General features: G+C 35.7%; 5 protein-coding genes across 8 annotated transcripts; 2 read left to right on the forward strand and 3 right to left on the reverse strand.

Moving 5' to 3' along the window:
• Nucleotides 1-21,641: 21,641 nt before the first annotated feature.
• On the reverse strand, nt 21,642-26,781 carry LOC128019850 (uncharacterized). Its single transcript, XM_052606139.1, has 9 exons — nt 26,341-26,781; nt 24,316-24,354; nt 23,941-24,177; nt 23,603-23,686; nt 22,894-23,211; nt 22,652-22,744; nt 22,392-22,478; nt 22,283-22,311; nt 21,642-22,162 (listed from the first exon to the last, which is right to left on the reverse strand). The coding sequence occupies exons 3-9, from the start codon at nt 24,068-24,070 to the stop codon at nt 22,094-22,096; spliced, it is 810 nt and encodes a 269-aa protein (XP_052462099.1). The 5' UTR covers nt 24,071-24,177; nt 24,316-24,354; nt 26,341-26,781; the 3' UTR covers nt 21,642-22,093.
• Nucleotides 26,782-30,349: 3,568 nt separating this feature from the next.
• Nucleotides 30,350-39,787, reverse strand: LOC128019359 (uncharacterized). The gene is made up of 9 exons (XM_052605333.1): nt 39,775-39,787; nt 39,454-39,618; nt 33,418-33,663; nt 33,116-33,211; nt 31,700-31,978; nt 31,458-31,550; nt 31,282-31,347; nt 31,079-31,150; nt 30,350-31,010 (listed from the first exon to the last, which is right to left on the reverse strand). The coding sequence occupies exons 1-9, from the start codon at nt 39,785-39,787 to the stop codon at nt 30,937-30,939; spliced, it is 1,104 nt and encodes a 367-aa protein (XP_052461293.1). The 3' UTR covers nt 30,350-30,936.
• Nucleotides 39,788-41,291: 1,504 nt separating this feature from the next.
• On the reverse strand, nt 41,292-44,537 carry LOC128019849 (uncharacterized). Of its 2 annotated transcripts, none has more exons than XM_052606138.1 (8): nt 44,228-44,537; nt 43,597-43,828; nt 42,979-43,305; nt 42,341-42,664; nt 42,067-42,183; nt 41,657-41,740; nt 41,532-41,572; nt 41,292-41,409 (listed from the first exon to the last, which is right to left on the reverse strand). In XM_052606138.1, exons 2-8 carry the CDS (start codon nt 43,724-43,726, stop codon nt 41,365-41,367), a joined length of 1,068 nt encoding a protein of 355 aa, XP_052462098.1. In that variant the 5' UTR covers nt 43,727-43,828; nt 44,228-44,537; the 3' UTR covers nt 41,292-41,364. The 2 variants fall into 2 exon arrangements, with proteins under 2 accessions (XP_052462098.1, XP_052462097.1); XM_052606137.1 differs by having other exon boundaries at nt 43,597-43,833; nt 44,228-44,536.
• A 384-nt stretch (nt 44,538-44,921) lies between these two features.
• On the forward strand, nt 44,922-47,795 carry zgc:162396 (uncharacterized protein LOC555292 homolog). Of its 2 annotated transcripts, XM_052606143.1 has the most exons (7): nt 44,922-45,128; nt 45,305-45,461; nt 45,984-46,144; nt 46,343-46,556; nt 46,806-46,906; nt 47,164-47,301; nt 47,471-47,795. In XM_052606143.1, exons 2-7 carry the CDS (start codon nt 45,351-45,353, stop codon nt 47,559-47,561), a joined length of 816 nt encoding a protein of 271 aa, XP_052462103.1. In that variant the 5' UTR covers nt 44,922-45,128; nt 45,305-45,350; the 3' UTR covers nt 47,562-47,795. The 2 variants fall into 2 exon arrangements, with proteins under 2 accessions (XP_052462103.1, XP_052462102.1); XM_052606142.1 differs by having other exon boundaries at nt 44,922-45,461.
• A 122-nt stretch (nt 47,796-47,917) lies between these two features.
• On the forward strand, nt 47,918-52,582 carry LOC128019851 (putative methyltransferase DDB_G0268948). Of its 2 annotated transcripts, none has more exons than XM_052606140.1 (6): nt 47,918-49,047; nt 49,145-49,305; nt 50,045-50,258; nt 51,280-51,383; nt 51,766-51,903; nt 52,107-52,582. In XM_052606140.1, exons 1-6 carry the CDS (start codon nt 48,916-48,918, stop codon nt 52,201-52,203), a joined length of 846 nt encoding a protein of 281 aa, XP_052462100.1. In that variant the 5' UTR covers nt 47,918-48,915; the 3' UTR covers nt 52,204-52,582. The 2 variants fall into 2 exon arrangements, with proteins under 2 accessions (XP_052462100.1, XP_052462101.1); XM_052606141.1 differs by having other exon boundaries at nt 47,918-49,023.
• Nucleotides 52,583-71,473: the final 18,891 nt, after the last annotated feature.

Raw genomic sequence — 71,473 nt, forward strand, 5'->3', positions numbered from 1 at the left:
AAGAGCATATTAATTTTAATAATTTCTGAAAATCCAGTATAAAACCATTTCATGGACTTAAATTATATAAGCAGTGTCATATTTTCATAACTAACGATTTTCTCTGTTATGGAGAGTTGTTTTTTATTAGCGCTTTTCTGGGTGGGTAAAAGCTTCAAGGGGGAGCCATTTTAGGTTGGTAACATGATTTTGCGTGACCCCTGGGGGCATGAGGAAATGGTTTCCGTTTGGGAGCAAGCACGTGGCAAACTACTCATGGGCAGCCTCAGGCCCTAAGTCTTTATGTAGCATTCATCAAACCCGTGAGCCTGGTGACACCATGCATCATAACAAATAAAGCAACCACAATACACCACAATAGATATATGAGGGAAGCGAGAAACTGAGTGTAGAAAAGAGTGATAAAAAAGGAACTCATAGAGAAATAGAGATTTAGAGATGAGTGATGGCAGTGATGAAGAGAAAGTGCGAGGATAGGCATTGTGTTTTCAAGCATTCATTTCTATAAACAGTTTAATTTTGCAAAAATCAGACAAAGCAAGAGAGAGATTGTGAGAGAAACTGAGTGAGAACAATGGATTGGAGGCCTGTAGTCATATGTTTTCTCACACAGTTCCTTCCTCTCAACGCTGTATGTAAAGCGCAGCGTGTGTGATTCAACTTACTAAACTCTGCCCTTCAGCTCCTCTGAATATTGATGATTTTCAAGTTTTTTCCACCATCAGTGAAGCTGATTCATTGCTTCCAGCATCTTAACCAAACAGAAATCATCTTTGATCTGCATATTTTGAACAACATGTCCCAACATGGCTTATACTCGCTGTTGGAAAACTGAAAGCGATCTTGTTTTGCAAATGCAGGGTTTTTTTTTTCTTTTCCTTTTTTGAAACAGTTCACCCAAACAACATAAAATTCTGTTTCACTGTTTTGTTTATTCCGTTGAGTGCAAGAGGAGTCACACATCCATGAAAAAATGAAAAAAAAAAAGTGTGTAGCATTGATTATAATGCAATGCAGTCAGTTTAGCTGATTGTAATGGGAGCATCATTGATTGTAATCAAGGAGGTTTATAATACCTGGAGAAAGATTTCTGTTAGCATTTCAGTTCATCTTAAAGGCAGTTGCTCCCCATGTGCAAGATCTCCTGGAAATGTCATTTGAAATATATTTTATTATTATTATTTCAACTTTTATATACTTATGTGGGCTCATTGAGACAAGACTCTGTTTAGCGTTGTGTGTTTGGACCTGATAGGCCACACTACACTCCAGTCAGTGAGACAGAGCAGTATTACACAGCTGTAAAGGGAATTGGTGCTGTGGGGACTATGCTGGGGTCAGCGTGAAACAGATTTTAAGTGATGTGGTGTGGGAATTGCTGATCCGCACGGGCCACATTAGCATCTGGACCTTGTGTTTCAGTGCTATGCTCAAGGTCAAGACACAGGACTGAGCTGAGAGCTTTCAAAATGAGGACAGAAAACCATCCCCCTTGCTCTCATTTCCCTCTCTTTTCTTGTTATTCTCTCAGCATTTCCCTCATTCTCAGTCCTCTCTGCAACTGCATACGGTCCCTCATTTGTTTCCCATTCAAAATACTCTCCTTCTGTCCTCTTATGTTCTCACGTTCCTCTCTTTTACCTTGGCTGTTGTAGAGTTTACAACCATATAGCTTGTTTCAATTTACAACCTTCTTACAAGTTTTTCTTTTCTAAGGGAGATGCAGCTGGAGTGAAGATGTAAAGGAGAAATCATATTTGAGACATTAGTCTCAAGAAGTGTGTGTGTGTGTATGTATGCATGCCAAATTCAAGTGTTGTATGATGCCTCTCTTTGTCATATTGAAAGGTCTAGAGATTCTTTAGCACCATAACCTTGCTGTGCATCTCTTGTGTAATCGAATCATGGCTCTGTCTCATCCTACACTGAGGAAAAAAGCAGGAAAGTGCTTTGCTCTCAAATTCTAAAAGAGATGAGAACAGAGTATAATGGAGGTTAGAAAGCACTTTTTGAAAGAGCTGAGCCAGAGCTAGGCAGTAATTAACAAAAATTATTGATGTACTGTATACTAACTACATTTTTCAGTGGCATGGTAGTTCAGCTTTTGCAATGACTATTTTCCCAATAAGTGTTCCACAAATGCTACAAACGCTGTTTTTAAAGTCACGTTGTGTTGTACAGTCGGGCAAGCTGAGTGAATAATCAGTTCTCTCTCTCATTTCTAAATGTATGATTTATTGTAGCGTTGAACTGCAGTGAATCAGACTAGTGAATCAGTGTGTTCCTGTAGCTTAAACCACGAAGAATAGTTCTTTGGATAAAAGCATCTGTCAGATGCATTAATGTAAATGAACTGGTTTATCCTAAATGATCCTCTCTCTTATATGTAGCTTTTTTGATATAAATACTTAGTTAATTACTTTTATTCATTGCCATGCTAGTGTAATAGAGGCCAGCGAGTAGGTGCTGTGGGGGTGAACCTCATGTGACGCTCGTGGCTGCAGTCATTTAGCCTCCTTGTTAGTGCATTACTTCCTATGCTGGAAACCCAGGTTCGAGACACATTACATTCGTTTAGGGGGTGAGGTAAACCTCACTACTCTTATATCAAGAGATGCACTCGTGACTGACGTTTGTGGCTGCAGTCATTTTTTCCCCCTTGTTACATTGGTGCCATGACCCGGATGAGAGTGAGGTTTCAGGGGAGTAATGTAAACCAGAAAAAAACAAAAGTTCTTCAAATTTAAATTATTATTATTATTTTTTTAATAAAATATTCATACATTTGAAAAAAAATATCTCCCGGTTAAGCAGCCTCAGTAAAGTTAGCTACATTTTGCTAGTAGCTTGAAGTGTAGTTAACTATTTTTTTAAGAGTAGCTTTACACAGAGGAAAAGGTCCTGGTAATCTCACATGTCTCCTGTAGTGTTTCTGAACAGACCTTAACATTGTCTCTAAAACTGTGCTCTGATTGCCCATATACCAATGTCTGCAGTCAAATGTCAGATATCAAAACATGATTTCTCATCTAATTCATCAAAATACCAAATCATTTGAGCTGTAGCATCCACATTTATTTTATAGCACTATAATGTTATTGTATTTCAACAATAATCATATTTTTGCTTATTTTTAAGAGAATAAATGTGAAGCAAAGTCGATAGGAATAGTTTACCCAAACATGAAAATTGTCATCATTTACTCACTCTCATGTCATTACAAACCAGACTTTCTTTTTTTCTGTAGAAAATTCTATGTCCATACAAGTCAGTGGGGTCCACACTGGGGGGAAAAAAATGGTGTAGAAACAGTTTTCACATTTAGAAATAGCTAGTAAATCTGACAATTAATTACAAATAAAAAGCAAGTAACGCTGAATTAAATATGGAATTATAAATTAGAAAAATTATCCATATTATAATGTTTGTATTACTTACAACTATAAAAAATATATATAATAAAAATATATTATTTATAATTTTTTTAGAGGCATGTTGTTTTGGTCTCAATTGACTTGTATTTTAAAGTATTTATTGTATGTTCAACAGAAGAAAGTAATACAGATTTAAAATAACATATGGTGATAAAATTATGACATAATATTTTGTAGGTCTCTTTTACTTTTTATATAATACTGAACTATAAGAGCAACCTATGACAAGTAAATTTTTCTGCTGGGTTTGCATGACAGGATGGAGCTGTGAAAGTGAAGAAGCAGCTCTTGTCTGATGTTGCTGGACAGATGTTTCAGCATGTTCTTCCCTATAAAAATCTCTCCAGTTCAAAAGGGAGCACAGTCAGTGCACACTACCCCTTTTCAGATGTCAGTTATGTTTGCTTTCATCTCTTTTTTTGCTCCTCTTCTGTCTTTTACAACCAACTATATCCTCAACATACCATTTTCATTTCACTCTCTCTCTCTCGTTCTATACCTACTGTATGCAGCCCGGGATGCTCAGATCGCTGTATCTCTTTTTACTCCAACCTGTCAGCTCTCACCGTTGCCGTGGTGATGCACCATTGTCATGGCAACCCAGGAGGGATGGGGGGGTGGAGTCAGAGCAGGACAGAATGCAAAGAAATATGAAAGAGAGAGACAGGCAGAGAGTGGAGAAAGTCGACAGTCTTTTCTCATTAAACGATAAAGAAGGCACACGGCTTCTAATCAACGTTCCACTGCCAGTTTATCAGCACAAATATCAGGCCGCCATCTCTTCTGAGCAAATAGCAAAGGGACAGTCCATTTGCTTGCATAATGGCCACCATTATTAATAGTGATGCTTGCACGCTTGTGGCTTGGTTTTCTTCTCTGAGAAGTGAGAACCGAAGTGCAAGAGAGACTGCAAGGAAAAACACTCATCAGGTCTGGTTAGGAATCTTTTATTTTCCATTCCCCAGTAATCTGTACCACCAGACAGAGGTGGCAGGGGTTTCAATCAGCCCTTAACAAGTGAGACGGGATGCAGGTCAGTGGTTCTGTATAAATATGTTTAACCCCATTACCGGCCAATGTGAACATGAATACAGGGATACTGATTCAGCAACCAGACCCCTTCAAACACACACATGCACACACGCACGCACACACACACACACACACACACAGATGCACACACGCACGCACACACAGGAACGCACATCACCTTACCTCTGTGCCAGAATAAAGTGTGAGCCAGGCATGGAAAATCAATGTCGGATCAATTTCCCTTATTTCCCACAGCTGGAGCAGCACGCATGGCTCAGCAAGCTCATTCTCTCACTCTTTTACTCCCTCTATCTTTCTTTAAAGTGGGCACTGTATGTTGAAATATTGCCCTAATAGAAATGCATTAAAAAGAAACTTCCGAGCCATGTACTGAATGTGTGGGGGAGAAATAAAAACAGATAAGCTTTTACAAAGATTGATGGGTACACTGAAGGAATGAGTCTATGCGCTGTCTGGATCATGTGAAGATATGCACAATGCTTCCTCACCGAGATGCTTCACAATAAGGTCCTTAATCACAAAAAACCTTCACTTGCTTATCTTCGTAGGACCTGTATGTGACATTGGCCCAGGTTGTGTTGAGGACGATCAGGTTCTTCTCTGATGTCCATTCGAAAAGACACTACGTGAATCCATGTGTCTAATAAGGTCGAGGCCATCTACCTTTGATATGTTAACAAGGTCAGTTTGAAGGACAGCAGATCACATGGGTTCAGCTCATTTTGTTATGAGACCCCTCTTTGGTATCAATCTAAATCCCATGTGTATGTGGTTGTACTGTACATTTCAATGAACATATCTAAAAAGCTGGGCCGTTTTAAACCCTAAAGCAATGATTTGATTGACCTACTGACATCTTGGAGAAGAAAATAATGCCATAACACCACTCAGATGATTTGCACTTTAACTGGCAGGAGGAAAAAAAGGTAAAAATTAGCTTTTATTGAATTTTGATTACAGACTATGGTGTCTTGGGAAATCTGAACACAGTTTGAGAGAAACTCAGTAGAAGAGACACAAGACAGAACAATCTGAAAAGCTTTATACCAAAATTACAACGAACAACTGAGTACCAGTTTCTGGTACTGAATGGAAACCGAAACTAGCAATAAATAAACAGCCTTAGGCAATAGATTAAATTAAAACAGGGTTGTCAATATATTCACTAATTTAATGTAATTATATTTCAAATGTTTGGTTTTAATATATGTATTTAAAGAGAACATACAGAGGTAGAATCTCTTTCATCTAATGGTTATCTCATTGATTAATAAAAATTCCATTTCATATGCAGCTGCAGTGCCATTTAAAGTAAAGCCATCCAAATTGTGTGTAAATTATTTTACTTTAAGCAAACATGTCTGAGATTGACTAGTAGATGAATTAATGAATTACACAGTTTTACCAAATTAGTTTTACATATTTAATAAATCTCTTTCTTGTGATGTACTTTTTGCAGGTCAGGTGCATGACAGTTCACAAGTTTGAAAAAAAAAATTCTTACTTATTACTTATTATTAGCTTATTATTATTATTCATATCATCAATGATAAAACATAGTTTCTCAGGATTCTTTGATGAACTGGAATTGAATAACAGCATTTATTTGAAAGATAACTGTTTTGCAACATTTTTTTTTTCTTTAAAAAAAAAAAAATAATGCATCCTTGCATTGAAAAATAAAATAAAATAAATTATAAATTTCTTACTAACCCCAAACTTCTGAATGCTAGTATAATGCGTTTTTAAACATTTTTTATTGTATATGCACATTTGAGTATCAGTGCACCATGCCAGATTTTTCCACACACGTCATTTCCACACACGTCTGCTAGCTTACATAGTTGGGGTGGAAAAATGACAGCTTGAAGTATGCTGAATCGGATTTGGTTGAATCCTCCTTGGTCCTCAGCGGCTGACTTTGTTCCCTTTTACGGGCGGAGAACATCGGAGGCATCTGCATGTCGGGGAATTGGAGAAGGGCATGGTTTGTTTGGACTACAAGAGAGGATGAAAGGCTTCGGAGGTCAAGTGGTGTGTTCACACCAGAACTCCACTGCAGTGACTTATGATAATCTGCAGAGCGTGAAAAAGTGAGCGAGAGAGGGAGGAAGAGGGGTGCTGGGGTAAAATAGATGGGGGGAAATACACAAGGAGAGAGAGAGAGATCCCTAGCAGAGTTCATTTTGTGGGGGCTGCTGTTGCGAGATCACTTCTGCCGATGTGCTTTGCCTTTTAATGTGGCTGTCATGAAAGAAGACAAACTCCCTGTTTGCTACACTTCTTTGTAGCGAGGTGATTATGTTTGCATGCACAAAGGAAACGCTATAATGCTAAAATACACCACACCCATTCAAGTGCCAATTTATCCCTTATGTAACCCCCACCCACATACATTCACAAACACTCTCGCATGCCATCTTTCATTCTTTTCATAACTCTAACGTGTCAGCAGTCTGCCATGCTGCTTGCCACCGAATGATTTGGCCACTTTGTGCCCACTTAAGGTTTTTCTCTTTTTCACCGTAGCCTCATTTTTCTCCTCCGCACAGAGTACTTTCCGGTCATTCCAACCTGCCGGTTAATTACAATAAATTAAGCACTCCGATTTAATTAACCTTTTTAGAATGGGTATGCTGGCATTGCAGTGGGTGGGTTTTTACATCTTGTTGACATTGTATGCAATAGCAAAGGACATCATTCAGTTTTGTGTGAGGGTGACTACAGGACCAGAGGATAACAGCCTAGCTGTGAGGACAGGAAGAGATGTTCCTGGGAGAGATGGACATTCTTGAAAAGAGAGGTCTGGGTTTTAGTTTGTGCAGTATAGTTTGCTGTTGATACGAACGCAGTGCAACAGTGGAGATTCTATTGATCATATATAATGTATTTTACAGCAATAAGCAGCTTCAAGTGAGATGAAAATACTATAGCTTTTTTGAAAATGTACCATGCTGTAGAGCAACATACTATAACACAATGTTAAGCAATATGAGTCTTTATTCACTGAGCAGATTCCATAGATTAATAAAAGTATATCACACAATTACAAAGCCTTATGGAATTAGTTCATTAGTTATTTTAAAGGTGGGGTAAGTGATTTCTGGTAACCATTTGAAATCACCAAAACAAACACGCCCCTACCCTAAAAGGGTCTCACCCCTGTTTTGATGGCTGCTGCTTTCTATTTATGATTAATGATTTTCAACAGTCTCTTTGTGGCGTCCAGTGTACTAGACAGACTTTAGCTGTTGCAGCACAAACATGGTGTTACTCACCTATCGAGAAGAAACAAAGAAACCTAGACGTCTGATCGCAGGCCTTCCGCTCCTTGAGTTCTCCCCAGCGCTGAAAAGTTGATTCGATTTTACACGGGTCCTCCTCCTTGCCTTGAGACTTCTTTTGTTCTGCAGACATTTTCCTCTTTTGTTTTTTATCCTCCATCTCTATCTAATGTCTGTTTTGTGCACTGAATGCTCTCTCCACTACATCATGAGTAGACATGCCCCTTTAAATGGATAGTTCATCCAAAAAAATTTAGCCCTCAAGTTGTTCCAAACCTGTATGAATTTCTTCTGCTTTACATTATTATTATTATTATTATTATTATTATTATGAAAATCTTGTCAATTATACCTCCCATTATTGCACTTCTTCTTTCATTACATGTTGCCCCAAAAACACATTAATATGCAAATTATATTTAGTTTATCGATACATTATATAAAGTGAGAAAACTTGTTTATGAACATTTTACACACTTTTTTGCAGAAAGAATATGTTATATTGAATCATTCTATTATAACATAGTTGAGGATCATCTTTATACAATGTTTGGTAAAAAAAAAAAAAAAAAAAAAAAAAAAAAGAATCCTAAAAATATATTGGTGATTAAAATAAAAAAGTAATTGTTTTTCCCTATGCATGTTCAGTCATGTCTTTTTACTTTTTCTTTTTTTTAAGAAATTGAGACATAGCAAAACTTATGAATGAAATATCATGAGAAAACTTGTTTTTTTCTTTCATATTATTTTTTTTATTCTCTACAGTCTAAACAATGTAAAGACATGCAAAACCATGTCTGTCAAGCTGCAAAAGGGACAAAAACATCATAAAAATACTAAAAAATATATATATAGAATATAAAAATATTCTATTTATTAAGTCATATGGGTGCTCTTTTCCTGTACCAAAAAAAATATTATTAATAATAATGACCTTTAAAAATTTTGAGTACAGTGTCCCTTTAAGATGTTCAGTCTTTGCTGTGTTTTCTAGATTTTGGTCATTAGGACTGTGCATAATTTTCTGTTCACCGACATTCAGTCGCTTGTAATATTCTAACAGGACATAAATGATGAGGTATGTCTCTATGTACGTGCACATGAACCATATATTAATTAATGGATGTGAACCTGTCTGCTCCTGTTATAAAAACATACCATTTTGCTACTTGACTGTGACACAATTTGCATCAACTGCCACACTAAACAGATGAAGTCTGTTGTGAGAGCTTAATGAATAAGGCTGTTCTGTCTCATCTCCGCCTCCCCCTCTGATATCAATCTACAGCAATAATATCTTCTCATTTACTGAGAAGGATGGCTGCGGGACCCCTAATCTGTCGGACAGTGGGGGCCATGCGTTTTCCTCCCCCCACGTGCCTGTGCGTGGATGATCTATTCTAATCACATCAATTGCACATTACTTCACATCCCATGATGCATCACTCCTCTTTAACCTATCCATTACATATTTAGCACATGCAAGTTCTGTCGAAAAACCACCTCCATACCTCAGTCACGCACTCTCAAACCCAACCATAAGAGGGTGGCATGTATCATTGCCTCCACTGGGGGTCCGAGTTTGGGTTTCAAAACCTAAAAAGCACAACCTGTATGTCTACACTGTGAGTGGAGGGGTCTAAAAAGGGCTATTGATTGGCAGCCAAGTGATGGATGGCAAAATAAAAGCTTGACAACCTCAACCCAACACCCGCCAGCAGCACCTGATCCAGTCAGCCGAACCAAGCTCCACAGGACGCCACCAGCTACAGGCACATGAGCTGCAGTTTTTATTACCCCCCTAAGAACAGTCGCAACTCTAATTGGCAAACTGCGTTCCAATATGCATATATCATGGCAATGAATACTTAAGTAGGGTTGTATTTAAGAAACGCTGTGCGCCCAGAGCTCCCTTCTCTCTGAGCCGAGACATCAGCATTGCATATTTATGCTGGGCCACTGTGAGGGAAAACATAAACACACGAGGCATTTGATGAAATTTGTCCATTAATGTTGCTCAGCAAGGGGGTGGGGGCCCCTGAGGTTCATCATCAGAAAGCATCTACAGTGATCTCCTAGCTGCTTGTTGTTGCCGTGGAGTGTGTGTTGGCATGGTGACAGCAGCGTGGTACATGCTCCCCTCCTGTGGCTAACAATAGCCTCACCACAGTCTAATCATGACTCAGCCGCTAGACAAGAAATTAAAGGAAAAAAAACACAAATTAGGTACATGAGGAAGAGGGAAAGAAGGGGAGCAATCACATGTAATTCAGACGATGGCGAGAATAACAGTGCGCAAAAGGCCAATATGTTTGTTATTGTTTATTCAGGCTGCATGTTATCAGATGGGGGAACAGTGCCAATTGTAAATGCTTCTGTGTAGTCTCTCCATATCTCTCGCCTGACCACTCTCTATCTGGCTCTCTCAATGCAGATGCTTTTCTTAGACAAAAATCAAATAACCGAGAAGGTTAGTTATCTGATAAATGCACAAAAACAAGGAAGCACACTCATGCTTTCTCTCCCATATGCCCTTCCTCACTTTATGTAAGTGGACATTTTCATGTTGCCTCGCCATTTCAACTGTTTTGTGACTTGACTAAACGTTATTTTCACGTATAAATACTTTAAATAGTATATGTTTCAATGAACTAATCAAAACCTATAGGCAAATGTTATTGAAGATTTATATCAAGGTTTTTTTTTTACTTTTTGATGCCACGGACCCTAATATATGACAGTTGTAAGTTACTAATTTCCTAAAATATAAAAGCAATCATATATTTTAATGTATAAGAAGCATTTCTATTATGTGTAAAAACATTATTTTGGGGATTGTAAACACAAAAATATTTTTCAAATATTTAATAATTGTTTTCAAAATAAAAAAATAGTATTTTGCTATCTCATAATATTCTGCAATCTCATATAATAAAGCAAACTGCTAAAATATTGATATTAAAAAAATATATATTATGCTAAATTTAAAGTGAATCTGAGATATTTCCATAAATATGTATATATAAAATACAATACAATACAATTACAAAATCAAATAAAATAATCTCATGATTTTGAAAAGCAGAATGAAATAAATTGTTTTATCCAATTTGGTGAATATAAAATAAAATGTTATTTTTAAAAATCAAAATAAAGAACTTAAAGACGACATGATGGTGTGAATTTCAGGCTGAACTATCATTGTAAGGAATCAATGGACATTTTGTCTAATAATTTCTCATTCGATTAGGAAAAGCCATGAAGTGTCAGTCTGATACTCAGATTTTTTGGAGCTGTTAAAATGACTGTGGGCTCTCTCAGACCCCCCAGACCATGCGGGTTAACAGCATGACAGGTAAATGCTTACATAAAAGCTTCTTGTTCATTTACAAGCCGCTCATCATGAGCAGACGTGCTAAACTCACTCTTAGCACCACAAACACAATATTCTGCTATCACGCCGAGCTGAGCAGCTCGCCTTTGCCTGTTCGCGCAGAGTTGGCTCCACATTAACTTCCTCAGGTTTCATGTTAATGAGGGATCCTGTTCCCGTTTAATAGCTGGCTGTGCTCAAGCCTGCAATGGAAATCAATTTCCAGTCATTTCCACAGAGCATGTCTTCTGCAGTCTCTTCAGAAGTAACAGAGGCCCTACTGAGAGAGAAAAATCCATTATGGAGAGATAGGGAGCAGAGGAGATGTGTCCAGACAGAGAAAACAAGGCAAAAAGGAATCATCGATGAGAGGAAAGAAGCTAAGGATGAAAAGATAGATAAAGGGAGAGAAAAAAGGTACAGAAAGAAACACCAGAATGTTGAACGTTTCTCAAAAAGCAAGCAAAAGAAAGATGAGATGTGGAGAAGGAAGAAACAGAGAAAAAAAACAATCAATCACAGATCTGCCAGAGATGTTGAAGGCACATATAGGATGCTCAGATTGATGGGAGAAGGAAAAGAATGAAATTCTCCGGGGAGATGTGAACACAATGAGGAGAGAGAGTCCTGCACCTAATGTCACATAATAGGCCCGTAACACTTAACAGCAAACAGTTCCATTCCACAATGCGGCCACATAGCAGAGGGCATTAAATATTCATTTCCACCTCCTGAGATGCCGGTAAGCTGCGTCATCAGTTTGACAGTTGATCATTAGAACCGCCTCATCGGCAGGACACTGGAGAGACAGCAGCCATGAGAAGCACGCTTTCACTTTAGCATCTGAACACCAGCCTTTGCTTAACTACAGCTGTGTCCAGCAGGCAAACATTTGGCAGTCACTGAACCATAAAACAATCTGAAACCGAGTAAAGCTTGTGGCTGGGAAAAACAGACGTTATATTCAAAGAGGAAATGCGCATCAGTGTTGTAGTCAGATCAGTTTTTCTTGTAACATGTATGCAAAATCACTCTCAAATATTATGGGAACTAAGGCACATTTGAAATGACTGATGACCGTATGGACATTTTTTTCATAAAGTCCTGGATATAGAGGGAAGTGAACTCATTAAATTAAAATTAAAGTGCAAATGTGGTAGACGAGGAGCGAATCTAAAATTAGCACCGGATTTTCTGTCCAGCCCTATCTGTGCAATGAATAACCCTTTGTCGCCGCAAGAGAGCTCGTAATAGAGCAAACTGGAATTGAGGAAAGCAATATTAACAGTAGAGAAGGTTATGCTCATCATAATCATGGTCTCACATGCCTTTCATTTTGACTGTAATTATTTAAAATGGCTCTGTAAAGATTTATAAAATGAGCATTTTTTACATCCAGTTTCAGTAGTTTAACACTGGCTTACAAGGCATAATCCAGTGTATTTTATTTTTAGTAGCACTCTACAATTTAATAGAACTTTAGTATGCATTTACATATCTGTAAAAAGGAATGAATGAATGAACCTTAATTTCAATACGTCTATGATTGGAGTGGAAAATAAATATAACAGAATAATAAATAAAAATAAAAAGAAGCAGAGTATGCATTCCTATATGTAAAAAATAAATAAAAATAAATTCAAACTTAAGTATGTTACATTGTTTTCATATGATGACCTCATATTGCTCTTTTAATTTAGTGAGTGACATTTATTTATATTCAAAATATATGTTATTTTCCACCTTTAATCCCATTTTAAATAGATTCAATAGTTAAAATTATATCTAGAAGATGTTCAAATTTGTGTCTGTTGTCACTTCTGTTAGTCGTCACTCTTGAACTTGAGCTGTAGTGAAGTTACGTGTAATTCATTTTGGGATATAGTATTCTGTGCATAGTTTGTACTGCACATTTTCATTAGCATCTGTTTATTCCATGCATAAAGACATACTGCATGGTACTGTGAAATAAATAAATATTACAAAAAGTCTATTATGGTATATTCCGAGCAAACCTTGTGTAGCATATACAGTAAGAGTACTTCAGCTGCTTCATCTGTAATGAAGTCAGAGTGAGTGTGCTGATGCAGTTGCTGGCTCACAGCAGGAATTCGACTAGTGGGGCTAATGCATGTGTGTGTGTACGTCCTGCCATGTTTGAGACTGCAGCTCAAAGCCCCGTTACACAACAGGCTCACTGGACTGTTCACACTTGTGTTGCAGTGCTGGAGTCTGCACACAACGACCCTGCTGTGTCCAGCTTAACCACTACTCGGGGAGAGCTTGTCTGTCTGCTTCTCACTAACACTGGTGCTATTGAATCTGTTGGATATCAGGCATTAGTCTCTAAATATGGACATGATGATATCTGAATCTTTAAAATATGTTCACATTTTCAGTGACCTTGCATACCTCTCATACTAAATTATTATATATGTTTAGCCTACTGTAAGATTCTCATTTACCTCAAGGTTATTTTTGTCTCAAACTGAAGTCTTAACCTCAAATGGAAACTGGTTATTAATTAAGCAACACCTGGGGCCAGTTGCATAAACCTAGCCTAAGTCTTAAGAAATAATTTGACCAACTAGCAGTTAGTCAAGGGGTATTATTTTTTGGATGCAACTTAGAATAATCTATTTTTTTTTTCTTGTGTAACTGAAATTTAAACAATAATAATAATTTGATGATTATCTTGTAAGACTAGTCTAAACCTTATATGCAATCGGCCGCTGGTCTTTTATGCAATCTGCCCCTGGTCTAAATGCGCAGTTTCACTGGGATCCACCTCATTTCCTAAAATCCTGAATTCTGACAACAGAACTGCTAATGAAATGTCACAATAGCCTCTTTGACCTTTCCATGTTCAGTAACATTAGAGCAAACATGCCCTTTAGTTCTGCTGTGAAACTACCATCCCTTGTTTAACATTTTGATGGTGGAATCCCAGAAATTATTTCACTAGGGCTGCATCCAAAGACACATACTCTTGGAGTTGGTACTTCTTTTGAACATATTAATATTTCAAAATAGATAAAAAGTATTTTCGGTCCCACTTTATATTAGGTGGCCTTAACTACTATGTACTTACATAAAAAAATAAGTACAATGTACTTATTGTGTTCATATTGTATTGTAAAACACTTTTGCTGCTATGAGGTGGGATAGGGGTAAGGTTAGGGAGAGGGTTGGAGGTATGGGTAAATTTAAGGGTGGGTTAAAGTGTAAAGTATGGGTCAATAGTGTAATTATAAATGTAATTACAGAAATTAAATACAGATGTAATTACATGTCGTTTTTTTTTTAATATAAGTACAATGTAAAAACATGTATGTACACAATACGTATATTGTACTAAATTATTAATTAAAATGTAAGTACTTAATATAGAGTGGGTCCGTATTTTCTACATAATATGAAAGTGTGTAGAATGATTTTAATCTGGACACACTGCATTCGTCATGTTGTCATTGTCACTGTCACGTGACCTACCAATCTTCTCCCGTGTCTCATGGAACAGTAAAGTGTCCATTAGATGCGCACTTTGCTGGAAACAGTAGCTTATCCAGGAACTTTTCAGCTACTGTTTTAATTAATACACACTACTCTTTTCACATAGTGTTTTTCCTACTATATAGTAAGGAAGTATTTGATTTCGGATGCAGTCTAGGACAATTTCAATCCACCTTTCCATCTTATAGGAAGTGAAGCTGAATGTACTATCAGGAGCATCTCACCCTTTCTTTCCCAAAGGGAGTGTGCTGTTCCTGGAAGTCCCCTTTCAGTGGGGGCAGACTGTGTCAGCGACATGTCCATCATAACGCATCAGCCTCGAGTCCCAGTATCCCAGCATCCCCTGTGCTCTCATTCACTCTCTCACTGTCAGCCAGCGAGCTACACTTTTCTGCATGTTCAAACGTTGTTTTTTCTCCCCTGAAACTCACTATTTTATATCTGTACTTAAACAGCCAGCGTGTGAATATTATGTGGCCATAAAACTGCTGAAATACTGCATGGCATTATTTACACTAATAAAATGCTGCAACGCATCTGATTAAACTCGTAGATCAAGTTTGGTTTTCTCTATTCATACTGGTTTTCCACTCTCTTTGCACTCATTAATTAGCATATTAGTGATGCTACGACAATAAAAGCTTGTTTTCTGCAACAATAGCTGTTTAGCAACAGGGCTCTTGTTTAATTACAAAAGAATAATAGATTCACAAGGACACATTTTCTCCAACATACACTAGATTCATGCCCTAGAAATGTATCTGCATGTGAGAAACCCTGAGAACAGACAGAAGTACACAGTGCAGATATATATTTCATTTATTTTTTATAAGTGTCACATCAGGAGATGTATTGAACCCACTATATAACTCAAAGTGAAAAGTGTATTAAGGGTTACATTAAGGATATTATTATTGCATTCATCCTCACTATCTAAATTCTGAAATTTGCATGTTATTCTTCATCCATAACCATATATACCAGTTATGGGTGGAAAATGTGAGCTTGCATAAAAATTGAGCCACTGTACTATCTGTCTGTACTACAGCTATCAGTTATATCCTTTGTTTGTTAACTTATTGCTAATTTCCTACTCATTGAAGTGCTGCTTTATGAATTATGTGTAAAATTGTGTGAATCTGACATACAGCAGGTTATATAATTTCAGGGCATTTACAGGATGGTTGGACCACAGAGGAATTCACTTAATTTGTGTACTTTCTGGCTGTTGCTCAGCATTAAAGAAACAGTCTGTTTTTGCTAGGACAGGTGATGGTGTGTAGTTTACCATGGATCAAATCAAGGGGGGATCAGAAACAGCTGAAGTGTCTGGAATGATGGATAGAGTAAAGTGATTTAGGATATTGAATATATTAATTTAAAGTTGAGGAGATTATGTTGAGCAGAAAAGCTTTGCTTAACTAGAAAGGTGCTGTCATTGTCAGTAGTTGAAAGTAAGACTTTAGATAAGAGTCTACCCATCTTGACCAAACTCATGATGCTCCTCGTAATAAGTCTTTACATCATGATGTGGTCAGGACTTTAATAAAATGGGATTATTTGAAGCCTACATTTCGGGGACAAAGTTGTGGTTATTTTGTTTCCTCATATGCAGCCCTTTCTGTCAACATCTGCCTTTCCCCTCCCCGTATAACATCATGTATGTGCATTTGGATTCTTCATCACTCAGTGGTTATACTTAGCAGACCTTGTCAAGCATTTAAAATCCTCCCCACCATGTTTAAATAAAGACACACGTTAATACAAAGCAGAGCAACCTTGAGTTAGCGAGGAGCATTATCCCTTGTCCATAAAGACATCCTATTCAAACTACTTTTTTCCACACTTTTGTGTTTTAGATTGAAGTACAATGAAGCAGCATGTTCTGGGTGGATTCCAGGAGGATGAAAGTGACAGACAGAGAAAGTGAGAGAGAAGAGGATGTAACTGCATTATCCTTTTTAGTACTTACAATTTATTATCATTATTCAAGAATGTTTTCAAACAGTGCCATCAAATGGCCATTTCAACAGCATGCATGCACATATATGAAGGCACCTATAATATAACAAATGCAAAATCATGATAATATTTGGCTGCATAGTTAATGCTTTTACAAATGTGATTAACACAACATTAATAACAGGATGCAATTATTCAGTTTCAGTCAGTAGGATTAATATTTGTGTTGGTGGTTTAATGAATGCAGTGAGGTCTGAGAATCTTGAAATGCATTCTCAGATTATATCTTTTGTGACCAGACAGCGCCATCTGCTTTTTAATAAAGAAAATGTTTATACTTTCTCTGTGAGATATTGGTTTGAGGTTCATTTATAAAAATAAAACAATTATGAAATGAAATTGTGTCTTTCTCAGGTTTTCATTATAGACTGGAGTAACATTTTAAGTCTGAAACCTGAATTGGTTGTAAACAATGGTCGTGTAGGTCAGTCTGATGTAACTGGTATCTGAAAGAAAAGGTAAATAGCAAAAAAATATAAATACATTTTGGGGGAAAGTGACAATTCCAATTGGCAGCACCATAAATTAACATCATTACTTAATTGTAAAATATATCCATTATATGCATATTTCCTGTTTTGAACTGTACTGCACTCACCTCCTCTCTTTTATTCATGCTTCCTTTTCCTGCAGACATAAAGATAATTATGAGATTATGCTGAATGTTCCATCATGTGCTCATTTTTAAAGATGTTTAATTGATGAATGACTGATTATTTGATTGTTTTTGTACCTGACTTTTGTTTCCTGTAGCAGTAATTCAATAGAGCTCCAAGCAACATCCCAGTAAATAGAGTCAAAACACAGCAAAACACTTTTTGGATTACTGAAAGGAAAGGAAGACTTTATTAATAAATTAAAATTGTTAAATACATCTTGAGGATGAGCTAGAACATTTACATTGTACATCTTGAGCACACAATTTCATTCTGAGTTAAGGTGAAAATACAGTAAATTAAGGGATGAAAATGTTACCTTTGTTTGTTACAGCTGAGCTTCCTGTTGGAGCAGTTATATTTGATGAGGTACGACTGATTGTTATAGGGGCCAGAGCTCTGAGTGTATTCTCAGTAAAAACTGCACACTGCCAGTGCAGCGGGTCTGTTTTAGAGTTGGATAGATTCACTGTGAGACGTAACATGGTGTTTTTCTCAGTCATATTTTGCTGTTTGACCAGCACTCCTCTGTTCCCCTCCATCCTGAGCCAGACCAGCGTCACTGAATCAGTTACTTCAGAAACTTCACAGGTAAGATCCACTGACTGAATCCTCAACACACCATTAGGGGACTCCACTGAGACGGAGATCAACAAATAACATGAATTACTTTTTAAATGCAGTGAACACATAAAAAAATACAACATTTCCTGTTTTAAACATCTTATGATCAAATTTAAGTGAAAAATCAATGTATTTACTATAATTTATCTATTTCACAACCATCTGATTGTGCGTAGTATTGTTATTGCATAGTTTGTTGTTTCAGTAATACACCTGTATGTTCCACTATAATTGAAGTTCACAGGTAAGATGTGAAAGATAAAAGCTTGACTATTGTATGTTTCTGAGGAACCTCTTCCTGGTTTAATTGGTCCTTTTATTTGAACTTCTCCTCCATTTTCAACTGCTATCAGATCAATCAGTGTGTTAGATTTTGACTACCAGGTCCACTTCCAGTACTTACTTGCAGACTTGCAGATCAGTGACACATTGGTATTACTGGAGCTTTGACTTTTACTTTTTCCATCTGAATCTGGAAAACAATATGGTAACTTGGTGACTTTCAGTAGTAGATCTATCTCAGTTAGTGGCATGGATCACTTGAAAACATATTTGTGAAAAGCAACGTCTTTAGGCCTAAACATTACTTTCTTTATTTTCAATGACTTTTGCACATTCAACCTACAGTTTTCTTAATGGAAAATGTTATACATCAATATTATTTAGGCATTTAACAGGCATAAATACAGATCGTAGTAATAACAATGTAAAAATGTACTTACATGAAATAACATTAAGTGTGTGAATCCTAACAGTTCGTACGCTTCCATCTTGCATCAATCTACAGTAATATTTCCCTTCACTGCGTTCATCAACAGTGTGTAAGATGATGTAGGCAGAGGTGTTGTACATCAGAGTGCTGTTGGGTGTTTGTTCTCCATCTTTCTCCCAATGCAAAGTGGAGGAATTAGACAGGAGAGGAACGTCACATCGCAAAGACACGTCAGATCCACGCACAACTCTGAGAACTAGAATATTAGAAAAGAGTTTGAGAAACTGCAAATATCTTTATTTTACAATCTTTTTTTTTTTTTTTTTTTACTTTTTTCATTTTTTTTTTTAAATATTGTTGCTGTATGGAAAATCAACCAACCTTCATTCTGAGTCTGAGCTGTTTGAATTGGTGAATGTGCTGTGTAAAATGAAAAACAATTACAATTACAACAATTACAAACAACAAACACTGCAGGATAAAACCAAAAAACCTGGCTGAGGACACAAATACAGTTTATTTTAATTAATTAATAATAATAATAATAATAATAATAATAATAATAATACATTTTATTTATAGTGCGCTTTTCTAGAACCCAAAGCGCTACAAACTAATTAAATTAAAAAACTACAATAAATGCAATACAAAGTAAAACGTATAAATCATAAAATACTCATTACACTACAACACAGTAGAATATTACTGACAGTCCATAAAAGCAATTTTAAAAAGATGAGTTTTCAACAGTTCTTAAAACTGGCTATTGTGTGAGCCTCTCTAACAGCAGTGGGAAGCGCTTTCCATAACCTAGGTGCAGCAACAGAGAAAGCTCTCTCCCCCATAGATGAATTCATATTAATATTCAAAATATTTGAACAAACAGAGGCTAAGACTGTGTGCTTTGTAAATAAAACTGGTTGTCTGTCGTGGTTGTTAATCGCACACTGACATACACTAAACATGTTTAGGTTCAACTGTTTTGAGTAAAACAGTTATATATACTTTTAAATAGATATTTAATTTTGTAGATACTTTTTTTTTTCTTTAAAATTATTTTCAAATGGCTTGAACATTATCAAATCATTCTTTTATTATTTTCATTTTAGAATTTTTGTTGTGTCGATCAAAAAGCTGCAAAACGGGGAAGAATAAAAAATATCTAGAAAGAATATTTGTCTTTTTGATATGATCAGTAGTTAAAGTGAGACTCACCGATGGCATGAAATCTGGAATAAAATCCATACATCAAAATAAAGATTGTAAAAGATGTAAGTGGCATGATTCTTCTTTCTAGTGCCTCAGATAAAGTGATGCACTCTGAAGAGTTTAAGGGAAGTGCTATCCAGACATGTGAAGTAATGCACATGTGTGCGTGTGTGTGTGCGTGTGAGTGTGTGTGTGTGTGTGTGTTCTTTCAGTTGCATATGTTTTGGTTTAAACAACTCTAAGCCCATTTAATGTAATATTGCATTAATACAATGTTTATAAACTACATATTGTTTTTAGACAAAATTCCTTTCCATTGCAGGAAATGGTTGCTAAACTGAACAATCTTGAGGTCTATCTCAGGCACACGAAACTGTGATCTAAAAATGCGATATGAAGTCACAATCTCACCAAGTTTGTGGGAGGTCCATTATTAAAGAGGTCCTATTTTGCTCTTTTTCAAAGTCTTGATTTAGTGTGGGGATGTAGAACAGGCTTTCTCACACTAGGTTGTTTGAAAAACACAATATTTTCCACATGTTTATATGATTACAACACCTCTTGTATAAACAGCTCGAATAGTTCCTGTATCAAATGAAGGCCTGCCTTCTGAAAAACAAAATGTGCTGTGATTGGTCAACTAGGCCAGTGTGTGTTGTGATTGACAGCACTTGGCACCTGCTCGGAAATGTCATGCACCTTACCATAGCTGCCTGCTGCAGCTTCAGTGTAAATATTCAAAAATCTAATCAATTTGCAAACCAAGGTTTGAACAGCATTGTTGCTGGTGAACACCATGTTTATGCTGGTCCACAAGTTACACCAGTATCTAGCCAGCTTCTAAATTCATGCTGGTCTAAACTGGATTTAGCTCAGTGGGCAAAAAATAATGCCATTTTTAATGGATTAAAAATTCCGCACTTCCTTAAGTAATATATTATGTTCCTACAGGGCTGTGCACAGACGTTTTGAGGGGCAGTGGCCCAAGTCAAAAATAGGGGCACAAGGAGGGTGAGTGCTTGTCAAGTTGTTACAAATATACAGTTAAAAGAGAAGACAGCACATATTATAACTTATCTGCATTTGTTTGTGTGGGGGGGGGGGGGGTGAGGGTTGAGGGGCAGAAACAGCTGAAGTGTCTGGAATGATGGACAGAGTAAAGTGATTTAGGATATTGAAAATATAAATTTCAAGTCAAGGATATTATGTTGAGCGGAAAAGCTTTGCTTAACTAGAAAGGTGCTGTGATTGTCAGTAGCTGAAAGTAAGACTTTAGATAAGAGTCTACCCATCTTGACCAAACTCATGGTGCTCCACGTAATAAGTCTTTACAGCATGATGTGGTCAGGACTTTAATAAAATGGGATTATTTGAAGCCTACATTTCGGAGACAAAGATGTGGTTATTTAGTTTCCTCATATGCAGCTCTTTCTCTCAACATCTGCCTTTCTCCTCCCCGTATAACATCATGTATGTGCATTTGGATTCTTCATCACTCAGTGGTTACACTTAGCAGACCTTGTCAAGCATTTAAAATCCTCCCCACCATGTTTAAATAAAGACATACATTAATATAAAGCAGAGCAACCTTGAGTTAGCGAGGAGCATTATCCCTTGTCCATAAAGACATCCTATTCAAACTACTTTTTTCCCACTTTTGTGTTTTAGATTGAAGTACAATGAAGCAGCATGTTCTGGGTGGATTCCAGGAGGATGAAAGTGACAGACAGAGAAAGTGAGAGAGAAGAGGATGTAACTGCATTATCCTTTTTAGTACTTACACTTTATTATTATTATTCAAGAATGTTTTCAAACAGTGCCATCAAATGGCCATTTCAACAGTATGCATGCACATATATGAAGGCACCTATAATATAACAAAAGCAAAATCATGATAATATTTGGCTGCATAGTTAATGCTTTTACAAATGTGATTAACACAACATTCATAAAAGGATGCAATTATCCAGTTTCAGTCAGTAGGATTAATATTTGTGCTGGTGGTTTAATGAACGCAGTTACTGTAGGTCTGAGAATCTCTAAATGCATTCCCAGATTATATCTTTTGTGACCAGATAATGTTTAATAAAGAAAATGTTTATTCTTTCTCTGTGAGATATTGGTTTGCAGTTAATTTATAAAAATATTATATAAAATAATAATAAATATATGAAATTGTGTCATAGGTTTTCCTAATTGACTGGAGTTATATTTTAAGTCTGAAACCTGGACTTGTTGAAAACAATGGTTGCGTAGGTCAAACTGTCTGATGTATCCGGTGTCTGAAAGACAAGGGTAAAGTGATAATTCCAATTGGCAGCACAATAAATTAACATCATTACTTAAATGTTAAATAAATACATTATGCGCATATTTACTGTTTTGATCTGCACTGCACTCACCTCCTCTCTTTTATTCATGCTTCCTTTTCCTGCAGGCATAAAGATAATTATGAAATTATGTTGAAATTTTGTACAGTTTTTGGACAAAATATTTTGCTGATTTAAATACCTCTTTCATGTCCCATATGGTTGATATTCATATAGACTGGTTCAGATTCCTGAGGGCCAGAGTGCACTGAAATGATGGCAAATACAGCTAGAGTTACAGAAAGAAAGAAAGAAAGAAAGAAAGAAAGAAAGAAAGAAAGAAAGAAAGAAAGAAAGAAAGAAAGAAAGAAAGAAAGAAAGAAAGAAAGGCCTGTCCCATCATGTGCTAATTTTAAAAGATGTTTAATTGATGAATGACTGATTATTTGATTGTTTTTGTACCTGACTTTCGTTTCCTGTAGCAGTAATTCAATAGAGCTCCAAGCAACATCCCAATAGATAGAGTCAAAACACAGCAAAACACTTTTTGGATTACTGAAAGGAAAGGAAGACTTTATTAATAAATTAAAATTGTTAAATACATCTTGAGGACGAGCTAGAACATTTACATTGTACATCTTGAGCACGCAATTTCATTCTGAGTTAAGGTGAAAATACAGTAAATTAAGGGATGAAAATGTTACCTTTGTTTGTTTCAGCTGAGCTTTCTGTTGGAGCCTTTGTATCTGATGAGGTACAATTGATTGTTATAGGGACCAGAGCTCTGAGTGTATTCTTAGTAAAAACTGCACACTGCCAGTGCAGCGGGTCTGTTTTAGAGTTGGATAGATTCACTGTGAGACGTAACATGGTGTTTTTCTCAGTCATATTTTGCTGTTTGACCAGCACTCCTCTGTTCCCCTCCATCCTGAGCCAGACCAGTGTCACTGAATCAGTTACTTCAGAAACTTCACAGGTAAGATCCACTGACTGAATCCTCAACACACCATTAGGGGTCTCCACTGAGACGGAGATCAACAAATAACATGAATTACTTTTCAAATGCAGTGAACACATGAAAAAATACAACATTTCAAGTTTTAAATGTCTTATGATCAAATTTAAGTGAAAAATCAATGTATTTACTATTAATTTATCTATTTCAAAAACATCTGATTGTGCGTAGTATTGTTATTGCATAGTTTGTTGTTTCAGTAATACACCTGTATGTTCCACTATAATTGAAGTTCACAGGTAAGATGTGAAAGATAAAAGCTTGACTATTGTATGTTTCTGAGGAACCTCTTCCTGGTTTAATTGGTCCTTTTGTTTGAACTTCTTCTCCATTTTTAACAGCTATCAGATCAATCAGTGTGTTAGAATTTGACTCCCAGGTCCACTTCCAGTACTTACTTGCAGACTTGCAGATCAGTGACACATTGGTATTACTGGAGCTTTGACTGGAAATGGTTTGACTTTTACTATTTCCATCTGAATCTGGAAAACAATTTGGTAACTTGGTGACTTTCAGTAGTAGATTTATCTCAGTTAGTAGCATGGGTCATTTGAAAACATATTTGTGAAAAGCAACGTCTTTAGGCCTAAACATTATTTTCTTTATTTTCAATGATTTATGCACATTCAACCTACAGTCTTCATAATGGAAAACGTTATAGATCATTATTATTTAGGCATTTAACAGGCATAAATACATATTTTACATAATAATAACAATGTAAAAATGTACTTACATGGAGTAACATTAAGTGTGTGATTCTTAACAGTTCGTACGCTTCCATCTTGCATCAATCTACAGTAATATTTCCCTTCACTGCGTTCATCAACGGTGTGCAAGATGATGTAGGCAGAGGTGTTGTACATCAGAGTGCTGTTGAGTGTTTGTTCTCCATCTTTCTCCCAATGCAAAGTGGAGGAATTAGACAGGAGTGGAACGTCACATTGCAAAGACACATCAGATCCTCGCTGAACTTTGAGAACAAGAATATTAGAAAAGAGTTTGAGAAACTGCAAATAACTTTTTTTACATTAAATTTTAATTTTATTTTTATTTTTATTTTATTTGTTTCATTTTTTTTATATTGTTGCTGTATGGAAAATCAACCAACCTTCATTTTGGGCCTGAGCTGTTTGAAATGGTGAATGTGCTGTGTAAAATGAAAAACAATTACAATTACAACAATTTCAAACAACAAACACTGCAGGATAAAAACAAAAAACCTTGCTCAGGACACAAATACAGTTTATTTTAATTAATGATAATAATAATAATAATAATAATAATAATAATAATAATAATAATAATAATAATACATTTTATTTATAATGCGCTTTTCTAGAACCCAAAGTGCTACAAACAAATAAAATTCAAAAACTACAATAAATGCAAGAAAAAATGTAAAAAGTATAAATCATAAAATACTCATTACAGTACAACACAGTAGAATATTACTAACAGTCCATAAAAGCAATTTTAAAAAGATGAGTTTTCAACAGTTATTAAAACTGGCTATTGTGTGAGCCTCTCTAACAGCAGTGGGAAGCGCTTTCCATAACCTAGGTTCAGCAACAGAGAAAGCTCTCTCCCCCATAGATTAATTAATATTAATATTCAAAATATTTGAACAAACAGAGGCTAAGACTGTATGCTTTATAAATAAAACTGGTTGTCTGTTGTGGTTGTTAATCACACACTGACACACAGTAGACATTTTTAGGTTCAATTGTTTTGAATAAAACAGTCATTTCCACTTTTAAATAGATATTTAATTTAAATTCAATAACAGTGGATATGAAAACTACAGATTACTGTACATAAAGTATTATTTTTTTCTTTAAATTTATTTTCAAATGGCTCGAACATTTTCAAATCATTCTATAATTTATTATTTTCATTTTAGAATTTATGTTGTGTCAATCAACAAGCTGCAAAATAGAAAATAATTAAAATATCTAAAAATAATAATTTTCTTTTTGAAATGATCAGTAGTTAAAGTGAGACTCACCGATGGCATGAAATCTGGAATAAAATCCACAAATCAAAATAAAGATTGTAAAAGGTGTAAGTGGCATGATTCTTCCTACCAGTGCCTCAGATAAAGTGATGCACTCTGACGAGTTTAAAGGAAGTTCTAGCCAGACAACAACGTGTGTACGTGTGTGTGTGTGTGTGTGTGTGTGTGTGTGTTCTTTTACTTATACATGTATCGGGTAAAATGTACTAATTGTTATCACCTTACATACTAAGCTTGTTGATTGCATTGATCATTGGAAAAAAATGTATTACAACTTTAAAAATATTTATGTTTAAATATGCAAATGAGGCATTATTTAATGACATGTGCTCGTCTGCATACATTTCTAGTAGAAAAATCTGAACACTGGATGAAGTTAATTTCAAAATTCTTGTTTATTTATTTATTTATTTTTTTTTTACATATTGAAGTCAAATATTTTTACAGAGGGAATTTTGGGTATCTTTTTTTTTTTTTTTTTTTTTTGTCACTCCATAATTCAGAAAATACTTTGAACAGCCAGAAAACAATATAGTTTCACAATTTTGGGGGGAATAAAATGTTGTATATAATCAAGAAAATTATATATGAACAAATCCCTCTCTAAAAACCATCAGAATATAGACAAATGTGTAAAGATAAATGTGTAAAGATTGTTGTGTGTAAGTGCCACTGAAGTAGAGATTTATGGCTCAGTGAAACTTATTTTGAAAAAAAGCCTGTAAAAATATGTATTGTAATTGAAATCTGTTGATACAAATAGTAAAGTGCTATAAAAGAAACAGTGTATTTTGGATGTTTTCTTTCCATTAGTCAAAAAACAAAAAAAACAAAAAAACTTTAAGAAAAGCCAAAAAGCCCAGAATCTAAAAATTGACAGGTGCACGAAAAAAATGTGTTTTTACTTGCAGTGTCTCTCCTTATACAGCTCTAACTGCATTTTATGTAATATTACTTTAATAACTTGTTTACAAACTACATATTATTTTTAGACAAGACTGGTTTGCATGATTAGTTAATTTCCATTGCAGGAAATGGTTGCTAAACTGAACAATCTTGAGGTCTATCTCAGGCACATGAAACTGTGATCTAAAATGCGATATAAAGTCACAATCTCACCAAGTTTGTAGGAGGTCCATTATTAAAGAGGTCCTATTTTGCTCTTTTTCAAAGTCTTGATTTTGTTTGGGGATGTAGAACAGGCTCTCTCACACTAGGTTGTTTGAAAAACACAATATTTTTCACATATTTTACATGATTACAACACCTCTCTCCCCAGTCTGGCATAAACTGCTCGAATAGTTCCTGTATCAAATGAAGGCCCGCCTTCTGAAAAACAAAATGTGCTGTGATTGGTTAACTGGGCCAGTGCATGTTGTGATTGACAGCTGGTCAGGAAATACATTGCCCCTTACCATAGCTGCCCTCTGCAGCTTCAGTGTAAATATTTGAAAAATCTAATCAATTTGCAAACCAAGGTTTGAACAGCATTGTTGTTGGTGAACACCATGTCTATGCTGGTCCACAAGTTACACCAGTATCTAGCCAGCTTCTAAATTCATGCTGGTCTAAACTGGATTTAGCTCAGTGGGCAAAAAATAATGCCATTTTTAATGGATTTAAAGTCTGTACTTCCTTAAACAATATATTCCTATTGATTAGACTGATATTATTTTTTTTTAATTAAGCAATTTGGGTTATATCACTGTGAATATTTTCCACCAGTGGCATATCGGATAGTGATATACACTGTACAGTTATATATTTCATTGCTTTTAATGTAATTTCAGCCTATAATAACATTCCGTTCCGTTCCCGTTATTGAATGACATATGGGGGTCCTTTTGAAAATGCAACAACTCGAACACCATCACAACCCTGTGGCGCTGCAATTATTGACAAGCTTTGGAGTGTCACAATGCTTAGATTAAGGTTGTAACCTTCCCAAAGCCCCAGCACAAATTCACTGATCTTGGTAACTAAGGGCACCAAAAGGGTGAGTACATCGCTGCTGGAGAAGGCCATGCTGCTATTCCATCCACAAAAAAATATATAATAATTTTGGGAAGGGATTTCAACCTTCAGGGAAAGATTGCTTCAGATCTTTCCTATTTGTTCTTTCAGCTTGGCAGAACAATGGGGAAGCAAGCCTTAGGAAAAAGTTCACCACGGAGACCACATCCCAGGGAGGTGACATGTGGAGATACTGATATGGACTGACCCAGCGGGCAATACTACATGGAATGGGTCTCTGAGGCAGGCCCTCCAATAGAGTAGGGATGGAACAGCTGCCTGAAGAGACTGACAGAGCAGGTCTGTCAAGAGATGACATGGGTTTACCAAGAGGGAAACCTTACCGTGGAAGAATATACATATGGGATTACCCGTATGGAATCAAGCCATATGGACACCTATCGCTGTGGAAAAGACACGATATGTGAACGGCCCCTAAGCCAGTTTACAGGAATTGGATGGGAGATGCGGACTATTCCTCCCAGTCGCGCCATTTTGCGGGCACAAGTGGGTCTGCTCCTTTCTCTTTAAGAAAGGATCGGCACGATTGCAGCGTTGCCATGATCACACATGTAGTGCGGGCATGAACCATCTATGAACGCGTCCTCAGCATACTGAATGCCCAGACACGGAAGACAACGCTTGTGGCCATTGTTAGAGGACAGGAAAGACCGCATCCAGAAGGACACAGATTAAACAGCATCTTTAAAAGAAAATGTGAGCTTGCATAAAAATGTTGCCATTGTAAAACCTGTTGGCACTACTATCAGTTATATCCTTTTTTGTTAACTTATTGATATTTTCATACTCCTTGAAGTGCAGCTTTATGAATTATGTGTAACATTATGTGAATCTGACATACATCAGGTTATGTAATTCAAGGGCATTTACAGATTGGTTAGACCACAGAGGAATTCACTTAATTTGTGTACTTTCTGGCTGTTGCTCAGCATCAGTTCACCATGGCTTAAAATAGTAGATGTAGACTCACCAAAGCCTTATCTTACTTGCATGTTTGCACTAAGTATTATTCATTTTCTGCGTCTGTATGTGTGGGTTGGGGTGGGGGGTGGCAGAAACTGCTAAAGTGTCTGGAGTGATGGATAGAGTAGAGCGATTTTAGGAAATTGAACATAGTAATTCAAAGTCAAGGAGATTAAGCCGAGCAGAAAAGCTTTGCTTAACTACAAACCCGATTCCAAAAAAGTTGGGAAGCTGTACAAATTAAAAAAGTCAAAGTAAAAAAGCAAAGTAATAATTTAAAAATCTCATGAAATTTATATTTTATTCAAAATAGAATATAGATAACATATCAAATGTTGAAAGTGAGACATTTTGAAATGTCATGCCAAATATTGGCTCATTTTGGATTTCATGAAAGCTACACATTCCAAAAAAGTTGGGACAGGTAGCAATAAGAGGCCGGAAAAGTTAAATGTACATATAAGGAACAGCTGGAGGACCAATTTGCAACTTATTAGGTCAACAGGAAACATGATTGGGTATAAAAAGAGCCTCTCAGAGTGGCAGTGTCTCTCAGAAGTCAAGATGGGCAGAGGATCACCAATTCCCTCAATGCTGCCGCGAAAAATAGTGGAGCAATATCAGAAAGGAGTTTCTCAGAGAAAAATTGCAAAGAGTTTAAAGTTATCATCATCTGCAGTGCATAATATCATCCAAAGATTCAAAGAATCTGGAACAATCTCAAACCATACTGGATGCCTGTGATCTTTGGACCTATAGGCGGCACTGGAAAATCACATGGGCTCAGGAATAGTTCCAGAAAACATTGTCGGTGAACACAATCCACCGTGCCATTCGCCATTGCCGGCTAAAACTCTATAGGTCAAAAAATGATCCATATCTAAACATGATCCAGAAGCGCAGTTTTTTTCTCTGTGCCAAGGCTCATTTAAAATGGACTGTGGCAAAGTGGATAACTGTTCTGTCATCAGACGAATCAAATTTTGTTTTTAAAAAAAAATCAAAAGTTTTTTTTTGGAAAACTGGGATGCCATGGCCTTACACATCTGGAAAGACACCATCAATGCTGAAAGGTATATCCAAGTTCTAGAACAACAAATGCTCCCATCCAGACGTTGTCTCTTTCGGGGAAGACCTTGCATTTTCCAACATGACAATGCCCAGACCACATACTGCATCAATTACAACATCATAGCTGCATAGGAGAAGAATCCAGGTACTGAAATGGCCAGCCTGCAGTCAAGATATTTCACCCATAGAAAACATTTGACACATCATAAAGAGGAAGATGTGACAAAGACCTAAGACAGTTGAGCAACTAGAAGTCTGTATTAGACAATAATGGGACAACATTCCTATTCCTAAACTTGAGCAACTTGTCTCCTCAGTCCCCAGACGTTTGCAGACTGTTATATAAATAAGAGGCGATGCCACACAGTGGTAAACATGGCCATGTCCAAACATTTTTGAGATGTGTTGATGCCATGAAATTTTAAATCAACTTATTTTTCCCTCAAAATGACACATTTTCTCAGGTTAAACATTTGATATGTCATCTATATTGTATTCTGAATAAAATATAGAAATTTGAAACCTCCACATCATTGCATTCTGTTTTTATTAACAATTTGTACAGTGTCCCAACTTTTTTGGAATCGGGTTTGTAGAAAGGTGCTGTCATTGTCAGTAGTTGAAAGTAAGACTTTGGATAAGAGTCTACCCATCTTGACCAAACTCATGGTGCTCCTCGTAATAAGTCTTTACAACATGATGTGGTCAGGACTTTAATAAAATGGGATTATCTGAAGCCTATGTGCTGCCCATTCTGTCAACATCTGCCTTTCCCCTCCCCGTATAACATCATGTATGTGCATTTGGATTCTTCATCACTCAGTGGTTATACTTAGCAGACCTTGTCAAGCATTTAAAATCCTCCCCACCATGTTTAAATAAAGACATATTTAAACAAAGCAGAGCAACCTTGAGGAACATTTTCCTGGTCCATAAAGACATCCTATTCAAACTACTTTTTTCCACACTTTTGTGTTTTAAGTACAATGAAGCAGTATGTTCTGGGTGGATTCCAAGAGGATGAAAGTGACAGACAGAGAAAGTGAGAGAGAAGAGGATGTAACTGCATTATCCTTTTTAGTACTTACACTTTATTATTATTATTCAAGAATGTTTTCAAACAGTGCCATCAAATGGCCATTTCAACAGTATGCATGCACATATATGAAGGCACCTATAATATAGCAAATGCAAAATCATGATAATATTTGGCTGCATAGTTAATGATTTTACAAAATGCGATTAAAACAACACTAATAAAAGGATGCAATTATCCAGTTTCAGTCAGTAGGATTAATATTTGAGCTGGTGGTTTAATGAACGCAGTTACTGTAGATCTGAGAATCTCTAAATGCATTCTCAGATTATATCTTTTGTGACCAGACAATGTTTAATAAAGAAAATGTTCATACTTTCTCTGTGAGATATTGGTTTGAGGTTCATATATAAAAATAAAACCTTATATGAAATTGTGTCATAGGTTTTCCTAATTGACTGGAGTTATATTTTAAGTCTGAAACCTGGACTTGTTGAAAACAATGGTTGCGTAGGTCAAACTGTCTGATGTATCCGGTGTCTGAAAGACAAGGTAAATTTATAGCAAAAAATAAACTATTTTGGGGGAAAGTGACAATTCAACATAATTTCTTATATGTAAAAAATATATACTGTTTTGAACTGTACCGCACTTACCTCATCTCTTTTATTTATGTTTCCTTTTCCTGCAGACACAAAGATAATTATCAGATTATGCTGAAATTGTGGAATTACTGTATGAAACTGATCTTACCATATCTGTTTCTTCTTATATTGCGATATATTTTATGACTATTTTCTCTGTTTTCTGGTGTGCTGCGCTCTACTGGAAGAGAATGAAGTAAAATAGATCAACACATTTTTTGGATATCTTGTTAACAATAGGCAACATGATGCTAGGTTTGCCGGAGGGTTCCTGTACTGATACTATGAAAAATATTTTGTTGATTTAAATACCTCTTTCATGTCTCATATGGTTGATATTCATATAGACTGGTTCAGACTCCTGAGGGTTAGAGTGCACTGAAATGATGGCAAACACAGCAAGAGTTACACTGTACTTACACTTACACTTTTCTTACACTTTTTCTACAGAAAGATTTCTAATTTTTAAAGATCTGATTGTTTTTTACCTGACTTCCGTTTCCTGTAGCAGTAGTACAATAGAGCTCCAAGCAGTATCCCAGTAAATAGAGTCAAAACACAGCAAAATAGTTTGTTGATTACTGTAAGTAAAGGAAGACTTTTAAAAAAAAATTAAATTGTTAATTACATCTTGAGGATGAGCTAGAACATTTACATTGTACATCTTGAGCTCACAATTTCATTCTGAGTTAAGGTGAAAATACAGTGAATTAATGGATGAAAATGTTACCTTTGTTTGAGGTACAATTGATTGTTATAGGGATCAGAGCTCTGAGTGTATTCTCAGTAAAAACTGCACACTGCCAGTGCAGCGGGTCTGTTTTAGAGTTGGATAGATTCACTTTGAGACGTAACATGGTGTTTTTCTCAGTCATAGTTTGCTGTTTGACCAGCACTCCTCTGTTCCCCTCCATCCTGAGCCAGACCAGTGTCACTGAATCAGTTACTTCAGAAACTTCACAGGTAAGATCCACTGACTGAATCCTCAACACACCATCAGGAGACTCCACTGAGATGGAGATCAACAATAACATGAATGACATGCAGTAAACACATCAGACTGAATAAGCTTCTTTTTTGCAATAAAAATCTTTTATCTGCACTGTTTGTTCACTTCACTGATTTGCACTCTATCTGCCCTGTGCCTTATGCTGCTTTATTTAACTTTAATTTAAATTTTATTATGTCTTTTTTACATTCCCTGATTGTATAGTTGTTTCTTATATTTTATATTTGGTCTAGATTTTTAGGCTCTGTTATCTATGTTATCTGTATGCACTGGGGGTCTGAGAGTAACGCAATTTCAATTCTCTGTATGTATGTACTGTACATGTGGAAGAATTGACAATAAAGCAGACTTGACTTGACTTAAAAATATATTATTATTTTAGGGGGGAAGTCGTGGCCTAATGGTTAGAGAGTTTGACTCCTAACCCTAAGGTTGTGGGTTTGAGTCTCGGGCCGGCAATACCACGACTGAGGTGCCCTTGAGCAAGTCACTGAACCCCCAACTGCTTTCTCAGGTGCCGCAGCATAATTGGCTGCCCACTGCTCCAGGTGTGTGTGTGTGTGTGCGTGTGTGTGTGTGTGTGTGTGTTTGTGCGTGTGCGTGTGTGTGTGTGTGTGTGTGTGTGTGTGTGTGTGCGTGTGTGTGTGCGTGTGCGTGTGCGTGTGCGTGTGCGTGTGCGCGTGCGCGTGCGCGTGTGCGTGTGCGTGTGTGTGTGTGTGTGTGTGTGTGTGTGTGCGTGTGTGTGTGTGTGTGTGTGTGTGTGTGTGTGTGTGTGTGTGTGGTGTGCGTGCATGCGTGTGTGGATGGGTTAAATGCAGAGCACAAAATCTGAGTATGGGTCACCACACTTGGCTGAATGTCAAATCACTTTATTAACTTATGTATTTCACAACCATCTGATTGTGCGTAGTATTGTTATTGCATAGTTTGTTGTTTCAGTAATACACCTGTATGTTCCACTATAATTGAAGTTCATAGGTAAGATGTGAAAGATAAAAGCTTGACTATTGTATGTTTCTGAAGAACCTCTTCCTGGTTTAATTGGTCCTTTTATTTGAACTTCTCCTCCATTTTCAACAGCTATCAGATCAATCTGTGTGTTAGAATTTGACTCCCAGGTCCACTTCCAGTACTTACTTGCAGACTTGCAGATCAGTGAGACATCGGTATTACTGGAGCTTTGACTGGAGATTTGACTGGAAATGGTTTGACTTTTACTATTTCCATCTGAATCTGGAAAACAATATGGTAACTTGGTGACTTTCAGTAGTAGAGCTATCTCAGTTAGTAGCATGGGTCATTTGAAAACATATTTGTGAAAAGCAACGTCTTTAGGCCTAAACATTATTTTCTTTATTTTTAATGACTTCTGCATATTGTATCTGTATATGCAGAAATACAGATTTAATGTAATAATAACATTGTAAAAATGTACTTACATGAAATAACATTAAGTGTGTGATTCTTAACAGTTTGTACGATTCCATCTTGCATCAATTTACAGTAATATTTCCCTTCACTGCGTTTATCAACGGTGTGTAAGATGATGTAGGCAGAGGTGTTGTACATCAGAGTGCTGTTGAGTGTTTGTTCTCCATCTTTCTCCCAATGAAAAGTGGAGGAATTAGACAGGAGTGGAACGTCACATCGCAAAGACACGTCAGATCCACGCACAACTCTGAGAACTAGAATATTAGAAAAGAGTTTGAGAAACTGCAAAAATATATTTTTTACGTTTAAATTATATATATATATATATATATATATATATATATATATATATATATATATATATATATATATATATATATATATATTATACTGTTTCATATATTTTTTTTAATATTGTTGCTGTATTGGAACTCAACCAACCTTCATTCTGAGTCTGAGCGGTTTGAATTGGTGAATATGCTGTGTAAAATGAAAAACAATTACAATTACAACAATTGCAAACAACAAACACTACAGGATAAAACCAAAAAACCTTGCTCAGGACACAAATACAGTTTATTTTCATTAATATTAATTTACAAAATATTTGAACAAACAGAGGCTAAGACTGTGTGCTTTGTAAATAAAACTGGTTGTCTGTCATGGTTGTTAATCACACACTGACATACAGTAGACATGTTTAGGTTCAACTGTTTTGAGTAAAACAGTTATATACAGGTGCTGGTCATATAATTATAATTTCATCAAAAAGTTGATTTATTTCATTAATTCCATTCAAAAAGTGAAACTTGTGTATTATATTCATTCATTACACACATACTGATATATTTCAAATGTTTATTTCTTTTAATTTTGATGATTATAACTGCCAACTAAGGAAAATCCCAAATTAAGTATCTCAGAAAATTATAATATAACTTAAGACCAATACAAAGAAAGGATTTTTAGAAATCTTGGCCGACTAAAAAGTATAAAAATGAAAAGTATGAGCATGTACAGAACTCAATACTTAGTTGGGGCTCCTTTTGCTTGAATTACTACAGCAATGCGCCGTGGCATGGAGTCGATCAGTCTGTGGCACTGCTCAGGTGTTATGAGAGCCCAGGATGCTCTGATAGTGGCCTTCAGCTCTAATGCATTCTTGGGTCTGACATATCGCATCTTTCTCTTCACAATATCCCACATTTTCTTTGGGGTTAAGGTGAGTTTGCTAGCAAATTAAGAGCAGAGATACCATGGTCCTTAAACCAGCTTTGGCACTATGTGCTGGTGACAAGTCCTGTTGAAAATGAAATCTGAATCTCCATAAAGTTGGTCAGCAGCAGGATGCATGAAGTGCTCTAAAATTTCCTGGTATACGGCTGTGTTGACCTTGGATCTCAGAAAACACAGTGGACCGACACCAGCAGATGACATGACACCGCAAACCATCACTGACTGTGGAAACTTTACACTGGATCTCAAGCAACGTGGATTATGTTCCTCTCCTCCCTTCCTCCAGACTCTGGGACCCTGATTTCCAAAGGAAATGCAAAATTTACTTTCATCAGAGCACATAACTTTGGACCACTCAGCAGCAGTCCAGTCCTTTTTGAAGCTAGATGCTTCTGACGCTGTTTGTTGTTCAAGAGTGGCTTGACACAAGGAATGCGACAGCTGAAACCCATGTCTTGCATACGTCTATGTGTAGTGGTTCTTAAAGCACTGACTCCAGCTGCAGTCCACTCTTTGTGAATCTCCCCCAGATTTTTGAATGGGTTTTGTTTCACAATCTTCTCCAGGTGCGGTTATCCCTATTGCTTTTTTCTACCACATACTTTCCTTCCCTTCGCCTCTCTAATGTGATTGGACACAAAGCTCTGTGAACAGGCAGCCTTTTTTGCAATGACCTTTTGTGTCTTGCCCTCCTTGTGCAAGGTGTCAATTGTCGTCTTTTGGACAGCTGTCAAGTCAGCAATCTTCCCCATGATTGTGTAGCCTACAGAACTAGACTGAGAGACCATTTAAAGGCCTTTGCAGGTGTTTTGAGTTAATTAACTGATTAAAGTGTGGCACCAGGTGTCTTCAATATTGAACATTTTCACAATAATCTAATTTTCTGAGATACTGAATTTGGGATTTTCCTTAGTTGTCAGTTATAATCATCAAAATTAAAAGAAATAAACATTTGAAATATTTCAGTCTGTGTGTAATGAATCACAGTAGTTGTATATTATAAGTTTCTCTTTTTGAATGTAATTAGTGAAATAAATAATTTTTTTGATGATATTCTAATTATATGACCAGCACCTGTATGTTGTCTGTCGATCAACAAGCTGCAAAATAGGAAATAATAAAAAAATGTCTAGAAAGAATATTTGTCTTTTTTTGATATGATCAGTAATTAAAGTGAGACTCACCGATGGCATGAAATCTGGAATAAAAGCCACACATAAAAATAAAGATTGTAAAAGATGTAGGTGGCATGATTCTTCCTTCCAGTGCCTCAGATAATGTGATGCACTCTGAAGAGTTTAAAGGAAGTGCTAGCCAGACAACAACTTGTGTGTGTGTGTGTGTGTGTGTGTGTTCTTTTACTTGCATATGTTTTGGTTTAAACAGCTCTAAGCCAATTTAATGTAATATTGCATAAAAAAAATGTTTATAAACTACATTTTATTTTAAGACAAGTCTGGTATTCCTGATTACTTCATTTCCAGTGCAGGAAATGGTTGCTAAACTGAGGTCAAATCTTAAGGTCTATTTCAGACACACAAATCTGTGATCTAAAATGCAATATAAAGTCAAAAAGGTTTTTAGGAGGTCCATTATTAAAGAGGTCCTATTATGCCTGAAAAGTCTTTCTTTTGTTTTGGGGCTGTAGAACAGGTTGTTTGAAAACACAATATTTTCCACATATTTGAAATTATTACAACACTTCTCCCCAGTCTGGCTGAAAGGCTTGAATAGTTCCTGTATCAAATGAAGGCCCGCCTTCTGAAATACAGAATGTGCTGTGATTGGTTAACTGGGCCAGTGTGTGTTGTGATTGGCAGCTGGTCAGGAAATGTAATGCCCATTACCATAGCTGCCTGCTGCAGTGTAAATATTCAAAAATAAAATCAATTTGAGCACAGTTTAATCCTGGATGATTGTAACCACTCTAAATTCATCTGCCTTGGGAAAACTAGCGTGTCTCTGACATAGTCATAACATTCATTGACTTCTCTAGTGCAGCTCAACCAAGACTCGTCCCATTTGTACAGATTTGTGAGATCACAAATCCCAGAAAATACGCGTTGTAGTCCGAGTCGTTCGATGTAGTTTTTGAAAAGTGATTTTTGTTAAATAAAATATCTCCTTTTGAAGTGGACTTTGAGCTTTGTAAATTTGCAGATCTTTTTGTATGTTCAAACAGCATCATTATAAACTAACTAAAGTTGAAAAAGTGAAAAAGCATAGTTTCTTTTGTAATCGAATACAAATCTAAATTAATACACAAATAACACTGAAATTGTCCACTGACATTTCCTCTATAAAATCATTAATAAAATTGTGTTGTTGTTGTGGAAACTAATTATAATCATTCTAATTTAAGTAATAAATGTGACCCTGGACCACAAAACCAATCATAACAGTATTTTTTTTTTTTTTTTTTTTTTGAAATTGAGATTTATACAGCATTTGGAACCTGAATAAATAAGCTTTGCCTTGATGTATGGTTTATTAGGATTATTTATTAGGAAAATATTTGGCAGAGATAATCTGTAATCTGAGGGTACAAGAAAAAAACAAAAAAAAAAACATTCTAAGTACAAATAAAATGGCCTTTAAATTTGTCAAAATGAAATTCTTAGCAATGCATATTACTAATAAATAAGTTTTAATATATTTACAGTAGGAAAAGTACTAAATATCTTCATGGAACATTATCTTCATTTAATGTCCTAATGATTTTTAGCATAAAAGAAAAATCAATAATTTTGACCCATACATTGTATTTTTAGCTTTTGCTAAAAGTGGTTTGTGGTCCATTAGTTCTGTACAGTCTTGCTTGCTGGAGGTTTGAAAAGGTAGTTAAAACAATATGTAATGTAAAAATAAATTCATGACTTAAATAAACTGTGCAAATAAATCAAACTGAAATTAAATTTTGTGGCCAGCAACCCTCATGCGCCAAACATCTTTGTGACAAGAGAACCAGTAATTAAACAGCCCTATTTAAGCTTTTTAGTGAAATGGGAACAATACACAAAGACAGTAAGTTAACATACTAAAAATATCTAACTATTGTTTTTGCCCAGAAATATATAGCTAATACATTGCATAATATTAGAATAACAATTACAAAACATTTAAAAGAATAAATGAAATAGAATAATATAAAAATAAAAACCATAAGGTTATGTTTTTTTTTTTTTTTTTTTTTTTTTTTTTTTTTTTAGTTTAGTTTAGTGTTGGGTTTATTAAGATTTTGAAATAGGTGTTCAAAACCAATTTTGTGTTCATGTGTCTGAGGTAACTGTGGTTAGACAAGAGGCATAAGAAACATTGTTATTGTTATTGCATTTATTGATGCACTTGTCATCACAGAACTATTTCCAATGTGCCTGAAAACATTTTATATCTCAAAATGAGAAAATGAGTCCACAAATGCAATGCAGACATTTTTCTGTATCATTTTTAATAACTCATGGTTTAAAATGCTTGCAATTTCTTTCTGCAGTCTTCCTTGAAATGTTTTTGCAAAGCTAAATCATATTTTTTCCACAACAGGAAATACAGTTGTGTGTCATGAAACCACATTGGGGTTTATTTCTGGCATGTCAGCATATTGATCTGCTAATACTCAGAAATAGTGTTGGTGATGCATTTGTGTTTCCAATTCAAGTGAAACCCAAAGACCCTTTCCTTACAGACTGAGCACTCCCATAATGCACTTGAGCAAAGAGCTACATTTTCATTCATATACCAAAAAAAAAATATATACCTAGAATGACTAGCTTCCTATTATTAATACAAGATATAACTATATTCAATAATAATAATAATAATAATAATAAAAGTAATACAAAGTTTTGTACAAGATTTTCCAGTTTCAAGGCTCACAGTGCTTTAAAGATGAGAGTAGATGACTGTAGTACTGCTGTCCGACACCTGTGGATATTGATATACAAGCTTAAAGTGTCATGATTCTGCCCTCGTGTCCTTGATTTTCTTCTAGTCTTGAGGCAGGATCATGACAGACCCGTGTTTTGTGTGCAAGCACATGGCCTGGTTGTTGGGCCATGTGCTTGTGTTGTCTCATTCCCTTGCCCCGCCCCCTTGTTATCCTAGTTTTGTCGTGATTGCTTTGCCCGTGCCACCTGTTGTGTCTTTATTAGTCTTCCTATTTATATCCCCTTGTCTTCACTGTCCTGTGCAGTTCATTGTTTCTACATGTGATTCTGTGATATTGTTACTCATTGTTCCACATTGAAAACACGTTGTGAATGTTTATCTGTAGTTAGTGTTCTTATGTTAAGAGTCTTTGTTAACTGTTAGTTCCTAGTCTTGTTAGATCATCTTGTCTTTGACCTAGTCGTTGTTTTCCCCCTCGTGGGTTTTTGTTTTCCCCTTTTGTCAATAAATAACCCTGTGTGTAGTTTATCCTGTCTGCGTTTGAGCTCATCCATACCCTCCACATAACATAAAGAGTGTATTTACTGTACATAAATCACAAACAGACTCATCATTAACAAATCAAAATGACAATCTGAAATATTTATAAAAGGGTTTTTTAAAGCTGACATCTGAACTTGCATTTCGGTTTTGTCATCTCCTGGAAAAAAAAAAATCGTTGTCATAATTTTAACATAGATTTCTCATTTTAAAGAACACAGAGGTTAATGTACAATACAATTGTGCAATTTTAGTTTCTATTTAGTAAAGCACTATACCTACTTGAATGGATATGGACAATATTGTAAGTATGTATTTACTATGCTTCTATGTAAAAAATATTTCTATTTAAACAGTTAATCCACATTAATATTTCCCTTCACTGCGTTCATCAACGGTGTGTAAGATGATGTAGGCAGAGGTGTTGTACATCAGAGTGCTGTTGGGTGTTTGTTCTCCATCTTTCTCCCAGTGCAAAGTGGAGGAATTAGACAGGAGAGGAACGTCACATCGCAAAGACACGTCAGATCCACGCTGAACTCTGACAACTAGAACATTAGAAAAGAGTTTGAGAAACTGCAAATATCTTTTTTTAAATATTGTTGCTGGAAGAAAAATCAACCAACCTTCATGTTTTAAGGTTTAGACTGTGTGCTTTGTAAATAAAACTTTTTGTCTGTCGTGGTTGTTAATCACACACTGACATACAGTAGACATGTTTAGGTTCATTTTTTTTTTAGTAAAACAGTTATATACAGCTTTAAAAATTAATTTAATTTGAATATAATAACAGTGTATGTGAAACTGCAGATAACTGTTCTACATATAAATGTTTTTTTTTTTTTTTTTCAAATGGCTTGAACATTATTAAATAATTCTAGAATGTATTAATTTCTATTTAGAATTTATGTCATGTCGATCAACGAGGTACAAAAGGGGGAAGAATTAATATAGAATATTCTTCCTTTTGATATGATCAGTAGTTAAAGTGAGACTCACCGATAGCATGAAATAGCAATAAAATCCACACATCAAAACAAAGATGGGAAAAGATATAAGTGGCATGATTCTTCTTCCCATTGCCTCAGATAAAGTGATGCACTCTGAAGAGTTTAAAGAAGGTGTAGCAAGAAACTTTTACTGGGTGGTGCAAACCATGCAATAGTCAGATATCTGAATGCCACAGAAAACAGACAGCTCATGAATTTTAAACAAAGTAGAGAGATGAAGAACAAATTTCTTTTACAGTGTTGCCATAACTTACATAGAACACATGCTCTAACTTTCGTTCTTCAAGAAAAAAGAAAAGATTGGGGTCAGTTAGATTTTACGCTTACTTAGACTGCATTTATTTGATCAAAAACACAGTTAAAACAGTAATATTGAGAAATATTATTACATGTTGAAATTAACATTTTCTATCTGAATGTTTTTTTTTTTTTTTACAACATTACAAAAGTATTTACTTTCACTTTTGCTGAAAGAATTAATTTACAAAATTATTTACCTTACTTGTCACATGCAGCCTTCTTAACGTTTTTTTTTTTATTACAAATAAATATTTAAAAATACAACTCAATAAGAAATGTAACACTACTGTAAAATTTTGAAGTAGGTGTTTGAAACTCATTTTCATGTTACACACAGTAATGTGTTCTTAGTGATGGACTGATGTGATTATAGTTAGACAAGAGGTTTAAGAAACATTCTTCTTCTCCTCTTCCTTCTTCTAATTTAATTAATCCATGCTGTTGTGCATGACAACATTCCATTCAAAAAAAGGTGTTATAGGCTTCAGTGTACATAGGCAATTAATTAATTGTGAATATTTCACTGTTTAAAATTATTGCAATTCATTTTCATTTATTTATTTTTATATTTTGAATTTTCTTTTACTTTTAGTTAGTTTAAACATTTGCTGCAAAGCTAAATCATCTTGTTTTTTGTTTTGTTTTCCATAACAGGAAATACTGTGCTAAAATTAACACAGTTGTGTGTCATGAAACCACATTGGGGTTATTTCTGGCATGTCAGCATATAGATCTGATTATACTCAGAGATCGTGTTGATGCATTTATGTTTCCAATTCAAGTGAAACCCAAAGACCTTATGCTTACACACCCATAATGCACTTGAGCATGCATGGTTCATTAGACTTATGTTTTAACATTTAGTCCCAAAATAATGGATGAGTAGCATGCTATCATTAATACAAGATTCATTCTGTGTTTTAGCAATTCCATTTATTTTAAATAAATGAAATAAATAAAATACAAAGCTCCCAGTGACAAGGCTCACTGTGCTTTAATGGCTGAGTAGATGACTGCCGAATTTCCGTCCTGTAGATATTGAGACATACATTGCAAATGAATCACAAACGTATATATATACCACACGTATCATTACAAAATCAAAATGACAATCTGAAATGTTTATGAAAGAAGTTGATTTCATAGCTGACCTCTGAATTTGGATGATTTCCTATAAAACACTTGTCAGTTCCTGGAAATAAAATCAAAGTCATATATTTAACATAGATTTCTCAATATATACAACTTACAGAAGACATTTAAACGTCTGTCTTACCATGACTTAATCCTGCTACTGTCACTGAAGCATAATGGATGTCTTCTTCATCTTGTGATTTTAATCCAGTGACGTGACCTTCATCTAGTGAAACAATACGACAACATCTCGTATTTCAAATCTCACTGCAATTAGGAAAACATGCAATGGACAAAATGTACACTTAAACAAGTAAAACATTTTTATATAAAATATAAATTAAGGTTAAGCTGCATCAAATAGCTTGATCCAGCTAATAAGCATGTGTGTACTAACAAGCTATAAAAACAAGCAGTGTCTCTGAAAAAATGCAGTTAGCCATTTAAAATGAAAGACAGGACTTTAATTCACTTCCCATAGAGAATGTCACCATCTGACCCATTCGTTTGGACAGTGTTCTCCTTCCTATATTGTCTCTGAGATGAGTTCACCTGTTTTTCGCTGACATTTAAAAACTAGAAATCCCAGCAGAATCAGCACACTGACAGTAACAACACAACCCACAATGGTCTCTGTCTGTAGATGATTGTCCTCTGTCATGGTGTCTTCTGCAGACATGTTGAGTCAGATGATTACAACAGTGTCATGATTAAACAGTGAAAAATTGTATTTTAAAATGTATATTTTGAGAATTCAATCTGTGTTAAAGTAAATATATATATATATATATACACACACAGTATATTAATGGTTCAAAAATATTACCTTTGTTTGTTACAGCTGAGCTTCCTGTTGGAGCAGTTGTATTTGATGAGGTACGACTGATTGTTATAGGGGCCAGAGCTCTGAGTGTATTCTCAGTAAAAACTGCACACTGCCAGTGCAGCGGGTCTGATTCATATTTGGATAGATTCACTGTGAGACGTAACATGGTGTTTTTCTCAGTCATATTTTGCTGTTTGACCAGCACTCCTCTGTTCCCCTCCATCCTGAGCCAGACCAGCGTCACTGAATCAGTTACTTCAGAAACTTCACAGGTAAGATCCACTGACTGAATCCTCAACACACCATTAGGGGACTCCACTGAGACTGAAATCAATTAGATTTTACATTTGGAGAAATATACTTATTAAAATCTACAAAATAAATAAATATTTTACCGTTTCAACACACCTCAAATGCACTACAAGCAATGCTAGCTGTTTAACTAGTTCTCACTCACTGAATTTGACCAAACCATCTCTCTAAACATTGTTTCACCAAAAAAAAAAAAAAAAAAAAAATACAAAATTGTTAATTGTTAAGAAATATTATTGAAACGCAAACATTGCTTTACAGCTGAGAACAGCTGAGAACAAACATGTTGCATGTAAGTGAGAAAACTATGTAAATTTCTTACAAACCTCTGATTGTGCGTAGTATTGTGGTTGTGTAGACTGTTGTTTCAGTAATACACCTGTATGTTCCACTATAATTGAAGTTCACAGGTGAGATGTGAAATATGAAACCTTGACCAGTGTATGTAGTAAAAGAATTTCTTCCTGGTTTAATTGGTCCTTTTATTTGAACTTCTCTTCCTTTTTCTACAGCTATCAGATCAATCTGTGATTTAGGTCTCTGTTCCCATGTCCACCTTAACCTGTGGTAGTTCTTTTTAGACTTGAAGATCAGTGATACATCACTATTATGGGCACTTTGTCTGTAAATTGTATGCTTTTTATTCTGTGAATCTGGAAAGATATAGAGAGTATAGCTTTGTGGAAAAAGTATAGTGTACTAAGTAAATTACAGTAAATAGCAGTTTCAGTCATTATCCACTGAACATATCTTATTCACACTTTGACACATTCAAACCTGTTTTATTAACTATAGACTGGAGATGTTCTTTGATTATATACAAATTATATACAATATAGCCTACAATTTATTTTAATTAGATAAATCACATACTTTGAAACAGCAATTTGGAGATCATGACAGTGTACACAAAACACTGACACAATTGAATTGAATGTACTTACATAAAGTGACATTAAGTGTGTGATTCTTAACAGTTTGTACGATTCCATCTTGCATCAATCTACAGTAATATTTCCCTTCACTGCGTTCATCAACAGTGTGTAAGATGATGTAGGCAGAGGTGTTGTACATCAGAGTGCTGTTGGGTGTTTGTTCTCCATCTTTCTCCCAATGCAAAGTGGAGGAATTAGACCGGAGAGGAGCGTCACATCGCAAAGACACGTCAGATCCACGCTGAACTTTGAAGAGGTGAAATTAAAACAGAGTGAACAAATACCAGTGTTACTGTTACAACAATCGATTGAAATATTGAAAGTCAAAGATTAGAATTCTGATTTGAGGTTTGGTTAGGGTTACTCAATGACATTATTACAGTCACAAACATAATTGCTAGGCCTACTCACATATCAAATAATATTATTTGATGTTCTATGTAGTCTAATTAAATTATGGTACAAGCACGGAGCATTGTTAAATTAAAATTACAGTAATGATGGTAAAGACTGTTTAAAATATACTTCCCAGCTAAACATGACTGATATGTTTCTTAGTAACAACGTAACAAACAATCAGAAGTATGAAAATATACAGTATAGGCTATTGTTTATATAGCATAAGATTTGTAATACTCACCTTCTTGAGATCTGTAACAAAGCACAATTTTTAACATCAATACAAAAAATGAGATGATATGCATGGTGTTGTGTTCCGTCTTATTTCAGAGAGGCCGAAGAAGTATCAATCTTGTAATGCAGAGAAAGAGGAAATGAAAGGAGAGGTTTTTAATGGTTTGTTTTAAAATTAGATCAAACATCTGGCCCAAAGAATGTTGTGGTATATCTGTGCAAATGGTTGGTCTTGAATTATGTTTTAATAAGGAATGATGTGGGTACTTACTGTACATTAAATATTATCGTCAAAGAGTTTTATGTAACTAAACACAGAAAAATACTGGCATTTTAAATAGCCATGTGGTTCAGCTAATGCAAGTTTTCAGTAGTAGTGTTTGATAACTGAAAAATGGCAGGTATTAAAATTTATTTTTAAAAAACACTTGCAACTTAGGTAATAGTCATTGATGACTATAGCAAACAGCTTCTCTGTGTTAAGGTGCTTCTGCTGCCCTCTATTGGTAATGTATTGGTAAACAAATTTTCAAAGAACACGTATGTGCAACTGGAATGGTTATTACTTTTGTAACACACAATTGCAACACGTGTGTGTGACAATATTATTTTCAATCTTCCTCCGTTTAAATTACATTTAGCCAAATTACATAATAAGGAAGCCCTACTCTCGCGATACCGTGACCTGACACTGAAGAACGTAATAAATAACAAATATGGCGACATCCTTTACAGTGCAAAGTCTTATTACATTACACTATTTTATTTAATAAATGAGTCCTAAAGAGGATCTATAGTTTTTTTCTTCAAACTCGACTTAACGGGACACAGCTCTGAATTCTACTGCATGTACAGCGTTGTATTTTAATACAGACTAACGTTACTTTAAACGGCAGAATTTGTGAAGGGTAGGCTAGTACGTTAACGTTACTTGCTATTTATAATTTAGCCTTAACATTTTCAAGTCATTGTCGATGATTACCGAAACAGTATGGCATATAGCAATCGTTTTGATGAAATCTCAACACAGTCCCGCCTCTTGCTGTGTTTGTAATGTCCAGAAATGATTAACTCTTCTCAACAGATCTCCAGTAACTTAATTTCCTCTAAAAATTCACTCTGAAGTGAAGATGACTGAAAGATTGTTTGAAGAGAAACAGCATGCCTCCCTCTATCAAAAATATCGATTTGGTCCACCTGATGAGCTGAAGGAGCTTATTCTCCATTATCTGGACGAAAAGGTAAGGCTGTCGTGTTATCAGTGTTTCTTTTTGAGCGCGAGAGCCAGATATGTGTCGAGCTGAATCACTGCATGTTTGTTTGGTAACAGTGAGACCCTTCCAAAATATGGAGGACATACAATGTAAAACCATTTGAATACATTATTTAATAATAATAATAAACTTTAATAAGAGCACACTAATGTGTTTGTAATTATGTGTATACTACAAATAATATATATATATATATATATATATATATATATATATATATATATATATATATATAGATATATAGATATATAAGATTGTATACTTATTGATTGTATACAGTGGGGTAAATTGGCATTTTTCCATGTCCAGTATTGCAAGTCAGAAGTGCAAATGTAGCAAACTCATAACTTAACACCTTTGAAGTCACACTAAAGGAATTGATGTTACATAACATTTGTTTATTACTTATTTACTGTATATTTAATATGTGGGAAAAATAAATAAGCTGTTCTCCTATATAATGTTTGATGGTAAAAACATGCTTCACAGAAAGGAAAGCCCCATCAGCTGGCTGTGGATTTGGGCTGTGGAACGGGGCAGACCTCTCGTCCCCTGACGGGGTATTTTGAGCAGGTGGTGGGCATTGATGTCAGTGAATCTCAGGTGGAGCAGGCGAGAGCAGTGCCAGGGTTCCCTAACCTCAGCTACAGGTCAGTAATGCTGGTTCCTAATCTTCTGTAAAAAAAATAAAATAAAAAATAAATAAATAAATATTGTCCCATGACTTATTTGTATCTTATAATATAAAAAGATAAGATACAGTGTACCATTATACCTTTGTATAACATTGAAAGAACACAATTCGGTTACTGTGGTGTCTCCAAAATATGTTTATCATTAAATGACAGAGTAGGCACAGCAGAGGAGCTGCCGTTCCCAGATGGCTCAGTGGATCTGCTGACGGCTGCGTCTGCGGCTCATTGGTTTGATGCTGAACGTTTCATAAAGGAGGCTACACGTGTTCTGAAGCCGCATGGCTGCTTGGCTCTCTTTGGCTATGGAGACAATATGAAAATACACTATGAATCTTGTGGTGATCGACTTAATAACATATATGAGGAAGTAAGCCATAACTATGTATTTATATAAATGAAATAAGTATCATTATTTATAATGAGATATTATAATCATGTTATATAATTATTATAGATTATATATTATAATAATTTGATTATTAGTATGTAATTGCCAAGCTTCTTCTTATTGAATGCATGTTTAGCAACTTTTACCTTTGCAAACCATTTCAGTAAAGGTTAAATATGCTCATAGAATAACTGCTAACTACACTCTTGTATCAATTTATCCTGCTAGGTAAAGCAAATACTGCTGCCTTACACAAGCAGTAAGGTAACTTTGGCCAACAGTAAGCTAAAGATCTTATTTGAAACCATACCCTTCCCAGATAAAGAGAGGTAAACCAGAGCACTGCAATGAATAATTAACTCTGTTTGTCAATGAACCTATACAAAAAAAAAAAAAAAAAACTGCTTATATATTTAGTGCATTTATGTGTACAATAAAAAATAGTATTTGGTTTATGCATTTTTTTTAAAATAACATTTATCTAAAACATTATATTTGACATGTTTTGTTTTGAATAATATCATTCTTGATATGAGTTGCAGTTATTGATTCTAACAGTTTTGTAATATTCTCCTGTCTTTGTAAGGATTGAAATCATTCCAATCAAGCAGCAGCTGAGCATCAAGAACGTAATTGGTTTTATTCAGACATTCTCCATGTACCAAGCCTATCTGAGAGCCGATCCAAGCGCTGCGACCGCACTGTTGGAGAGAACAACCTCACGGTAATTACTTCTTTTTTAAGAACTTCAACATTTCAGCCGATTTTACTGTCCTGCAATGTTGATTGTTTGTAACACAAAATTAGACTGCAAGATTCTTATTAAAGGAAACTCGCTTTTTGGCCTTTACAGATGTTGATGGTATGTTTGCTTGTCACTTATTCTCTTCTAGTATTCTGGAGGAGATGAAAGTGTCATCAACAGAGGCCAAAGTCGACTTTATAATGGAGTACTTCTGTGTGCTAGCATGTAAACCTGAGTGACACATGACTCAATCACATGACCCACAATACCATCACCCCAGGTGTTTAGATACTGTAGTTCCTCTGCAATATATTTTCATAATTTCACATGAAAGATTCTGAAAATATAAACCATTTAGTATTTGCACTATGCATTACGATGTTGCATAATGTTAATTTGAAATGATTTACTCTACAAAATGCAGCCATTGATGTAAGGTTGTTTAAAATAACAATAAAATCCTTTAGTTTTTACTTTTGAATTTGTGTAGTTTGTTCACATGAACACTAAAAAAAAAAAAAAAAAAAAAATTCCTGAATGCCACAGAAATGTTTACTCAATCTAGGTTTTGTAAAAATGATAACAACTCCTTCTTAACACCCATACTTCATAGAAACAATTCTTTATTTCATAAACATGTTGTTCTTCAGCAATATCAACATCAACAGATAAGCATTGTGCTTTCTCTACTTTTATTTTTTTGTACTCTTACAGTATATTGTCATTCTGGAAACCTTTCTTTTCTGGTCATTGCTTAGGAGATGTTAATTCATTTTGAAAGAACCTTTGGTATTTACTCCAGAATGAATGTGAAAACAAAAGTCTGTGTGTGAGGCTCAAGTCCTCATTAGCAAACTAAGCACATTAGGGTTGCCTCAAAGGAAGCTTCAAAACAAATGTTCTAAAGCAGCGGAGCTCAATCCTCTTCCTCACGTCACCCTACTCTGCACCTCCCTCTCTCTCTCTCTCTCTCTCTCTCTCTCTCTCGTCAGATTAGCTCAAACAAACTGTTCCAGTTATACACTTGTTTTCACAAAGCAATGAATGAGCTTTATAAACGGGTGCGCCTACGGTTCCTGTGCTGTATTAAAGCTTTAATAAGAATAAAACCGTATATTAAAAGCTTACAGAACCAGTAGGATTTACAAACAACAGAGTATCTAAAAGTATGAGACAACAACAAACAAACATACTATTAAGAGCCATGCTTGCACAGGTTCTGCATGAGACTCTTCATTAATATTCTCTGCGGCTCAAGGGGTGGAATGTTCCTCATCTTCTTCTTCTTCTTGAAATTTTATTGGCACTTTACAAAAAAAAAAAAAAAAAAAAGGATATCCACCACCAACTGATATTGAGTGTGGATCACTCACTTCCCCCACATTTTTTAATAATATAAAAACAGGTTCATACGCACTCGAGGTGGTTTAGTGAATCACAACACACTGAGCCAGCTGACTTTTTATCAGCCCATTGCATATAATTGAGTGCACCCCATGAAACATAATTAAGCCTTGAAAACAAAACAGTACACCACCCCTTTAAACAGCTTAGTGCTATTGGTTCGGTTGATGCTGTCTCTCAGTGTTTAGTATGCTTGTACAGCAGTCAAACATGGCGGTACGTTTGTTCGAGGATAAAGAACATGCAGACACATACTGGAAGTACCGAATTTCTCCTTCTGAAGAGCTCATCGACAAGGTTCTACAGTTCCACAGGAGTAATGTAGGACTTTTATGACTGTTTGTTGTTGTTTATCATCAGCCTGACATCTTTGTCATTTCATTTACATTTGGTTATGTTGTTTACTGTATTTTCTTAGACCAATTCAGCCAATGACCTGGCAGTAGATGTTGGTTGTGGGTCAGGACAGGGAACACTGCTCTTGGCACCACATTATACTTGTGTGGTAGGGACAGACATCAGTCCTGCTCAACTGGAGATGGGGAGGAAACATGTTAATATGCCAAATGTCTCTTACAGGTATGCAAAGCTGAATTGGGTGCTACTGCATGTGTGGCAGCTTGCTTTTGTGTCACCATTTAACCTCCATCAGCCAGAAAGTATGCATTTATTAACACACAACAGTTTGTTTTCAAACTAATGCAGTCACATTTAGCACCAGTTTCACTACAGAAGTAAGTGTTACTCTGAAAAGCTGAGTCTCGAGTAAAGAGCATGTGACAAGCATTATGGTGTGTGTGCATGCATACACACACACACACACACATATATATATATATATATATATATATATATATATAATACTAAAAGTATAATGATGTATAATTTTAAAAATGAGTTTGTGAAAAATACAAGTAAACTCAAAAGTAAAATATGCACACACAAAGAACTCAGAAATCTCTGCAAAATGTATATTTACTGTAAAACATATTATATTTGTATATTTTTTTTTAATTATTAAAGAAAGGATTGTTTCCAGACAGAAGGACTCTCATTACTCTATTACAGCAATGAGAATCATTAATGTGTCATAAATGATAAAAAAAAAAAAAAAAAAATGCATAATCCTCTGCCACTTAAAAAGTTGGGACATGAAAATAATGTCTTAATGGGCCTAAATTAAGATTTCTAATATTTATTTATTTATTTATTTATTTAGAAGTGAAATACTATGATTATGCTCTTGATTTTGTTCTCTTTATAAGTTTCCTGCATTCAATATGCACATGCATCTGTTTTACTTATTTGACACACAAAGGGAGAGTCCAGCTGAAGAACTGCCTTTTGAAGATGGCTCTGTAGATCTTGTGACGGCCATGTCTGCGTTCCATTGGTTTGACCATTCGCGTTTTCTTCAGGAGGCTCACAGAGTGCTTAAGCCTCACGGCTGCCTCGCAGTTCTCAACTACATCATGGACATGGAGCTGAGCTACGGAGACTGCTCGGAGACTTTAAACCACATCTGTAATGAGGTGGGGCCCATAAGACTGATATTTCTGACATTTCAATTTGCTGTCTGAACACTGTCACACTGTTAAAAATATCACATGCTATCTGCTTAAAAAAATTATGGTAACAATATTACACATATTATATTTGAGTAGATTTTAAGGATGTTGTTTTTTTAAGTGAAATTTACCCAAATAAATTAAGTAAAAATTCCTAAATTATTTAGTCTATGGCACAATAAGTTTAATATAATTAGGGAAATGTGCTCATTTATTTTAAGTTTATTCTCAAAAGTCTGTGATTTTAAATGAGATCTGTTTGTATTTTGTTATTTTATACATTTACAAGACTGTATACAGCCAATCAGCTCAAATAGGAAAATACTTGAGAAATTCTGGAAAGTACTGCACTAGCACTAGCAAGGCTACTGCCCATTAAACAAGGTTTAATGCCTTAGAAAAGTAGTATCCATAACTACAAGCTCTACTCTTCTGCACAGTGGTAACGATTGCACTGTGCAATGGAAACTTCGATGTTACAGAAACTCTTACAAATGTCAAATGTAACTGAACATTAAACATTAATAGATGCCTCCCTTCACTCAAAAACATAAAGTAGCATTTAATTTCTAAATTTACTCTCCATTTCCAGCCATATGCAAAGCATGCTGGGAACTAACAATCACCTCTAAAATAAAACTGCAAAATTGAGCTAATTCACTTAAATTAAATAGGCAGCCTTCTTTCCTTAATTATTTTAGTTTAATCAGTTCCCCAATTCAAGCACCAAAACTGCTTAAGTCTCCTAAAACAAAATGAGGAAAACGCATCTCTTGGTTTTATTAGTAAAAATATATATTTTCTATACAACACTGAATCACAATTTCTTTAATGAAATCCACACATTATTTTTAATTATCACCTTAATTTTTTTTGATGAAAATTACAAGACCCACGATTCATTTTTTACAGTGCAGTGGTAAAAGAATGTTTTTGACACAAAAATAAGTATTCTATCATGTCATATACATCTTTCTCATTACAGTTTTATGCAGCCTTGCAGCCTTTCCGGAACCCTTACCTAAGATCCAGCTCTTTCGAACTTTACAAAAAAACACATGACTCTCTCCAGTATCCAGACAAAGAATGGTAATGTAGTTATATACAAACTAGCTGTTAAAATATTAACTTTATAGATAATTAAGTAGGTCAAAGTGTTCAAAGTGCAATTAATCTTAGGTTTAGAGACTGAAGGTTTTATAAAGTTACATATAAGTAGCAATTTGTTATATTGTGACTATAGCCTCAGTTAATAAAAGGGCTTGTTATGCCTTGATTACCTTTTGTATATTCTACATAATAAAAATGTAAAGGATTTAAATTGAACATTTACATTTGATTTATTCACTATCTGTCCCTTACATAAACTGTTGCTATCCAGGATAAATAAAAATAAATAAAAAAGATGGTCAATTATAACATGGCTGGATGCTGTATCAGAAGCTACACTGCAACTGTATTTTGTCTTTAGGCAGGACATTTTTTGGGTGAGGAAGCCTGTCCCGCTCTCTGGCTACATCGGCATGGTGGAATCTTTCTCCAGTTTCCAGGCTCTCTTAAAAAAGGATCAAGAAGAGGCCAGACGACTCTCACAGGACACTGAACACAGGTGTTAGACTTTGAGTTTTCTTATGTAATGTCTATGTCTATATGTGTGTGTGTGTGTGTGTATAATATATATATATATATATATATATATATATATATATATATATATATATATATATATATATATATATATATATTATATAATGTGTGTGTCATATCATGTATCTCATTCTCTTTTCCTCACACTCTATTTTTCCTATCAAGACTGCTGCATGCAATGGGTGTGACATCCTCGGAGACAGAAGTGATCATGGGAGTTAAATACTTCTATTTTCTAGCCCGCAAGCCTGCAAATGACTGATTTCTTTCTATAAATTGTAATTTTAGATCTTGTTATTAGTTTATATTTCGATATGATTATCTGGGTTACTAATTTCCATAACCATCGAGTTTCATAACCATCAAATAAAAAGTTATAAAATATTTTTATTTTTCTTACACCTTCAATAATAATAATAAAAAAACGTTAATTAAAAAAAGTTAGAAAGTAGTCTTTACACATTTAATTTTAGATTTTTTTTTTATTACTATTATTTAAGTTAATTTAATTAAAAATCTAAATCTTTAAAGAAGATGTGAATTCAGGTCACTGTCTCTGTGCATAAACTCTAGCCTATGTTCAATGTGTGTTTGAATAAACTAACAGATTCAAATAAAATCACTGACCCATTTACAAAGAAGCGATCATTTCAAAGTGTATCTGAAAGAGCGTCCAGCAGAGTGCAGTGTTGACTCGATCATGCAGCAGGATCTGCGCGGGAAGCGTGTCGACAAACATCTGCACAGCTGCCTGTGATGAAGCGACCCAGCAATCCCACGGTACAGCGACTTAACACGGGCACAATCCACAAACAGAAACAAAAGAAACTGAGAGCGCCATTTCAATGTACACTTCAAAATGTTTGCCGCCATTCTCTGAAGCAATCCATTGTTTGCTTGGTAAGTTTTGGTGCTGCTCAATTAGTGAGGTTTGAAAACATGCTTGTTTCTCTTTTTATTTACACACGTCTTTGACAGTACTATCATAATTCTCCTAGAAGGGCCTATAGGCTAAGTCAGGTAAAATGTTTTGGTGGTTTGGCATTGTGTGTCTTGGAGCTATAGCTGATTATGCACACATAGCCAAAGGGTGAATGGAAAGAATGGATGACAGGATCTGTGTGTGTTCAAATCGCTTACCTAGAAAAGTAATGCACAGACCTGCTATCAAATGACAGCACAAGACACTGTGAATATAGTGCCAATGCTCATATGTGAGACAGATGATAGGTTACACCACACTACACACACGCACACATATATTCTAATTTTAGAAGAAAATTTCAGCTGGCTTTTGCATTTTTGCATTTTCCTTTGCATTTTTGCATCGCCATCTGAAATATTCTTCTAAAATTAGCATTTTTATCAGGCTCCTATGTCTATGTTCAGTCATTTCACTTTAATGGCAATGAAAAGGACCTAACCATTGCCAATAAAGTAAAATTACTGAACCCAACCAGGAGCATGATAAAAATGCTGATTTTAGAAGAAAATATTAAATGGCACTTTTAGGCTTTTAAATTTGAAGTCTTCATATGTGCATACATGTATGCATGCACTGTATGTATGTGTGTATGTATGTATGTATGTATATTTGTGTATATAGTAAAGCTCTGCACACATTGTTTTAATAAATTAATACTTGATTTACATCACTGGTGTCATCATGGCCTGATATTTTCCACTATTTGCTGTCACACATTGCAGCAATATACACTATATCAGTCCACTTACTGTATACCGGTAATGGCACTTGTCCACTGCAGCTGGAGAACTCTGCTCAAAAACGCTAGAGCTCCTCAGCTTTGCACTGTGTCTGTATAATCTGTGAGAAATCTAAATTAAATATAGTAATATGTTAACAATATAATGCAATAAATCCAGCAGAAACTGTCTTGGGTAACTTAAGTGTATTAATTTCTGTAAATTATTACAATTTTCTGCGGCTAAAAGGATGATTTAGAAAAATTAAAGTGTGGATAACGTTTTTGTAAAACATAATTAAGATTATCAAATATAGGAGCTGCACATTTGTAATTATAACGATAGATACCATATAAATTCACTGTACTGTATATTACTGCAAACACATTTTCTTGATTTTCTAAATATCAAACACTAAAATTCTCTGCCTCTGTCGGAGGTAAGTTTTCACCAGTACAGATAAAAAAAATACAGGAAAATACAGTTCACAAATTCTGCCCTCATCTGAGTCAACAAGTACATAATATGTTAAGTGTCAGTATAGCATGATTAGCAGTTAGCAGAATCCTCTTAATAAAGTTTTTAATTTATTTATTATTATTATTACATATTTTGTTGAAGTGTCCAAATACACTGTGATCCATATGCCACAATTTAATCCATTCTGAAATATTTTCATCCTGACTGGGCCTGAGCTGTTGAATTATCTGCCCCCTCACACATACGGATCTGAAACCTGGGCTCCTCTCTCCTGTAGCTCTTGAATGCTAAAAGTGAGCCATACTTCTCATGTTGGTGTGAAAAATGATAATTACACTTTCTATAACAATAAAGTGACTGTTATGATCAGAATTAAACATATGCAACAACCCAGTATATATTTTTTATAAGGACAAACAGACATTCATAATCAAAGAGCACTCAAAGCATTTTTTTTAGACAGAAAATGTTTTCATTAAATATATTTGTGTGGCTTTTTAATAAAATAGGCATGTGATTGTGAATTATAATGAAGCTTTTACCTTTTAATAAAGCCAGAGAAGCTATTCTGTTCATAAAGCTCATGAGGGTTTGCTGATCAATAAATTATAGTTCATTTGTACTTAAGTAAGTTTGGACTAAATCTTTTCAGTGAAAGTGCAATTCTACTGCATGTCTTGTATTACTAGAAAATTATATTTTCTAGACAAATTGTGCCATTTGTGCATAATTTTCTTTAGTCACAATTTATTAAGTCACCCACCATTTAATTCCCAACCCGTATGACTTACATCCTTCACTGGAATATAAAAGGATATTGAAGATGGTATTGGTCAATCTTTTCCATGGAACTTATAATAAAAGCAAACTGAGGCTTTCAAGCTTTAAAAAGGGCACAAAAGCTTAATGGAAATATTAAAAAAAGTGGTCCATACCACTGATTTTATGTTTTAGTTTACTCAGTTAATTGAGTTTTTGGCCACTTTCCAAGTAAGGTTACCAGACGTTAAAATATGCATGGCTAAGTTGTTTATTAAGAACTCTACAAGAGAAGACTCTGACTCTGCCTCATCAGCCCCAGAACACAGGGGACACAATTTCATCTGTTAAAACAAAGACAGAAAATTATGCTTCTCCATAATAAAGTTTCTCTAAATCCCAAGGGTGCAGCTTTTGATAGGACCTCCTCATTAAGCAGTATTCTTCTAAACATGTTTATTCATGAAGTACAACCAAGATGAATCATCTGACTGGCTAGAAGTTTTAAAAGAGTGATGAGGAAACATGAATAATTGATTAGATAATAGGATTATTCATAAGAAGTGACCCAAGATTGCATATCAACAGATGGACCCTATAAATCAGGTTTTCAACCCCTCATTCATAATTCATAGTTTAACCTATAGGTGCATATTTACAAAAATATATATTTCCACGATATCAACTTGAACCATGATCTATGAATCAAACATCAATACACATAAAATGCTCATTTATTATTAAATGGTGCGTATGAAAATATCAGTCAGGTTATGGCTGTTGGATATAATTTGCAGGAATATTTAAAGTAATTTGAATGTAATGATAAATGTTAGCGATAAAGTTATTTCCCACTTATGATAGTAAAATCTTAGATAGTAAAGCGTGAATTTTACTGATCAAATAAATAAATAAATCATCAGTGTTGTGCTTGCAGATGCTTTGCAGAAACTTAACACTTTCAACAGTCCTGGGGATATCATACCAACATATCAGATGAAATGAGAATTGTTTATCATGCAGGGCAGTTTTCCTCATGTGTAACAGGAACTCATCTTCATGTATCGTGGCATGGTGTGAAATGATGCACACTCTTTGAGTTTCTCATAGCTGCACCACATTAGAGGTAGTTGTGACCTCAGGCGCTGGTTACTACTGACCTGCTGTGTACAATTTATTTTGTTTGTACTCTACCTCTCACAAACAATTAATCATATAATGAAAAAAAGAAAATCCTTGCCACAAACTGCCTCTTTTCTAAAGGGAGAGCATGACAGAAAACAAAGGGTATGTAATATATGTATGTAATATAATCTTGTAAGGATCCTGAACCCTTCCACATGAATGAGCCTGATCAAATGACTGGAGTATATGAAAATTTAAATAAGTGTTCAGATATGCCATCATCAGTTTGCACCAACTACCAACTAACTAATGTAGACATTTTGTATCTTTCATGACACAGATTTCCTTTATAATCCACCAAGATGTTGATAATTTATAATCAACCCTGAGCATATTAACATAAAACCATCAACATTTAAATGTGTCCCTGAACTACACATCCAGAAAGTTTAGTCAATCATAAACAGCGGGCAATTGTTTGAAGCTTTAAAGGTACAGTAGGATGTCTGACATCAGACTGGAAAATCTTTGGCCCTGTTTCCACCAGATATATGTTGTTGGGTGCGTCGAGTTTCGTGGGAGCACCGAGGGCTGTTCACAAATATGAATGAATGGACAAACCTGTGTTATGTAAAAACATATCAGTTAGGTTATTGTTCGATTTTTGTATATAAATTTTTTTATATATTAAATGGGAGAATAGCATTCAAATATTCATTAATTTTAGTTTGTAAAGAAAGCAGAACATCATTGAGTGATGGATCCAATTTTAAAGCACGTTATATTCTCACTGCAGTCTACTGCACGGTAGTTTTAATCAGCATTCAGTCTATTTTTTATTTACTATAACATGTCCATGTACATTAATCTTAATGCATTTAGCATTGGAACCAAAATAACAACTTCATCTTAATCGCCAATGGCGATAGCCAAGAGACTGTCTACTTTAATCTAGGATTGTTTACTAGATTAAGATTAATGGCTAAAATAAACTCAAGGTGAGGTTTGAAATTAGGAGTTTGTCTAAAGTTCATAAGAACCACAGATCGACTACAACAATCTGACACATTTTAAACAAACTAAATGAGGTTGTTGTCTCTTTGGGGTTTTGAGTAGGCTTGGTCAAGTCGTAAAAGCATTGGCAGTGATTATTGTGGCTCTAATTGGCATTTGAAAAGCATTCATTTATAGCCTTAATTGTTTGCTTATGGATTACTTTTAAAGTTTGTTTTAGCTATTTTTGACAAAAAGAAAACCTAATGACTAGTAGCAGACGAGACAGTAGGTCTGCTGTAAGATAATTGGAGAGTAAAGGCACAGTGATGCAGAACTCTCACACCTTGTGCTATACAAAACACATCATTGTGCGCAGGTCATAAACCCATCCTGCAGCACTTAAGCATTCTCCTGCCATTTCGCATGTGAACTTTTGAACTTTATTTTGATTTTGCAAATGTGCTAGATTCTCCATTTGGCTGAGTTCATGAACTTTTGTGTGGATGGAAACAGGTTCGGATATGATGCAGCCTTTGTTGAGAGTTACTGGCCTTTGTCTATTGGCCTAATTTCTCTGTCTGGAGTTCAGTCAGTACTACTTATTTTGCCAGTCTAATAATAATTTGATGCAGTTTGTTTAGGAATGCATGTATTTAATTGCTTGTTTGTTCACATTAACCTGAACTTGAACTTTGCAGACATGATTCATAACAGTTTATGATTAAAGAATCTCAAAATAGCAAGTCGTTCATTGTGCCTAAAAATTTCTGTTTTGTTGTTGATACAATGCATGATATGTGTTTGTCTTTTTTCACAGGTTTGCTTTTGTTTCATTCCAACTAAATTTTTGTGAGAAAAACACTTAAACTGACACCCATGTCTCACTGTTGCAGACAGCCAGATTTACGCATAATTTATAAAAGCTTTGTAGTTTTTTTTTTCTTTTTTTTTTTTTGTTTTTTTTTTACTGTAATAAATAAATCTGTAAAATCACAGGAAAAACACAATTCAAAATACTAGTAAAACATCTTTAAAAAAAATAATAATAATTACTTGAAATTATACTGTAAATTGTGCCATATTTTTAATGACTTTTAAATGGACACTGAATGGAGAAGCCAGTGTTTTTACTGCCTTTGTTCTCGATATAAAAATAGAAATTTAGAATGTTGTAACATGTTTTCAAGCTGTATTTCAACTCCACGTATTTTTATTCGCCTCAGCGTTTTTTTAAACAAGTAAATTACCTACTTGTTCAGCTTAATTAACAATGTTCATAATGCTGTCTTTCTTGTTTTTAGAGTTGACATGCGATGGCGAGAAAGTTTGTTGATTTGTGCTCTCTGTGCTGAGAGAGAATGTTGGCACTATCCCATCAGCTGAAGGTGATTGTTGCTTTCAGACACAAACATCCTCTAGGGGCATCAGAGGCCTCTCGAAGGTTTCAGTCAGAGTCCGTGCAAGAAGGAAATAATTTTATATTTTCACACTCTTTCTATTCTTATTTTGTCTTTTCACTTAAATAAGATTTCTTAAGACAAACTTGTTAATTCAATAAGTTTGCCTTAGATTTTTCTCTTTGGAAATCTTTAATCTCCTGCGGCATGTACTGTGGGAACAGTTACGTTTCCTCCCTGCCGGAGTCAGCAATTTTACCATCACACGTGAAGCTGAGAGCCCTACACTACAATACACACCACAGCAGGAGGTGGTGGTTTAATAGTTAGAACTCACATTGCACTCTGTGCTGGGGTATCATTTTCTCCCGAAACATTCACTTTTTGCTAAGGCTCCCTTGCTGAGCCTCAAGAAATTCACAAAACTGTGCAATTTAAAACCTAAATCGTGTTTAAAGGATATAGTGAAATTTCTCTCTGAGCGACTGTTGAATAGATTGTGAATGAAGGAGAACATTTGGCTTGTTTTCTGATCTAGTTTTGTGGGGTGCTGGGTGAACTGTTGAGGGAGAACTTTAGGAAGGAAAAATGGATTTAAAGGGATGATGAAAAATCTCATTTTCTTTGGTCTTTTACATTTTTCTTTTTTTTTCTTGAAATAACTCCTTATGAATTATTGTTTGTGTGTTGCACACAGTAAAGCACTCCAGTGGTGAGGCCAGCAATTTTAAACTAAGTGGACCTTGGTGGAATAGGGTGGACCCCAGAGCCAACTTTCAAACTGAAGTATATCATTTTACAATACATGAGATACAATACATGAGAACAGGAACCTAATCATCCCTTTTTGACTGAAGGAGAAAGGCCAAAAATATGAGCAGAAAATATATGCCTAAAAAATGTCAAATAAAAATGTGACCATAGAGGTCATGGATGATTAAAATGTCTCCACAATCTGCTTTTGAAGAAATATTGTAGTATCATGCTACAGCACACATTCTAGCAGTTGCAGTTTCTGGTGCCTCCATCTCAATATACTGTACATACACATCACATGGAATGTTAACTCAGCGGTAGAGTTACACTCACGGAACACTTCACTTATTCGCAATCACAAAACTGTACATTTTGCATGTGCTTTAAAGCCTTGCTGATTAAACATTTCATCGCATGCTGCTCTGACATGTGCTTACATTCTTGTACACCTGAAGAGTGCACACACTAAAATGTCTGTCAAACAGCGTCTGATTACTGGACTAGTCACTCACTCACTCATTAAGTTTGCAACTGATTGCACTAACACTGTCAAAAACCCATGAGGGTTACATATAAGCACAGTTGGTTATATCTAAGATGAAAGTAAACAGTTGAGAGAAAACCGGATGTGTGCCAGGAGATATGTGCAGGTCTGGGGGCAGTCATATCCTAATGTTTAGAGAGATGGACTTGTAACCCAAAGGTTAAGTCTCATTACCGGCAGGAATTATAGGTCGGGGAGTGATTGAGGTGAGACCCTGTGACCCTGAGGTCTGACCCTGTGTGTGTTTGTGTGTGTGTGTGTGTGTGTGTGTGTGTGTTCACTACTTACTGCTGTATTTGAACACTTTGTTGGGGTTACATGCAGAGCACAAATTAAGTGTATGGGACACCATACTAGGCTATCTTTCTTTCTTTTCCTGTTTTTTTTTTTTTTTTTTTTTTACAGCAGCAGACTAATTGGTCCAACTTTATATTAGGTGGCCTTAACTACTATGTACTTACATAAAAAAATAAGTACAATGTACTTACTGTGTTCATATTGTATTGTAAAACACTTTTGCTGCTATTGAGGTGGGATAGGGGTAAGGTTAGGGAGAGGGTTGGAGGTATGGGTAAGTTTAAGGGTGGGTTAAGGTGTAAAGTATGGGTCAACAGTGTAATTATAAATGTAATTACAGAAATTAAATACAGATGTAATTACATGTAGGTTTTTTTCAAATATAAGTACAATGTAAAAACATGTATGTACAGAATAAGTACATTGTAATAAATTATTAATTAAAATGTAAGTACATAGTAGTTAAGGCCACTTAATATAAAGTGGGTCCGACTAATTATACTAATGCTACTGCTTGTCATTTAAGGGATTAGTTCAGCCCCCCAAAACATTTTATTCTGTCATTATTTACTCACTCTCATGTTGTACCAAACCTGTATTCATTTATTTATTGTGCTGAACAAAAGAAGATTTTTTGACACAAAATATCTTAACCGAACAGTTGCTGGTCCCCATTGACTTCAATAGTAATGGAAAAAAAATGTGCTATTTGCTTACCCACATTCTTCAAAATAACTTTTATGTTCAACAGAAGAAAGAAACTCATTCAGGTTAATTAACTCATTTCATCTATTTTCTAATGTGTATCTATGTTCTAATTTTTTTTTACTAACAATGATAAAATAATGACAAAGGTATTTATCTTCACCCCCTTTGTCCTAAATAATTGCCATTCTTTTTTTAAGTTATATTGTGTTATCTTGCAAAGCATTGTTTTTAAGATATATAAGGAAATTAGTTTGGTTGTACTGCTCAGACAACTTGCAAACTTGTAGAAAGGGATCACATTTACTCTGAACACTTCTCTCCTCTCTCTCCTGACACACTGTCGGCTAGCTCAGCTTCCAGACAGCTCTGGACTATGAGTCAAAGATCTTATTCTTTAGACCCGTTTGTATCACCTTGCTTTTTTTTAGATGTCCATCTCTTTGTTTCATGTGCTCCTTTTGGTCCTTTTATTTTTTGTATTACTGACAAGTTCTTTTTATAGTGAGTTTTTTCACTCTGTTCAAGTTCATTGGCTGCTGCTCAAATACACTGATACACTCAAATATGCTGATTCAAGAGTTTTACATTCAAAGTAAAACTAATAATTCAACGTTCAATGTTTGTTCTTTAAGTATTTACTGAATCTTTTTTCAATAAAGTTATTGTATTTTGTTTTTCAAACCAGCAGCAATGTAATTATTAAATTAAATATTACATGTTATTTTCCTGAAGTTTAAAGCAGCAAAATAAGTGGTCACACAAGCAAGATTGTTTATCTTTAAAAAAAAATTAAAAAAAATCATAGTAGTTTTAGTATAAGAAGAAAACCTTTGCCATGATTTCATATATTCGAATACATGTAACTGAACATTTAGCCTGCAGCCTAGCTTGGAAATTTTCTTTAGTCTTTAGTATTACTTTTCCCCTTATTTTCCTGGAAAATATTTTGTATGTACATTAGAGGGTAACTTTGTGCCAGAGCATGATCTAAGCACATCATGTTTTTTTAATGAATATTGAACCAAACATTAGAAGGCTCACCTCCACAGTTCAGAAACATAACCTCAGCTCAGGGGGCCGGCTTGGGATAACAGTGTCTGCGATTATCTCAGCTGGAAATGTCTCTGGAGCACAGACAACACCACTAACTCCCACAGAGGTCTTTGCAGTGCCAGGTTTTACACCATTATTTATGTTGAGATTGTCCTGGTCCTGGTGATTGAGGGTCGTTTCTGGTCATCTGTGTATTCTAAAAAGTGTGCATGTTTCAGACAGCAAAGGCTTGTGTGATATAGTGAGCATTCATGTTTTGTTCAGTATTTGTGTTAATGTGGGCTTGCATTTTGGACTTAATAAAAAATTTATTTCTGGATTGCTATGGGCTCCTAAATAAAACATGAGAAGTCAGTCTTTGTTTAAGCATTTCTTTTTTCCTGAATTTTGACATGGAAACTTACTCTAAATTATGGTAATATGTTGAAGAGGAATTAGTGACAGATTTTACTCATAAATTAGCATTAATAGACAGTTTTTAAAAATGAATTAATCATGTTTTGATGCATTTTTGAGGACTAGATCTAAATGTTGTATGAACCGCATAATTCTGAAGTTTTAATCAATCCTCTTTAAGTCAAAGCCATAAAGTGGTTGTTTCTAGACCCTCTTCAGACCTTTGTTGTTATGCTTTAATTCTCTTAAATGCACAGATAAATCCACAAACCAAAGTCTTTTTGCAATTCCTCAAGCTCTGCTTTTATTATTTTGCAGAGGCTGCAGAATCACTTTAATATAGATTCTCACAGTATGATGGATACAGTGGATATTGAAACCACAGATTTTCAGATCACCACCCTCTTAAAAATGACTTGTAAACTTAATCAGGTGTAGCTAATCACCTTTTCAATTGCACACAATGCCATTGACTTTCAGCTGTGATCATATGTGGTCATTTTTATTATCTCAGCATGAATGAATACAAAATGATGGATTAAAAAAAAATTCTAAGGCTTTATCAATGCCTAGAAGCACACTGAGGTCTATTATTAAAAAGTCTATTATCTGAAGCAGTTGCAAGAAATTATGACAAAGTGTTGTCATCGTGTGCATGTGAAAACAATATCACTTGGATGTTACAAGATCCAATAAATACATCTGGATAAAACAAAAACGTCTCGGTTACGTATGGTAACCCTCGTTCCCTTAAGGAAGGAATGGAGACGCCACGTTGGTGATCGACGAATATGGGATGTCGCTTCAATAGACCAATCTACTTCGAGTGTAAACTAAACGAGCCAATGCACATTGGCATGCAATTATTGCATCCAGCTGGATCTGATCACTGCGTGAGTATAAGAAGGCAGCAGGTGCAATGAATTCCAGTTTTTTGCTGGGGAGCCGAGCCGGGGACCCGGCAGCGCAACCATGGCGACGGGAACGACGAATATGGGATCCCTATCAAAGTGCCATGGGTGCTGCCCCTTCCAGTGCCCTGTGCGAGCCGCCTGCACCCCTATTAGGTGTAGGCCGGGGCTCAGAACAAGTAGCTCCACTCACCATTTTCAAAGCACTACCTAACTGGGTGAAATTGGATAACACTGGGAAAACGTGCTGCGGAAGCCCCATCCTTCCCGAAGGAGGTCTCGGAGGCAAATACACATATATCATCCTTTTAGGGAGTATACAGAGAAATTTGAGGTGATTCAAAACCCTCTTGGGAAGGCAGAAGTCTGCCAGGGAAACACGGGCTCTAAGGCTATACCGTGGACTATAAACATACGAGTACCACTTAGGTCTCAATATGGAACCCACTCTTCCATTGTTCTCACAGATACATCATGAAGGTCTGGTGCCGGACGTTCTGCCGCGTCCAGCTGCTTAGGGTGATGGAAGATCTCAACCGGGTCTACAGTATGGACACTCTGGAGCAGTTTAAGCAAGCCGACACTAACCGGGGCCTCTCAGTGCCACTACCCGTTTGAGGTGAGAACACAGGAGGATAACGGCTCTACACAAAGGCTATAGAACCTAGCGAACGTGTTAGGGGTCGCCCCGCCCGCAGCTCTACAAATATCTGTCAGCGAGGCGCCACGAGGAAGCACCCAGGAGGATGCAACAATTCAAGTTGAGTGAGCTCGCAAACCTGAATGGGCAGGGCACATCCTGAGCCTGATAAGCCAGGGTTATGGCATCCACAATCCAGTGGGCCAACCTCTGCTAAGAGACGGCACTCCCCTTCTGCCGGTCTCCGTAACAGACAAAGAGCTGGTCTGAGGTCCTGAAGCTTTGTGTCCGGTCTACGTAGCACCTTAATGCTCGGACGGGACAAAGCAAAAACAGGGCTAGGTCTGCCTACTCCAGGGGCAGTGCTTGCAGGTTCACCACTTGGTCTTTGAAGAGTGTAGTGAGAACCTTGGCACGTAGCCAGGCAGGGGCCTCAGGATTACCTGGGAGTCAGCCAGCCCGAACTCTAGGCATGAATTGTTGACCGAAAATGCTTGGAGGTCCCCTACCCACTTGATGGAGGCCAGTGCAAGCAGGAGCAGAGTTTTCAATGGAAGAAACTTTAGCTCAACTGAATGCAAAGGCTCGAATGGGCCCTGCTGTAGTGATTTAAGTCTAGAGACAGGTCCCAAGAGGGTATACAGGGGGGCCAGGAAGGATTTAATCTCCTGGCCCTTCTAAGGAACCTGACAATGAGGTCATGCTTACCCAAAGACTTCCCATTCACGGGGTCATGGTACGCAGCAATAGCAGCAACCTGGACTTTGAGGGTGGAGGGAGACAGCTTTCGCTCCCTTGCTGCAGAAAGGACAGCACGACCGCAATCGGCATCTTTGGGGGTCTTCTCTGTGAGAAGAACACCACTCGATGAACAGGTTTCACTTCAAGGCATAAGCGTGTCTGGATGCGGGTGCCAAATGGTGCCCCATCTCTGAGTCAGTAGATCCATCCTCAGAGGAATTGGCCAAGGAGGGGCTGTCGCAAGGAGCACTAGCTCGACCCCTGAGACTGCATGCCCATTGTACGTGGCCCCCCAGGCAGTGGTGGAGGCATCCGTGTAAACCACAGCATGCCTGGAGATTTTCTCTAGGGGCACCCCTGCCCAGAGAAATGCAAGATCTGACCACGGAGTGAGGGTTTGGCGACAGGCCAGTGTAACTTGGACCCGGTGAGTGCCACGCTTCCACGCCCACCTCGGGACTCGGGAAAGCATAGCTGCCACTTCGGGATCTGACTCAGGCTTTGCCACTGTCCCAGAGGGCGGCAGCGCAGCCGAATCGTCATCCGACAGGTCTCCCTCACAACGACGCACCCATGAATCGCTTTTAGAGAAATTTTCTCTTTAGGAAGTGCTCTTTTTCTCCGCCGCTGAAGTGCCATCTAGCCAACAGACAAAGATTCGAGAGCGTGCTGAACTCGTAGTTCACAGCAGACACAGTTGATACTAATACTAATGCTCGGCTCAGAAGCGAAAAGCTTGTATGCATTGCACCTGCTGCCTTCTTATACTCATGCAGTGATCAGCTGGATGAAATAATTGCATGCCAATATCCATTGGTTCGTTTAGTTTACACTCGAAGTAGATTGGTCCATCGAAGCAATATCCCATATTCGTCTGTCACCGACGTAGCGTCGAGAGTGACTGACTGAAAGGGAACTGAGTCCATCTTCATTTCAGGCTCCAAAGCAACAAAATGTGATTATTTCAAAGGGGGGTGATTCTTTTTTATATCCACTGTACAGGAGAAAATATCATGCTTCACACTTGATTAAGTACTGTTTAGCCTATGAAATTAACATTAGCCTATATCTGGAAGGTCAACAGATTATGTGATTATGTCTGGACTTTTTGTTTTAATTCCTGATGTCAATGTATTATGAAACAGTATATGACATATGTATTATACATGAATGCTTACTTATTTAATTTAGCCTATGAATTTATCTATATCCTGAACAATACAGTTCGCCATGTAGTCAGGCAGCTTTACAATGCATTTTTTTTTCACATGTACAAACAACATGGCAATGATACAGTACATTCTTTGCATTAGAATGTTTTTAAGAGGTTTTTAACCATGCTAAATAGATGAATAGCCAATTGATAAGTTTAACTATGCTTCCCTTGAACCACGAGTGGGAAACGTAGGCTAAATAATTTTTATACTTGGAAAAAAAATCTGTAGCTCTTAAAGCTATTTTGCTGATTCAAACAGTTGCAACATCACATTTTCATTGTAATATATCAGCAATCAAGTCTTCAGTATTCAATATTTTCTCTGCATGTTCAGGCGATGTCATGTCCGTGAATGTTACAATCGTTTATAATCAGTCTGAATCATTCGAACCAATCACTCACGAAATTAACCATTTTGGGGAGATTTCTTCACTCAGTATATATATATTTTTTTTATGAACTGTTCTGTTGTTGTATGGTATTTGTTTTTTTTGTTTTTTTGACCATAAGCTATAAAAGGCTGTCATGACTAAAAAAAGCAAAAACATGAATGCTGATTACCAGCTGTCCATTTTATTGAAATACAGAATTAGGTAACCCAAAATATTTTGATTTTGCATTACATTTACATTGATGCATTTGCCAAACAGTAGACTATTTTCAAGTACTTCTTTTGTTTTTTTTATTTTCTAGTTTGTGGTCTGGATCATGTCATCTGCAGTACATTCCAGTCCGAGCCTTTACTTGTGATTTCCATTATAACAGTGATAACATCAACTGGTAAATTAGCCAAAGTAAACTAGTTAAAATATTTTATTTAATCATTATCCATTTGCTAAAATCAACTCCATTATTTCAGCAATATATCACTTTGCTTTACTGTTTGTTCTACATAAATACATTGTAAGGAATGGAGCTTTAACGATTTGTGATGGATTTCCAAACTAATTGCACTTTCCATGTCCACTATATACTCAGATAGTATATAGTGTATTTAATAATCTCAAAGCACATACAGCACAAAGACAGTTAGGGCAAATTCTTTAATCTGCGTTGAATGTTTGAATGTATATTTATAATACATTGGTTTTCTTAAGCAATTATGAATGCACAATGCATTATATGTGTGCATATATATATATATATATATATATATATATATATATATATATATATATATATATATATATATATATATATATATATATATATATATATTTGTGGTTATAGCTTTTAAGAGTATGATGATTTAAAACACACACTGAAAATGTTGCATCCACTTAAGTAGCAATGGATTATATTTCTCATAGTTATAATGAATTATAAGTCGCATATCTTGCCATGTTACTTAATGCTACTTTACATAAAGCAGACAAAGACCACTTATAAATAATTAAATAAAAGGGTTAAAAAATATTTCATAATGCCTCTTTGTGAGGTGAAGCAGGGATTGGTAAACTTGGTAGAGGGCCACTGGAGAGAACACACCTTTACCAGCTAACTTAATTAGGATTACTAAAATGCTACAGGTGATTGTTATCAGGGTTTGAGCTAAGCTCATTTAATATTTAAACTATAAACAAATGTACATAAATAAATATTTTTGTAAATAAAATGTCTGTATATATATATATATATATATATATATATATATATATATATATATATATATATATATAGGTAAGAACACATTGTAAAAGTGTGCAGATCTCATTGCAATAATTCACATACTGATTTGCGGATGTACAAAATTCGAGCGTGACTTCACATTTTTTTTGCAGGTTTGTGAATGTGTTTTGCACCAAATTCACTGCAGCAATATGTAGTGAAACGTGAGCTTCTTGATTTGAGATTCGTAGAATAGGATTTGTTCACCTACAAGTCTTGTCTGTGAATTCAAATTTACTGGTACACTTGTGTAGCTATTCTCTACAACTACAAATTCCACAGTCAGTCACAGACGCTCAGTTGATTTGCACCAGCAGTTGCACAGGGCATCTTCCTGTGTGACAATTGTACAGTTAGTCTAAATATGATGAGAGCACAGAATTATGCATGCCGTAGGATATAATATTTGTTTTTCCACCCCTTCCATCCAGCAACCAGAAGGTCACTTAAGACTTCAAACATTCCATACGCAAGAACATGATGCATCCTTTTAGCTGAACGAGCTCTTTCTGCTGGACAAGCCCAAATTATCATGCAATGTTACTTTTCCCTGAAATGGGAAATGGGACAGTTTTTTAGCACAGTTTGTAATAGCATAGCACTCTGTGACCAATTGTTTCGAAGTTTGCCCCTTCCTAGAGCCTTAGAACCTTTACCTGTCATGTCAACATCCTCTCATAAATCCTTAAGCAACAATAATATGACATTGTTTCTTTGCCCCCATTTTGCTTTTGTTGGAAAAACTGCTTGAATTTTCCTTTTGCTCTGGCTTAAAAAACGTATACAATTCTTAAAGTCAGTTCACATCAAGTGAAAGTCAGTCCTACCACACAGGTACAGATCTATTTTTTTATACTGCTCCTTCTCTTTTCTTTCAAAGAGCTCTTTATGCACAATTGCATTACATTTTCACATTCCACAAATGAATAATTGAGGTCCCTCCACACAGACTTATTATGGTTCCCTCAGAGTGGAAGACTGTCCCACACATCTCTGAAGATCTTCCAGACGGCTCAGTGAGATTCAGAGCTGGGATCTCATGCATTTAAATGCAGTGTATTTGGAGACTGTGACTGCAGAGCTGTCACTGCAATCTGCTTTATGTGAGCGTTGTCGTTTTGCCGTACTGTCAGCGCTAGTAATGGGTGAGAGCCCTGCACGGTAATGTAGCACCACGCATAGTTCAGTGTCAGGTGGTGTTTGCTGAGCGGCAGCACTGCTGACGTGATCCAGTGCTGGTGCAAAGCAATTATGCTGTTCTTAAGCTTGAGCGGTTTTCACTGCTTTGAGTATTGCACTTGAGAGTACCACAGTGGGAGAATTTAAAAGCAATTTCAGGATTAAATTACATCTGTTTAAAATTTTGCAAATATAATATGCCCAAATAAAGACTAGTTATGATACCTGTGGAATCAAGATTTATTAAAGGGATAGTTCACCTTCGGTTGCTGGTCTATGAGGTTCAAGTATGAATATAGCCTACTACATAGTGTACTCACGTATTGTGATATATATATAAATATGTATATATATATATATATATATATATATATATATATATATATATATATATATATATATATATATATATATATATAGCAATTGTGAACTGCTTGATTGCTTTATCATTGCAAAATGTGTATATCGCCAAGCTCTAATCTGCTAAACATGACTAAAAGACATGTAGATTATAAGTTATTACAGTATAAGCCATCATGATTTTCTGTAAAGCTGCTTGAAATAGTTTGTATTATGAAAAGCGTTAAACAAAAAAACTGTGACATGACGAATGAGATATTTATACAGCAAAGGGTTTTGTATTAGCATTAATGCTTGTTCGACAGGTTGAGTATGAAAGATGAGATTGAATGTTTCAGCAATTATCACAAGGATTAAAAATTGCATAATACTGTATGCATTGAAAATTGCATCACATTACAACCCATTAACAAGAGAACAATACAAACCCAGAAAGGTGCCCTTTATAGAATACACCAGTCCACCCTTAGATAATATAATATGCAAATAGAAATCCGAGTCAAGGCAAGGAGTCCGTGAAAAGTCAATAAAGTCAATAATGAATTGTGAGATTCTGATGGACCTGTCGCAGAACATACATAAGAGAAAGGCCAGTGGTCGCATATAATCCTACATGCATGAGTTTGTTTATTGTTTTGTTTTTTTCATAGCTGATCTGCTCTCATGATGAGGCTTGTATCATATATCAGGAGGTAATCAGGAAACACTAGGTGATATTGTGTCTCTGACAGCTGCTGTCTGGAATGGAAATGGATAACTCTCATCACTGTGTCAACTTTTCTCTCTCTCACTTATATACTGCCAGTTCATATTTCAGACAGGAACCACTTTGGCAAGTTACTTCAGTTTATTGAGCACAATTTATCTTTGGTGGTATGGTTCCTTATGGGAGTTTTTGCTCCCAGAATAATTGAACATACAAGAACTATTGCATTAACCCCCTGGAACCTTGAGTTTAGAAATGCATAACAATTAAGAATTTTAATAAAGTCTTTAAAGCAAACAGTGATAATCATGTGGATGTGGCAGTGGTATGTCTGTCCTGTAGCCTGGTTATGAAGATGGGTGTCTCTCAGCAGTGAGGTCCATACCAGCTAATCTAAGCCTTAGTGATCTGAAACAAAGAGACGACCAGAAGGTGCTCAGTAATGTGCTCATGCTTATAATGGGGAGGGAGGGAGGGAGGGTTGCGAGCCTGTTGAGCATACTTACCGAGCAGTAGTGCCACGTATATATGTCCCGTGTCTAATAGGAGAGTGGTAGTGATTGGAGCGATTTGACAGCTGACCGCATCAGCTGGTCACAGCCTTGCCTCCGTGGCCTGACAGAACTAACGCTGCGCTTGATTTGTGCTGACATATTTTCTTTTTGTACTCTGCTGAGCACCTCTAAGTGCTTAATACTGTCTCTGCTATTTTGATATACATTTTTAATCTATAGATCAAAGAATGAAGACACATTTCGAAAATATGTTAGTAAAACTGAAGGTGATGAATTTCAAATCTAGTTTGCATGAGCTTCAGTTTATATATACACGCATAAGCTATCCATAGACAGATGCCATAAATTTGTTTCTATTATAACTCCCATTTCTTGGTTTTGTTGAATTATAAATTAAATAAAATTAGGTTTTTGCTTGCATAGCTAATAAATTAGCAAGCTTTCAAGTAGTTGATTTAAAAAATTCCGCTGGTTCTAGGAAGTACAAGTTTAGTACAAGTTAAGCAGAACTATATAAAGTTTCCTTTAATTGTTCAATTATTAATTTATTGAAATGAATTTATCTTTCTCTTTCATATCCCCACAGAGGCAACCACTTCCCCTTTATAACTGTTGCTATGCAGTCTAAAAACTATCCTTGACTTCCTCTATTATTTCATCTAGGAGAAGCCACAGCACAGCAATTTTCTGTATTGCACTTATGATTTGCCCACAAATGAGCTTTAATGGTCTTTACTCATTATACCCTCTACATTCCCCCTTTGTTCTATATGGAAAATGGAAATACTTGTGCAAACGACATGTCATTGATTGTTCTCCATGATTGTATGATCCTTTAAAAAAATGTGTACAGTACGTGTGCACCTTGAATGACAGACACATTGTTTAAAACCTGCAGGAACTTTATTTATTTATTTATTTATTTATTTATTTATTTATTTATTTATGTATGTATGTATTATGCCATGTTGACATGGTAATATAAATATACCAGATACCAGCTTAGGTTGTTACACTTTGCATGTCTGTTTTCTGGTTTTGGTAACACACTCCACTGTAATATGTGGTTCCCTGGGCATTTATATGGAGTGCCACGTGCTAATGTGGTCGATCAGCTCTCGATCAGCTCTGTGTCTCAGCAATCTTCCTTCAACTGTGACGGGTGTGTGTGTTCCTCCATCCATTCAGCCCATCCACAATCTCCTGGTCCTGTAACACAAGATTGCCATAACATTCCTCATCTCATCTAACATATCCTTACCCAGTTTACTCACCTGGGGCCTGTATCATGAAGCTAGATTAGCTGGCTGGCCAGGTAAGTTTCAGGTTAGTTTGCACCAATCCTGGGTACCATGTAAGTGGCTTGGCTTTTAGCGGCATT

This window comes from Carassius gibelio, chromosome A9 (assembly GCF_023724105.1).
Source record: "Carassius gibelio isolate Cgi1373 ecotype wild population from Czech Republic chromosome A9, carGib1.2-hapl.c, whole genome shotgun sequence".
Classification (NCBI taxonomy): Eukaryota; Metazoa; Chordata; class Actinopteri; order Cypriniformes; family Cyprinidae; genus Carassius; species Carassius gibelio.

What these genes read in the sequence shown, in the direction of transcription:
- zgc:162396 (XM_052606142.1), top strand. Translation starts at nt 45,351, where the DNA reads ATGACTGAAAGATTGTTTGAAGAGAAACAGCATGCCTCCCTCTATCAA. An exon ending in TCCATTATCTGGACGAAAAG is followed by an intron (nt 45,462 to 45,983) that starts GTAAGGCTGTCG and finishes CATGCTTCACAG; the next exon opens with AAAGGAAAGCCCCATCAGCT. An exon ending in TTCCCTAACCTCAGCTACAG is followed by an intron (nt 46,145 to 46,342) that starts GTCAGTAATGCT and finishes ATTAAATGACAG; the next exon opens with AGTAGGCACAGCAGAGGAGC.
- LOC128019850 (XM_052606139.1), bottom strand. Translation starts at nt 24,070, where the DNA reads ATGTACAACACCTCTGCCTACATCATCTTGCACACCGTTGATGAACGC. An exon ending in CTACAGGAAACGAAAGTCAG is followed by an intron (nt 22,479 to 22,651) that starts GTACAAAAACAA and finishes CTGTAACTCTAG; the next exon opens with CTGTATTTGCCATCATTTCA. An exon ending in GCATGAATAAAAGAGAGGAG is followed by an intron (nt 22,163 to 22,282) that starts GTGAGTGCAGTG and finishes CTTGTCTTTCAG; the next exon opens with ACACCGGATACATCAGACAG.
- LOC128019359 (XM_052605333.1), bottom strand. An exon ending in ACTGATCTGCAAGTCTGCAA is followed by an intron (nt 31,979 to 33,115) that starts GTAAGTACTGGA and finishes TCTCCATCTCAG; the next exon opens with TGGAGTCTCCTGATGGTGTG. An exon ending in TATAAGAAGAAACAGATATG is followed by an intron (nt 31,011 to 31,078) that starts GTAAGATCAGTT and finishes TTGTGTCTGCAG; the next exon opens with GAAAAGGAAACATAAATAAA.
- LOC128019849 (XM_052606137.1), bottom strand. Translation starts at nt 44,291, where the DNA reads ATGCATATCATCTCATTTTTTGTATTGATGTTAAAAATTGTGCTTTGT. An exon ending in TTGTTACAGATCTCAAGAAG is followed by an intron (nt 43,834 to 44,227) that starts GTGAGTATTACA and finishes ACCTCTTCAAAG; the next exon opens with TTCAGCGTGGATCTGACGTG. An exon ending in AATACTACGCACAATCAGAG is followed by an intron (nt 42,665 to 42,978) that starts GTTTGTAAGAAA and finishes AATTGATTTCAG; the next exon opens with TCTCAGTGGAGTCCCCTAAT.
- LOC128019851 (XM_052606140.1), top strand. Translation starts at nt 48,916, where the DNA reads ATGCTTGTACAGCAGTCAAACATGGCGGTACGTTTGTTCGAGGATAAA. An exon ending in TACAGTTCCACAGGAGTAAT is followed by an intron (nt 49,048 to 49,144) that starts GTAGGACTTTTA and finishes GTATTTTCTTAG; the next exon opens with ACCAATTCAGCCAATGACCT. An exon ending in ATGCCAAATGTCTCTTACAG is followed by an intron (nt 49,306 to 50,044) that starts GTATGCAAAGCT and finishes TGACACACAAAG; the next exon opens with GGAGAGTCCAGCTGAAGAAC.